Raw genomic sequence first — 72,089 nt, 5'->3', positions numbered from 1 at the left:
ATTTTTGACGACATTTTACTTCTTAGCAAATTTTGTGAAAATTTTATTTATTTAAATTTTGTCTAACTTTTATTTCTATTTAAATTTTTCGATAGAAATAAAATTTTGACAAAATTTCTATAGAAATAAAATTTTAGGAAAATTTTTTATTGAAATAAATTTTGACAAAATTTTCTATGAAAAGAAACAAATTTTTGGCAAACATCTCTATAGAAGCAAATTTTTGAAAAATTTTTCTATGGACATAAAATTTTGACAAAGTTTTATAAAGAAATAAAATTTTAACAAAATTTTCTACAGAAATAAAATTTTGACAAAATTTTCTATAGAAATGAAATTTTGGCAAAAAATTTTATAGAAATAAAATTTGGCAAAATTTTCTACAAAAAAAAAAAATATTGACAAAATTTTCTATACAAATAAAATTTTTGGCCAAATATTAAATATAAATAAAATGTTGAAAAAAATTTCTATAGAAATGAAATTTTATAAAAATACCTTTTTTTCTAAAATTTCCCCCAATTTTGGTAGATTAGTTTTGGCCAAAGACACCATGTATCTATCTAATTTTATTTCTATAGGAAATTTTGACAAAATTTTATTTCTATAAAAAATTTTGTCAAAATTTTATTTCTATAGAAAATTTTGTGAAAATTTGTCAATATTTTATTTCTAAAGAATATTTTGTCAAAAGTTTATTTCTCCTCTTTGCAAAATCTATCAAAAAATAAACAATTCTAACAATCTATTAAACAGTAAAAAATCTAAAATTTTTGGTAGAATTCTACCAACTGTGGCAACCGTGCCTCAATGTCGATCTAGCCATGTCAGTCTACCTGTGTACAATTTTTATACCCTTCACCACTACTGTGGTACAGGGTATAATAAGTTTGTGCATTTGTATGTAACGCCAAGAAATAGTGGTCGTAGACCCATCTTTTAGTATACCGATCGGCTTAGAATTAAATTCTGAGTCGATGTAGCGATGTCCGTCTGTCTGTCTGCCTATCCGTCCATCTGTCTGTATATGTAATTTTGTGCACAAAGTACAGCTCGCAATTTAAGTCCGATCGTCCTCAAATTTGGCATAGGGCCGTTTCTTCGGACTAACAATCTATTAAACAGTAAAAAATCTAAAATTTTTGGTAGAATTCTACCAACTGTGGCAACCGTGCCTCAATGTCGATCTAGCCATGCCAGTCTACCTGTGTACAATTTTTATACCCTTCACCACTACTGTGGTACAGGGTATAATAAGTTTGTGCATTTGTATGTAACGCCAAGAAATAGTGGTCGTAGACCCATCTTTTAGTATACCGATCGGCTTAGAATTAAATTCTGAGTCGATGTAGCGATGTCCGTCTGTCTGTCTGCCTGTCCGTCCATCTGTCTGTATATGTAATTTTGTGCACAAAGTACAGCTCGCAATTTAAGTCCGATCGTCCTCAAATTTGGCATAGGGCCGTTTCTTCGGACAGACACAATCGCTATTGGTTTTGGAAGAAATCGATTCAGATTTAAATATAGCTGCCATATATATTTATCCCCGATGTGGTCATAGTTAGCGTGTTTATCAACTGATCTTCTTGAAATACCGTACATCCAAATATTTTATGAATCTCTAAAATCTTGCAAAATATCAGCCAAATCGGTTCAGATTTAGATATAGCTCCCATATATATCTTTCGTCCGATTTAGACTCATATGACCACAGAGGCCAAAGTTTACTACCGATCTTCGTGAAATTTTGCACAGAGGGTAGTATTGACATTCTACCAATGCTTTGTAAATTTGATTGAAATCGGTTCAAATTTAGATATAGCTCCCATATATATCTTTCGTCCGATTTGAACTTATATGGCCACAAAAGCCAGAGTTTTGCAGTGATTTGATTCAAATTTTGCATAAGGGGTACGTTTAATAGCATCGTTAAATGTGTCAAATTTTGTTAAAATCGGTTCAGATTTAGATATAGCTCACATATATATCTTTCGCCCAATTTGGACTTATATGGTCTCAAAAGCCAGAGTTTTGCCCTGACTTACTTCAAATTTTGCACAAGCGGTACTTTTAACGACACTATTGCATGTGCCAAATATGGTCAAAATCGATTCAGATTTAGATATAGCTCCCATATATATCTTTCGTCCGAAAGATATATATTCAAAATCCAGGGTTTTTGCAAGGAGTACGTTTAGTAGTATCGGTAATTGTGCCAAATTTGGTTGAAATCGGTTTAGATTTAGATATGGCTCCCATATATATCTTCCGTCCGATTTGCACTCATATGACCAGGGGGGCCAAGGTTATACTCCTATTTGCGTGAAATTTCGCATAGATAGCAGAATTATTATTCTAACTATACATGTCAAATTTAGTCAAAATCGGTTCAGATTATATATAGCCCATATATACGTACACCAGAGTTGGGGAAATATGGTAGACTGTTACACATTTTAGACCCATTTTCAATGGAAGTTTTCTCCAATTAACTGGATAGCGTTAGCCGATTTAAATTTTAATTCTAGAGATTTTGTAGAAGTAAAAAAATTGTCTCCTTTATATAGCTTCCAGCAAATGTGAAGTAGTTGAGATGGTAACACAAATTTTGGCCTACATAGGGGTGAAGGGTATAATATAGTCGGCCCCTCCCGACTTTAGACTTTACTTACTTGTTTTTTAAATTCCTTTGTCTAAATAATCTCTCAGTTTTAAAAAATCAAAAAAGCCGAAGTAAGCGCCTGGGTTGGGCTAGTAGTCTCGGAATAACTGCATGTTTATTATGAATATAATTGTAATGAGAAAATTTTATTTTATTCTATGTCATTTCAAGGAAAGCAATTCATTTCAAAAGACTTATATCACATCTTCGTTGCCATACAATTCCATCTTCTCTCTTTCTCTCTCCATGCAATTTATCTTTGTAAAGAGAAAGGATTATTGCTAGGATGGCACATCACAAGATTGTTGTGCATGTGTTCCTTTGTACAATCATCCTTGTGTTGTCCAAGCATATGCAATGGATGCCGGTGACAGTTTATTAAATCGATTACTTTATCCTTCATATGATGCTTTTTTCGGATGTACCTTTACGATGAATGGGAGCAAGAGATATTTCTTATGCTTCAAGCCATTGAATGGAATTTTTGGACCATTTTTTTATATTTTTAATTTTGGACCGTAGCACAAAGCATTTTTCACAAGTCTCAAAAATACTAGATTACTATGATATAAATGGGTTAATGTGATGATGATACGAATGTCTGGCTGCTGGTTATGATGTAATAAAGAATCTTCGAAATTATCATTGAGTTGCACAGTGGTTTAATAGATATTTGTGAAACCCTTGGCAAACAAACAAAACAAAGATTAATATATTGAATAAATATTTTAATATAAATATTGCAGTGATTATCTAATTTATTCTTTTACACAAAACATTACTAGTGATCCAGGCCCTTCTGGTGCTAGATAGACATACATTCACGTTTACCACTCGGGTCAAAAATATTCTACCAAAATTTGGAGAAAATTTTACCAAAAAACTACCAAAGAAAAAATATTATTTTGCTAAATTTTATTTCTATAAAAAATTTTGTCAAAATTTTATTTCTATAAAAAGTTTTGTCAAAATTTCATTTCTATAGAAAATTTTGTCAACATTTTCTATAGAAATGTTCAAAGTTTTATTTTACAGAAAATTTCATCCAAATTTTATTTGTATAGAAAATACCTTACGTACCTTACATATCCCAGCCAAAAAAGAGCTTCCAAAAAAGTAGTTTGGATCCCCAATCTGTGATCCGGAAGTAGTGCAAACTTGGATCATCTCCAATGAATTTTACATGGGCTTGTCATAGGACGGAAGTACTCCCTTTCTGGATCCTTTGCATTGCTTTAGAAGTTGTGCCCTGGAAGTTAATTTGAATGAAGAAATTTAAAAACCGAAAAAAAAACAATTTTTTTCAACCAATTTCACTTTTTTTCATCCATATGTTTTATAACACAATTATTTTCCTATTGTCTAATTTTTACAATTTGAAAAACTTTTTCGCTCCGACCAGGGGTTGAACCTGGGTTTGCAGGCACCATAACAGAACGCCTTAGCACACTCAGCCACAAACGCCATTGAACATAAAGCGTCGAAAGGTCAATTCAAATTTTTGTGATATGATCGTAATACGACACCAATGAATAACATTCTAATTGCTTCTCAAATTGTTCTTTATTAGTATGAACGAAAAAATAAGAAACGCAGTTTCAAATCTCACCAGCGGCAATTTTTTTTATCAAATATTTTTCTAAAAAATTATTTTTTTATGTCATGCACCGTTTTTATTTTTTATTTTCGGCATATATTTTTGTATAAATATATTCTCTCCATTAAAAATAAAAATTCTCGCGATTTGCAAAACCTTCTCAAAATAACTTCCATGGAAGTGAAAAAATCAAACGGCACAAGTTCAAATCCCAGCGGGGATGAAATTTATTTTTTTTATTTATTACTGTTTTACTTTTTTTTATTAATTTCTATTTTTTTAGTTTTTTTATTAGTTTTTTTATTAGTTTTCTATTTTTTGTAAAATTTAATTGTACAAAATTTGCACTTAAAATAGCCTGATTGCGTTCTTTCTAATACTTAATACTTGTCCATAAGGACTGCATCGGAAGTAGAAAAAAATCAGTGGGGGATCCCAAGATGCGCTTTTGAAGAAATGTTTGTGCACTTGTCCAAAAGGACTGCATCGGAAGTGGAAAAAAATTATTGGGGGATCCCACGAATCGCTTTAGAAGAAATGTTTGTGGACTTGTCTGGGATGGGCTTTAAAAGAAATGTTTGTGGAACAACTTCCAATTTTTTTTGCTGGGTACGTCTTTCGGAGTTTGCTGTTAAAACATAATTTAAACGTTCTCTTTCCTAATCCGATACCGGATCTCCGTTCACAGCAGTTTGCGTACAACAGGTGCATTGTTAGCATACCCGCCTTGCATAACTAGGGTCGTTGGTTTAATACCAGTTTCGACAGAACACAAAAAGTTTTTCCCAGAAATTTTTTTTTTTTTTAAATTTTATCTACATTACAACTAAATCATACTCGTCTAGTAATTTTCCATTAGTAACTCATTATTGACGGGGCTAAATTTTATTTTTATAGAAAAAATTTCCAAACTTTTATTTCTAAAGAATATTTTGTCAAAATTTTATTTCTATACAAAATATTATCGACATTTATTTTATAGAAAATGTTGTCAAAATTTTATTTCTATAGAAAATTTTATCAAAATTTATTTCTATGGAAAAATTTCCCAAAATTCAATCGAAAATTTTGTCATACTTTTATTTCATAAGAGAATTTTGTCAAAGTTTTATTTCTGTAGAAACATTTATCTACAATTTCTTTCTATATGACATTTTGTTTAAATCTCTTTCTATAGAAAAATTTGACAAAATTTTATTTCTACAGAAAATTTAGTCAAAATATTGTTACTATTGACATTTTTGGCAAAATTTTGTTTATAAGAAAAATTTTGCAAAATTTTATTTCTATTGAAAATTTTGTCTCTATATTTTGTCTTCTATAGAAAATTCAATCAAAAGTTTATTTTTATATAAAATTTCGTCTAAATTGTATTTCTTTACAAAATTTTGTTTTATAGGAAATTTTTCCAACATTTTATTTCTAAAGAATATTTTGTAAAAATTATGTTTCTATAGAAAATTTTGTCAAAATTTTATTTCTATTGAAAATTTTATCAAAATTTATTTCTATGGAAAATTTTCCCAAAATTCAATCGAAAATTTTGTCATACTTTTATGTCATAAGAGAATTTTTTCAAAGTTTTATTTCTGTAGAAAAATTTATTTACAATTTCTTTCTATAGGAAACTTTGTCAAAATTTCTTTCTATAGAAAATTTTGCCAAAATTTTATTTCTACAGAATATTTTGTCAACATATTGTTACCATTAACATTTTTGACAAAATTTTGTTTATAAGAAATATTTTCCAAAATTTTATTTCTATTGAAAATTTTGTCTCTATAGAAAATTTTGTCAAAATTTTCCTTCTATAGCAAATTTTGTCAAAATTTTATTTCTATAGAAAATTCAGTCAACATTTTATTTTTATATAAAATATCGTCTAAATTTTATTTCTTTAAAAATTTTTGTTTTTATAGAAATTTTTTTCAACATTTTATTTCTAAAGAATATTTTGTCAAAATTTTATTACTATAGAAAATTTTATCAAAATTTATTTCTATGGAAAATTTTCCCAAAATTCAATAGAAAATTTTGTCAAAGTTTTATATCTGTAGAAAAATTTATCTACAATTTCTTTCTATAGAAAATTTTGACAAAATTCTATTTCTACAGAAAATTTTGTCAAAATATTGTTAATACGAGTATTGACATTTTTGGCAAAATTTTGTTTATAAGAAAAATTTTCCAAAATTTTATTTCTATTGAAAATTTTGTAAAAATTTTCCTTCTATAGCAAATTTTGTCAACATTTTATTTCTATAGAAAATTCAGTTAACATTTTATTTTTATATAAAATATCGTCTAAATTTTATTTCTTTAAAAAATTTTGTTTTTATAGAAATATTTTTCAACATTTTATTTCTAAAGAATATTTTGTCAAAATTTAATTTCTATAGAAAATTTTGTCAAAATTTTATTTCTATAGAAAATTTTATCAAAATTTATTTCTATGGAAAATTTTCCTAAAATTCAATAGAAAATTTTGTCATACTTTTAATTCATAAGAGAATTTTGTCAAAGTTTTATTTCAGTAGAAAAATTTATCTACCATTTCGTTCTATAGGAAATTTTGTTTAAATTGCTTTCTATAAAAAATTTTGACAAAATTTTATTTCTAGAGAAAATTTTGTCAAAATGTTGTTACAGTTGACATTTTTGGCAAAATTTTGTTTATAAGAAAAATTTTCCAAAATTTTATTTCTATTTAAAATTTAGTCAAAATTTTGTCTCTATAGAAAATTTTATCAAAATTTTCCTTCTATAGCAAATTTTGTCAAAATTTTATTTCTATAGAAAATGTTGTCAAAATCTTATTTTTAAATAAAATTTCGTCTAAATTTTATTTCTTTACAAAATTTTGTTTCTATAGAAAATTTTTTCAACATTTTATTTCTAAGAATATTTTGTCAAAATGTTATTTCTATAGAAAATTTTATCAACATTTATTTCTTTGGAAAATTTTGTCAAAATTCAATAGAAAATTTTGTCATACTTTTATTTCATAAGAGAATTTTGTCAACGTTTTATATCTTTAGAAAAATTTATCTACAATTTATTCCTATTGGAAATTTTGTCTAAATGTCTTTCTATAGAAAATTTTGAAATTATTTCTACAGAAAATTTTGTCAAAATATTGTTACTATTGACATTTTTGGCAAAATTTTGTTTATAAGAACAATTTTCCAAAATTTTATTTCTATTGAAAATTTTGTCTTTATAGAAAATTTTGTCAAAATTTTCCTTCTATAGCGAATTTTGTCATTATTTTATTTCTATAGAAAATGTTGTCAAAATTTTATTTTTATATAAAATTTCGTCTAAATTTTATTTCTTTACAAAATTTTGTTTTTATAGAAAATTTTTCAAAAATTTTATTTCTAAAGAATATTTTGTCAAAATTTTATTTCTTTAGAAAATTTTGTCAAGATTTTATTTCTATAGAATATTTTGTCAATATTTGGAAAATTTTCCCAAAATTCAATAGAAAATTTTGTCATACTTTTATTTCATAAAAGAATTTTGTCACAGTTTTATTTCTGTAGAAAAATTTATCTACATTTTCTTTCTATAGGAAATTTTGTTTTAATTTCTTTCTATAGAAAATTTTGACAAAATTTTATTTCTACAGAAAATTTTGTCAAAATATTGTTTCTATTGACATTTTTGGCAAAATTTTTTTTATAAGAAAAATTTTCCAAAATTGTATTTCTATTAAAAATTTTGTCAAAATTTTGTCTCTATAGAAAATTTTGTCAAAATTTTCCTTCTAGAGCAATTTTTGTCAACATTTTATTTCTATAGAAAGTGTTTTTATTTTTATATAAAATTTCGTCTAAATTTTATTTTTTTACAAAATTTTCTAAAGAATATTTTGTCAAAAATTTTATTTCTATAGAAAATTTTGTCAAAATTTTATTTCTATAGAAAATGTTGTCAAAATCTTATTTTTAAATAAAATTTCGTCTAAATTTTATTTCTTTACAAAATTTTGTTTTTATAGAACATTTTTTCAACATTTTATTTCTAAGAATATTTTGTCAAAATGTTATTTCTATAGAAAATTTTATCAACATTTATTTCTTTGGAAAATTTTGTCAAAATTCAATAGAAAATTTTGTCATACTTTTATTTCATAAGAGAATTTTGTCAACGTTTTATATCTGTAGAAAAATTTATCTACAATTTCTTCCTATTGGAAATTTTGTCTAAATGTCTTTCTATAGAAAATTTTGAAAAAAAATTATTTCTACAGAAAATTTTGTCAAAATATTGTTACTATTGACATTTTTGGCAAAATTTTGTTTATAAGAAAAAATTTCCAAAATTTTATTTCTATTGAAAATTTTGTCTTTATAGAAAATTTTGTCAAAATTTTCCTTCTATAGCGAATTTTGTCATTATTTTATTTCTATAGAAAATGTTGTCAAAATTTTATTTTTATATAAAATTTCGTCTAAATTTTATTTCTTTACAAAATTTTGTTTTTATAGAAAATTTTTCAAAAATTTTATTTCTAAAGAATATTTTGTCAAAATTTTATTTCTTTAGAAAATTTTGTCAAGATTTTATTTCTATAGAATATTTTGTCAATATTTGGAAAATTTTCCCAAAATTCAATAGAAAATTTTGTCATACTTTTATTTCATAAAAGAATTTTGTCACAGTTTTATTTCTGTAGAAAAATTTATCTACATTTTCTTTCTATAGGAAATTTTGTTTTAATTTCTTTCTATAGAAAATTTTGACAAAATTTTATTTCTACAGAAAATTTTGTCAAAATATTGTTTCTATTGACATTTTTGGCAAAATTTTGTTTATAAGAAAAATTTTCCAAAATTGTATTTCTATTAAAAATTTTGTCAAAATTTTGTCTCTATAGAAAATTTTGTCAAAATTTTCCTTCTAGAGCAATTTTTGTCAACATTTTATTTCTATAGAAAGTGTTTTTATTTTTATATAAAGTTTCGTCTAAATTTTATTTTTTTACAAAATTTTCTAAAGAATATTTTGTCAAATTTTATTTCTATAGAAAATTTTGTCAAAATTTTATTTCTATAGAAAATGTTGTCAAAATTTTATTTCTATAGCAAATTTTGTCAAAGTTTTATTTCTATAAAGGATTTTGTCAAAATTTTATTTTTATCGAAAATTTTATTTCTATAGAAATTTTTGTCAAAATTTTAGTATTATTAAACATTTGTTTCAAAATTTTATTTACAAGAAAAATTTTCCAAAAATTTTTTTTTTTATAAGAAAAATCTTCCAAAATTTTATTGTTATTTCTATACAAAATTGTGTCAATATTGTCTATAGAAAATATTTCCAAAATTGTCTATTGAAAATATTTTCAAACTTTTCTATAGAAAATATTTCCAAACTTTTCTATAAAAAATGTTTCCAAAATTTTATTTCTATAGAAAATTTTGTCGAAATATTATTTTATATTGCGTTGACTAAACTACTTAACCAACAGAGGAAAATAATGTTTGTCAAATTTGATTTGGGCAAAGCCCTATAGACTGCAAGATGGACGCACGTTTCGGAATTATCACAGTGCTCATCAGCATCCTCTACTTGCAGCAAAACTATCAACCAATTATCAGAATAAATGCGGGTAGTTCACTAAACCCAAAGTGAACCACACTTGAAGCTTCCGCAAAAAGGTTTATGATAGTCGGCTTTTGCCGAAATAAATTCATACAAACATATCTCTTTCCTTTGCCACTGTCAAATCATCGATTTGAGTGAAGTTGGCTGGGTTTATTTTGAGAGTGCTCATTCGTTTTGTTGTTTTATTGTTGGTTTATTCTTCAATCATTATTGTTGTTTTTGATTTCAGCTAGAGGATTCTGATGAGGAATGTGGTAATTCTGAAACGTGCGTCCATCCAACCATCTTGCAGTCTATAGAGCTTTGCCCTAATAAATTTGACTGAAATCAAACACAACAATAATCAACCAATGATAACAAATGGAAAAATTTATTTTTAGAAAATTTTGTCAAAATTGTATTTCTTTCCAAAATTTTATCAATATTTTGCTTCTTTAGAAAATTTTGCCAAAATTTTATTTCGTTAGAAAATCTTGACAAATTTTTTTTTCACAAATTTTATTTCCTTAGAAAATCTTGTCAAAATTTTATTTCTTTAAAAAATTTTGTCAAATTTCTATAGAAAAAAATTCCAAAATTTTATTTTCATAAAGAATTGTGGCAACATTTTATTTCTATAGAAAATTTTGCCAATTTTTTTGTTTTTGTTTTATAGAAAATTTTTCCAAAATTTTATTTCTAAAAAAAAAAATATTTAAAAAATTTTATTTCTAAAAAAAAAATATTTCCAAAATTTTATTTCTATAGAAAGTGTTTTCAAAATTGTATTTCTTAAGAAACGTATTCCAATTTTTTACATAGAGAATTGAAATATCTAGTAGTTGGAGATGAATATTTCGCAAAATCTTCGAGAATATCAAAAATTCTACAAGGGTTGGCCTGTCACAAACTATGACTTTTGCAACAGACATTTGCGACGGTATAATACGTATGTCGCAAAAGTCGTAAACCTACTGTAGAAAACCTAATTTTGAATAGAAGAAATCCTGAACATTTTTTAATTTAGTTTGACAACATTCGCTGTGAGTTTCTGCAAAAATTTGAGAAAGTTTTCCCACGATCAAGCCTATTTTCTTAGGTGGTATCGAAATTGCCATTGGTGAGTGTGCACAATACCTTGGGGTTATATTGGACAGGAGACTGAACTTAAGGACGAGAAAATCCACGGTACTCGTGCAAAATGCAATATGGAAAATGTGGGGACTAAAACGGAAAATTGTGAACATTCCTAAGAATTGAAACTTCTACGCACATACCATCGTCTTGGATATCATCGAATTCGCTGCCTAGCTGACGCGACTAAAGTATTTTGAGTTTGCGACTTTTGTTACTTTTTCTACATTTACGACGCGTATGTAACGTTTTCGACGTTTACAACTTTGCGACAGTCGCAAACCTAAAAAAGTTTGATACAGACCATTTCTGAATTCTACTAATAAACTAAAGAGTAAAAAGTTTACCATTTTTCGTAGAATTATGCCAACTGTGACAATCGTGGTTAACATCCAATGCTCCGTGATTTGTCCTGAAATACAGAGTACTGGGTATTTGTAGTGCCATGTCTTGTTTTATTTATGGATCTGGGTTTGAATTGACTTTAGGGTTAGCGCTACAAAAGAGGGGAAGACTTTTCACTTCAAGACCACAGACTTTTGTATTTTAGTAACAAATTTTATTTCATTTTTTAACTTCGCTCCCACTGTACTTTGATGTAGCTGCATTACCCCCCTCATGTGGTAATCCACATACCCAATATGATAGCTTATGATATTTGTTAAATATTTTTGGTACAATTACATTTTTCTGAGTAGTCCGTGTTCAGATTCAATTCATTCCATTCAATGCGGAGGACATTGGTGTACGAAAGAGTATGCAACTGCATTTTACTTGTCCTGTATTGAAGGATTTTTTCCCTTTTAAATCTCATCCAATCTTCAGTTTACATTTCTAGTGCTTACCCTTCGACAAGCACACCGATCCGATATCATTGGAATGGGAAAAATTAAATTTGAAAATTTATTCTACAGCATTGTCGTGAGTTATCAAAGATGGTCAAAAATGTACATGTACATATCCAAGTATTGTTATATCGATTTCAATAGAGGACCATCAGAGATGTTTGTAGGTTGCGTTGTTTTTTTTTTTTTATTTTTTGATTTTTCTACATCAACATTTTGGTCATGATATGAAAAGTTTTTTAGGTTGAGATGGTATACACAGAGAAAAATTATACGTGGTACGAGTAGAGTATGGGTAAACAAGAATAATAATAAACCAGTAAGGAAAGTCTAAAGTCGGGCGGGGCCGACTATATTATACCCTGCACCACTTTGTAGATCTAAATTTTCGATACCATATCACATCCGTCAAATGTGTTGGGGCTATATATAAAGGTTTGTCCCAAATACATACATTTAAATATCACTCGATCTGGACAGAATTTGATAGACTTCTACAAAATCTATAGACTCAAAATTTAAGTCGGCTAATGCACTAGGGTGGAACACAATGTTAGTAAAAAAATATGGGAAACATTTAAATCTGGAGCAATTTTAAGAAAACTTCGCAAAAGTTTATTTATGATTTATCGCTCGATATATATGCATTAGAAGTTAAGGAAAAATAGAGTCATTTTTACAACTTTTCGACTAAACAGTGGCGATTTTACATGGAAAATGTTAGTATTTTGACCATTTTTGCCGAAATCAGAAAAACATATATATGGGAGCTATATCTAAATCTGAACCGATTTCAACCAAATTTGGCACGCATAGCAACAATGCTAATTCAACCCCTTGTGCAAAATTTCAACTAAATCGGAGTTAAAAATTGGCCTCTATGGTCATATGAGTGTAAATCGGGCGAAAGCTATATATGGGAGCTATATCTAAATCTGAACCGATTTCAACCAAATTTGGCACGCATAGCTACAATGCTAATTCTACTCCCTGTGCAAAATTTCAACTAAATCGGAACAAAAAATTGGCCTCTGTGGTCATATAAGTGTAAATCGGGCGAAAGCTATATATGGGAGCTATATCTAAATCTGAACCGATTTCAACCAAATTTGGCACGCATAGCTACAATGCTAATTCTACTCCCTGTTCAAAATTTCAACTAAATCGGAGCAAAAAATTGGCCTCTGTGGTCATATGAGTGTAAATCGGGCGAAAGCTATATATGGGAGCTATATCTAAATCTAAACCGATTTCAACCAAATTTGACACGCATAGCTACAATGCTAATTCTACTCCCTGTGCAAAATTTCAACTAAATCGGAGCAAAAAATTGGCCTCTGTGGTCATATGAGTGTAAATCGGGCGAAAGCTATATATAGGAGATATATCTAAATCTGAACCGATTTCAACCAAATTTGGCACGCATAGCTACAATGCTAATTCTATTCCCTGTGCAAAATTTCAACCAAATCGGAGTTCAAAATTGGCCTCTGTGGTCATATGAGTGTAAATCGGGCGAAAGCTATATATGGGAGCTATATCTAAATCTGAACCGATTTCAACCAAATTTGGCACGCATAGCAACAATGCTAATTCAACCCCTTGTGCAAAATTTCAACTAAATCGGAGTTAAAAATTGGCCTCTATGGTCATATGAGTGTAAATCGGACGAAAGCTATATATGGGAGCTATATCTAAATCTGAACCGATTTCAACCAAATTTGGCACGCATAGCTACAATGCTAATTCTACTCCCTGTGCAAAATTTCAACTAAATCGGAACAAAAAATTGGCCTCTGTGGTCATATAAGTGTAAATCGGGCGAAAGCTATATATGGGAGCTATATCTAAATCTGAACCGATTTCAACCAAATTTGGCACGCATAGCTACAATGCTAATTCTACTCCCTGTGCAAAATTTCAACTAAATCGGAGCAAAAAATTGGCCTCTGTGGTCATATGAGTGTAAATCGGGCGAAAGCTATATATGGGAGCTATATCTAAATCTGAACCGATTTCAACCAAATTTGACACGCATAACTACAATGCTAATTCTACTCCCTGTGCAAAATTTCAACTAAATCGGAGCAAAAAATTGGCCTCTGTGGGCAAATGAGTGTAAATCGGGCGAAAGCTATATATGGGAGCTATATCTAAATCTGAACCGATTTGGCTGATATTTTGCAAGTTCTTCGAGACTCATAAAATATTCGGATGTACGGAATTTGAGGAAGATCGGTTGATATACACGCCAATTATGACCAGATCGGTGAAAAATATATATGGCAGCTATATCTAAATCTGAACCGATTTTTTCCAAAATCAATAGGGATCGTCTTTGAGCCGAAACAGGATCCTATACCAAATTTTAGGACAATCGGACTAAAACTGCGAGCTGTACTTTGCACACAAAAATACATCAACAGACAGACAGACAGACAGACGGACATCGCTAAATCGACTCAGAATTTAATTCTAAGACGATCGGTATACTAAACGATGGGTCTCAGACTTTTCCTTCTTGGCGTTACATACAAATGCACAAACTTATTATACCCTGTACCACAGTAGTGGTGAAGGGTATAAAAATACGTTATGTTCCTTCTTAAATGTCCAGCAAAAAAATGTGAATTGGAAGTTCTATACCAAAACATGAACCAATTCACATCGTATACGGCACAACTATTTGTGGACCTAATATACCTCTCGATTTTGAATTATGGGTGAATCGGATAAAATTTTCGATTTCTAGAATCCCAAGAAGCCAAAAAACATAGTTAGGACAGGTGAAGATGGCAGCCCGATTCATTTCAGGCTCACTTAGACTATTCAGTGTAGTGCGATACCACATTAACTCAATAACACCTAAAACATAAAGGCACTTCTAGTTTTTGTTGAACTCACCCGTCTACTTTTGGCTGTTGTTCTAACCTGATTATTTCAAAAATACTTGCCGACTGCTCAAGTCAACATTTTCCAGGTCCGCCAGCCCTTCACGGTTTTTTTTTCACAATGTATCACTAGCTGTCTCATATTTCCTTATATTACATTAAGATTTTGTGTTATCTTCGATAAATCCATAACTACATAATCTGCCAAAAAAAAGTAGAAATATTCTTCCTATTCCTTTTTTATATGGTATTACGATAAAAATGAAGATTTTTCAGAATATGTTCTCGTATTATGACAATATTCAAGTCAACTAAAGAATAACAACCTGGCTGTTTATGAAAGCCAATTTATTGAAAGTCAAAAAATCTTTTAACTACCGAACACGCTCCAACATAATCAGAATGATGTAATGATCGTTGGACCAATTTATATGGACAAAATGTGATGTCGTGTAGAAAATTGTGAATGTCAATTGAAGAGGTCTGGCATGGTAATGATGTTACATGAAACGATGGCCATTATTCCAACATAATTCTAAATGGAATATTTTAATATTTTAAATGGAAATGAGGACATTTTCTGATGGGATCATAGGCATCAGCGAGCAAAAATAATGCAACACAAAAACCCGAATCTCTTCGATGAGCCTTCTTTATTTTTTAAAACTTAAAGACTAATTGCTATAAAATATTGCTTTTACTTTGAATTTAGTTTCAAAATCACATAAACTGTATTGACTATCCAGTTGCATGGGATTGACGTATTATTTAGGGAATAAACATCAGGTACCCTGTACTAATTTCATAACCTCCCAAAGATTTACTGTAAATTTTACTTAAAATTTTAGATATTTTAAGGTTTGTTAAAATTTTGTCAAAAATTTATTTCTATAGAAAATTTTGTTAAAATTTTATTTCTATAGAAAATTTTGTCAAAATTTTATTTTTATAGAAAAATTTCGACCAAAATTTTATTTCAATAGACAAATTTGACCAAAATTTTATTTTTATAGAAAATTTAGTCAAAATTTTATTTCAATAGAAAATTTAGTCAAAATTTAATTTACATACAAAATATTTGTCAATATATTATTTATATAGAAAATTTTTATTTCTACGGAGAATTTTCTCAAAATTTTGTTTTTACGAAAAATTTTGTCAAAATTCTATTTCCTTGAAAATTTTGTCAAAATTTTATTTCTATAGAAAATTTTGTCAAAATTTTATTTCTATAGAATATTTTGTCAAAATTTTTATTTCTATAGAAAATTTTGTCAAAATTTTATATCTATAGAAAATTTAGTAAAACTACCTAAGAAATAGATAATTTATTTATTTCTATAGAAAAGTTTGTTAAAATTAAATTTATATTTTGTTAAAATTTAAGTTTATAAAATGTCAACATTTTATTTCTATAGAAAATTTTTCAACATTTGATTTTTATCGAAAATTCTGTCCAAATTTTATTTCTACAGAGAATTTTCTCAAAATGTTATTTCTACCAAAAATTTTGTAAAGCGTTATTTTTCTAGAACATTTGTTAAATTTTTTTTGTCTAGAAAATTTTGTAAAAATTAAACTTTTCCTAGAAAATTTTTCAACCATGTATTGCAATAGATAATTTTGTAAAAAAATTATTTTTATAGAAAATTTTGTAAAAAAAATATTTCCCAGATAATTTTGTCAAAATTTTATTTCTATAGAGAATTATATCAAAATTTCATTTCTATAGAAAACTTTGTACAAACTTCATTTTTTTAGAAATTTTTGTCAAAATTTTATTGCTCTAGAAAATTTTATCAAAGTTTTATTCCTATAGAAAATTTTATCAAAACTGTATTCCTGTAGTAAATTTTGTCAAAATTTTATTCCCTTAGAAAATCATTCCAAAATTTTACTCTTGTAGAAAATTTGGTCAAGATATTATTTACATAGAATATTTTGTGAAAATTTTGTTTCTGTAGAAAATTTTGTGAAATTTTTATTTCTATAGAAAATTTTGTCAAAATTTTATCTCTATAGAAAATTTTGTGGAAATTTTATGTCTATAGAAAATTTGCAAAAATTTTATTTCTAAAGAAAATTTTGTCCAAATTTTATTTCTATAGAAAATTTTATTTTTATAGAAAATTTTGTCGAAATTCTATCTCCATCGAAAATTTTGTCAAAAATTTATTTCTATAGAAAATTTTGTCCAAATTTTATTTCTATAGAAAATTTTCTCAAAATTTTATTTCTTTATTTCAGCTTAAAACCATACATTGACTAAACTACAAGAGTAGCTTAACCAACAGAGGAAAAGAATGTTTGTCAAATTTATTTGGGCAAAGCCCTATAGACTGCAAGATGGTTGGATGGACGCACGTTTCGGAATTACCACATTCCTCATCAGCATCCTCTACTTGCAGCAAAACTATCAACCAATTATCAGAATAAATTCAGGCAGTTTATTAAACCCAACAAAAACCACACTTGAACCCTCCGAAAAAAGGTTTTACATTGATAGCCGGCTTATGCCGAAATAAATTCGAAACAAACATATCTCTTTTCCTATGCCACTGTCAAATCATCGATTTGAATTCACATGGCTGGGTTTATTTTGAGCGTGCCTCCTCTTCTTTTTCCATTTGTTTTGTTTTGTTATTGTTGGTTTTGTTCTTTAAGCATTGTTGTCATTTTTTTATTTCAGCTTAAAACCATACATTGACTAAACTACAAGAGTAGCTTAACCAACAGAGGAAAAGAATGTTTGTCAAATTTATTTGGGCAAAGCCCTATAGACTGCAAGATGGTTGGATGGTCGCACGTTTCGGAATTACCACATTCCTCATCAGCATCCTCTACTTGCAGCAAAACTATCAACCAATTATCAGAATAAATTCAGGCAGTTTATTAAACCCAACAAAAACCACACTTGAACCCTCCGAAAAAAGGTTTTACATTGATAGCCGGCTTATGCCGAAATAAATTCGAAACAAACATATCTCTTTTCCTATGCCACTGTCAAATCATCGATTTGAATTCACATGGCTGGGTTTATTTTGAGCGTGCCTCCTCTTCTTTTTCCATTTGTTTTGTTTTGTTATTGTTGGTTTTGTTCTTTAAGCATTGTTGTCATTTTTTTATTTCAGCTTAAAACCATACATTGACTAAACTACAAGAGTAGCTTAACCAACAGAGGAAAAGAATGTTTGTCAAATTTATTTGGGCAAAGCCCTATAGACTGCAAGATGGTTGGATGGACGCACGTTTCGGAATTACCACATTCCTCATCAGCATCCTCTACTTGCAGCAAAACTATCAACCAATTATCAGAATAAATTCAGGCAGTTTATTAAACCCAACAAAAACCACACTTGAACCCTCCGAAAAAAGGTTTTACATTGATAGCCGGCTTATGCCGAAATAAATTCGAAACAAACATATCTCTTTTCCTATGCCACTGTCAAATCATCGATTTGAATTCACATGGCTGGGTTTATTTTGAGCGTGCCTCCTCTTCTTTTTCCATTTGTTTTGTTTTGTTATTGTTGGTTTTGTTCTTTAAGCATTGTTGTCATTTTTTTATTTCAGCTTAAAACCATACATTGACTAAACTACAAGAGTAGCTTAACCAACAGAGGAAAAGAATGTTTGTCAAATTTATTTGGGCAAAGCCCTATAGACTGCAAGATGGTTGGATGGACGCACGTTTCGGAATTACCACATTCCTCATCAGCATCCTCTACTTGCAGCAAAACTATCAACCAATTATCAGAATAAATTCAGACAGTTTATTAAACCCAACAAAAACCACACTTGAACCCTCCGAAAAAAGGTTTTACATTGATAGCCGGCTTATGCCGAAATAAATTCGAAACAAACATATCTCTTTTCCTATGCCACTGTCAAATCATCGATTTGAATTCACATGGCTGGGTTTATTTTGAGCGTGCCTCCTCTTCTTTTTCCATTTGTTTTGTTTTGTTATTGTTGGTTTTGTTCTTTAAGCATTGTTGTCATTTTTTTATTTCAGCTTAAAACCAATGGAAAAAGAAGAGGAGGCACGCTCAAAATAAACCCTGCCATGTGAATTCAAATCGATGATTTGACAGTGGCATAGGAAAAGAGATATGTTTGTTTCGAATTTATTTCGGCATAAGCCGGCTATCAATGTAAAACCTTTTTTCGGAGGGTTCAAGTGTGGTTTTTGTTGGGTTTAATAAACTGCCTGAATTTATTCTGATAATTGGTTGATAGTTTTGCTGCAAGTAGAGGATGCTGATGAGGAATGTGGTAATTCCGAAACGTGCGTCCATCCAACCATCTTGCAGTCTATAGGGCTTTGCCCAAATAAATTTGACAAACATTCTTTTCCTCTGTTGGTTAAGCTACTCTTGTAGTTTAGTCAATGTATGGTTTTAAGCTGAAATAAAAAAATGACAACAATGCTTAAAGAACAAAACCAACAATAACAAAACAAAACAAATGGAAAAAGAAGAGGAGGCACGCTCAAAATAAACCCAGCCATGTGAATTCAAATCGATGATTTGACAGTGGCATAGGAAAAGAGATATGTTTGTTTCGAATTTATTTCGGCATAAGCCGGCTATCAATGTAAAACCTTTTTTCGGAGGGTTCAAGTGTGGTTTTTGTTGGGTTTAATAAACTGCCTGAATTTATTCTGATAATTGGTTGATAGTTTTGCTGCAAGTAGAGGATGCTGATGAGGAATGTGGTAATTCCGAAACGTGCGTCCATCCAACCATCTTGCAGTCTATAGGGCTTTGCCCAAATAAATTTGACAAACATTCTTTTCCTCTGTTGGTTAAGCTACTCTTGTAGTTTAGTCAATGTATGGTTTTAAGCTGAAATAAAAAAATGACAACAATGCTTAAAGAACAAAACCAACAATAACAAAACAAAACAAATGGAAAAAGAAGAGGAGGCACGCTCAAAATAAACCCAGCCATGTGAATTCAAATCGATGATTTGACAGTGGCATAGGAAAAGAGATATGTTTGTTTCGAATTTATTTCGGCATAAGCCGGCTATCAATGTAAAACCTTTTTTCGGAGGGTTCAAGTGTGGTTTTTGTTGGGTTTAATAAACTGCCTGAATTTATTCTGATAATTGGTTGATAGTTTTGCTGCAAGTAGAGGATGCTGATGAGGAATGTGGTAATTCCGAAACGTGCGTCCATCCAACCATCTTGCAGTCTATAGGGCTTTGCCCAAATAAATTTGACAAACATTCTTTTCCTCTGTTGGTTAAGCTACTCTTGTAGTTTAGTCAATGTATGGTTTTAAGCTGAAATAAAAAAATGACAACAATGCTTAAAGAACAAAACCAACAATAACAAAACAAAACAAATGGAAAAAGAAGAGGAGGCACGCTCAAAATAAACCCAGCCATGTGAATTCAAATCGATGATTTGACAGTGGCATAGGAAAAGAGATATGTTTGTTTCGAATTTATTTCGGCATAAGCCGGCTATCAATGTAAAACCTTTTTTCGGAGGGTTCAAGTGTGGTTTTTGTTGGGTTTAATAAACTGCCTGAATTTATTCTGATAATTGGTTGATAGTTTTGCTGCAAGTAGAGGATGCTGATGAGGAATGTGGTAATTCCGAAACGTGCGTCCATCCAACCATCTTGCAGTCTATAGGGCTTTGCCCAAATAAATTTGACAAACATTCTTTTCCTCTGTTGGTTAAGCTACTCTTGTAGTTTAGTCAATGTATGGTTTTAAGCTGAAATAAAAAAATGACAACAATGCTTAAAGAACAAAACCAACAATAACAAAACAAAACAAATGGAAAAAGAAGAGGAGGCACGCTCAAAATAAACCCAGCCATGTGAATTCAAATCGATGATTTGACAGTGGCATAGGAAAAGAGATATGTTTGTTTCGAATTTATTTCGGCATAAGCCGGCTATCAATGTAAAACCTTTTTTCGGAGGGTTCAAGTGTGGTTTTTGTTGGGTTTAATAAACTGCCTGAATTTATTCTGATAATTGGTTGATAGTTTTGCTGCAAGTAGAGGATGCTGATGAGGAATGTGGTAATTCCGAAACGTGCGTCCATCCAACCATCTTGCAGTCTATAGGGCTTTGCCCAAATAAATTTGACAAACATTCTTTTCCTCTGTTGGTTAAGCTACTCTTGTAGTTTAGTCAATGTATGGTTTTAAGCTGAAATAAAAAAATGACAACAATGCTTAAAGAACAAAACCAACAATAACAAAACAAAACAAATGGAAAAAGAAGAGGAGGCACGCTCAAAATAAACCCAGCCATGTGAATTCAAATCGATGATTTGACAGTGGCATAGGAAAAGAGATATGTTTGTTTCGAATTTATTTCGGCATAAGCCGGCTATCAATGTAAAACCTTTTTTCGGAGGGTTCAAGTGTGGTTTTTGTTGGGTTTAATAAACTGCCTGAATTTATTCTGATAATTGGTTGATAGTTTTGCTGCAAGTAGAGGATGCTGATGAGGAATGTGGTAATTCCGAAACGTGCGTCCATCCAACCATCTTGCAGTCTATAGGGCTTTGCCCAAATAAATTTGACAAACATTCTTTTCCTCTGTTGGTTAAGCTACTCTTGTAGTTTAGTCAATGTATGGTTTTAAGCTGAAATAAAAAAATGACAACAATGCTTAAAGAACAAAACCAACAATAACAAAACAAAACAAATGGAAAAAGAAGAGGAGGCACGCTCAAAATAAACCCAGCCATGTGAATTCAAATCGATGATTTGACAGTGGCATAGGAAAAGAGATATGTTTGTTTCGAATTTATTTCGGCATAAGCCGGCTATCAATGTAAAACCTTTTTTCGGAGGGTTCAAGTGTGGTTTTTGTTGGGTTTAATAAACTGCCTGAATTTATTCTGATAATTGGTTGATAGTTTTGCTGCAAGTAGAGGATGCTGATGAGGAATGTGGTAATTCCGAAACGTGCGTCCATCCAACCATCTTGCAGTCTATAGGGCTTTGCCCAAATAAATTTGACAAACATTCTTTTCCTCTGTTGGTTAAGCTACTCTTGTAGTTTAGTCAATGTATGGTTTTAAGCTGAAATAAAAAAATGACAACAATGCTTAAAGAACAAAACCAACAATAACAAAACAAAACAAATGGAAAAAGAAGAGGAGGCACGCTCAAAATAAACCCAGCCATGTGAATTCAAATCGATGATTTGACAGTGGCATAGGAAAAGAGATATGTTTGTTTCGAATTTATTTCGGCATAAGCCGGCTATCAATGTAAAACCTTTTTTCGGAGGGTTCAAGTGTGGTTTTTGTTGGGTTTAATAAACTGCCTGAATTTATTCTGATAATTGGTTGATAGTTTTGCTGCAAGTAGAGGATGCTGATGAGGAATGTGGTAATTCCGAAACGTGCGTCCATCCAACCATCTTGCAGTCTATAGGGCTTTGCCCAAATAAATTTGACAAACATTCTTTTCCTCTGTTGGTTAAGCTACTCTTGTAGTTTAGTCAATGTATGGTTTTAAGCTGAAATAAAAAAATGACAACAATGCTTAAAGAACAAAACCAACAATAACAAAACAAAACAAATGGAAAAAGAAGAGGAGGCACGCTCAAAATAAACCCAGCCATGTGAATTCAAATCGATGATTTGACAGTGGCATAGGAAAAGAGATATGTTTGTTTCGAATTTATTTCGGCATAAGCCGGCTATCAATGTAAAACCTTTTTTCGGAGGGTTCAAGTGTGGTTTTTGTTGGGTTTAATAAACTGCCTGAATTTATTCTGATAATTGGTTGATAGTTTTGCTGCAAGTAGAGGATGCTGATGAGGAATGTGGTAATTCCGAAACGTGCGTCCATCCAACCATCTTGCAGTCTATAGGGCTTTGCCCAAATAAATTTGACAAACATTCTTTTCCTCTGTTGGTTAAGCTACTCTTGTAGTTTAGTCAATGTATGGTTTTAAGCTGAAATAAAAAAATGACAACAATGCTTAAAGAACAAAACCAACAATAACAAAACAAAACAAATGGAAAAAGAAGAGGAGGCACGCTCAAAATAAACCCAGCCATGTGAATTCAAATCGATGATTTGACAGTGGCATAGGAAAAGAGATATGTTTGTTTCGAATTTATTTCGGCATAAGCCGGCTATCAATGTAAAACCTTTTTTCGGAGGGTTCAAGTGTGGTTTTTGTTGGGTTTAATAAACTGTCTGAATTTATTCTGATAATTGGTTGATAGTTTTGCTGCAAGTAGAGGATGCTGATGAGGAATGTGGTAATTCCGAAACGTGCGTCCATCCAACCATCTTGCAGTCTATAGGGCTTTGCCCAAATAAATTTGACAAACATTCTTTTCCTCTGTTGGTTAAGCTACTCTTGTAGTTTAGTCAATGTATGGTTTTAAGCTGAAATAAAAAAATGACAACAATGCTTAAAGAACAAAACCAACAATAACAAAACAAAACAAATGGAAAAAGAAGAGGAGGCACGCTCAAAATAAACCCAGCCATGTGAATTCAAATCGATGATTTGACAGTGGCATAGGAAAAGAGATATGTTTGTTTCGAATTTATTTCGGCATAAGCCGGCTATCAATGTAAAACCTTTTTTCGGAGGGTTCAAGTGTGGTTTTTGTTGGGTTTAATAAACTGCCTGAATTTATTCTGATAATTGGTTGATAGTTTTGCTGCAAGTAGAGGATGCTGATGAGGAATGTGGTAATTCCGAAACGTGCGTCCATCCAACCATCTTGCAGTCTATAGGGCTTTGCCCAAATAAATTTGACAAACATTCTTTTCCTCTGTTGGTTAAGCTACTCTTGTAGTTTAGTCAATGTATGGTTTTAAGCTGAAATAAAAAAATGACAACAATGCTTAAAGAACAAAACCAACAATAACAAAACAAAACAAATGAAAATTTTATTTCTATAGAAAATGTTGTCAACATTTTTATTTCTATAGAAAATTTTGTCGAAATTCTATCTCTATAGAAAATGTTGTCAAAATTTTATTTCTATAGAAAATTTTGTCCAAATTTTACTTCTATCGAAAATTTTGTGGAAATTTTATGTCTATAGAAAATTTTGTCAAAATTGTATTTTTATAGAAAATTTTGTCGAAATTCTATCTCTATAGAAAATGTTGTCCAAAGTTTATTTCTATAGAAAATTTTGTCAATATTTTATTTTTATAGAAAATTTTGTCAAAATTCTATCTCCATAGAAAATTTTGTCAAAATTTTATTTCTATAGAAAATTTTGTAAAAATTTTCTTTTTGTAGAATATTTTGTTAAAACTTTATTTTTATAGAAAACTTTGTCAAAATTTTATTTCTATAGAATTTTTTGTCAAAATTTTATTTTTATAGACAATTTTTAAAAATGTTATTTCCACAGGAAATTTTGTCAAAATTTTGTTTCTATAGAATTTTTTTTTCTGTAGAAAATTTTATCAGAACTTTATTTGTATAGAAAATTTTTTCAAAATTTTATTTTTATAGAAAATTTTGTCAAAATTTTATTTTTATAGAAAATTTTGTAAAAATTCTATCTCCATAGAAAATTTTGTCAAAATTGTATTTCTATAGAAACCTTTGTACAAACTTTATTATACCCTTCACCACTACTGTGGTACAGGGTATAATAAGTTTGTGCATTTGTATGTAACGCCAAGAAGGAAAAGTCTGAGACCCATCGTTTAGTATACCGATCGTCTTAGAATTAAATTCTGAGTCGATTTAGCGATGTCCGTCTGTCTGTCTGTCTGTCTGTCTGTCTGTCTGTCTGTCTGTCTGTCTGTCTGTCTGTCTGTCTGTCTGTCTGTCTGTCTGTCTGTCCGTCTGTCTGTCTGTCTGTCTGTTGATGTATTTTTGTGTGCAAAGTACAGCTCGCACTTTTAGTCCGATTGTCCTAAAATTTTGTATAGGATCCTGTTTCGGCCCAAAGACGATCCCTATTGATTTTGGAAAAAATCGGTTCAGATTTAGATATAGCTGCCATATATATTTTTCATCGATCTGGTCATAATTGGCGTGTATATCAACCGATCTTCTTCAAATTCCGTACATCCGAATATTTTATGAGTCTCGAAAAACTTGCAAAATATCAGCCAAATCGGTTCAGATTTAGATATAGCTCCCATATATATCTTTCGCCCGATTTACACTCATTTGCCCATAGAGGCCAATTTTGTGCTCCGATTTAGTTGAAATTTTGCACAGGGAGTAGAATTAGCATTGTAGCTATGCGTGTCAAATTTGGTTGAAATCGGTTCAGATTTAGATATAGCTCCCATATATAGCTTTCGCCCGATTTACACTCAAATGACCACAGAGGCCAATTTTGTGCTCCGATTTAGTTGAAATTTTGCACAGGGAGTAGAATTAGCATTGTAGCTATGCGTGCCAAATTTGGTTGAAATCGGTTCAGATTTAGATATAGCTCCCATATATAGTTTTCGCCCGATTTACACTCATATGACCACAGAGGCCAATTTTTTGATCCGATTTAGTTGAAATTTTGCACAGGGAGTAGAATTAGCATTGTAGCTATGCGTGCCAAATTTGGTTGAAATCAGTTCAGATTTAGATATATCTCCCATATATAGCTTTCGCCCGATTTACACTCATATGACCGTAGAGGCCAATTTTTAACTCCGATTTAGTTGAAATTTTACACAGGGAGTAGAATTAGCATTGTAGCTATGCGTGCCAAATTTGGTTGAAATCGGTTCAGATTTAGATATAGCTCCCATATATATGTTTTTCTGATTTCGACAAAAATGGTCAAAATACCAACATTTTCCTTGTAAAATCGCCACTGCTTAGTCGAAAAGTTGTAAAAATGACTCTAATTTGCCTAAACTTCTAATGCATATATATCGAGCGGTAAATCATAAATAAAGTGTTGCGAAGTTTTCTTAAAATTGCTCAAGATTTAAATGTTTCCCATATTATTTTTTTACTAACATTGTGTTCCACCCTAGTGCATTAGTCGTCTTAAATTTTGAGTCTATAGATTTTGTAGAAGTCTATCAAATTCTGTCCAGATCGAGTGGTATTTAAATGTATGTATTTGGTACAAACCTTTATATATAGCCCCAACACATTTGACGGATGTGATATGGTATCGAAAATTTAGATCTACAAAGTGGTGCAGGGTATAATATAGTCGGCTCCGCCCGACTTTAGATTTTCCTTACTTGTTTTTCTAGTAAGTTTGGTCAAAGTGTTATTGTTCTAGCAAATTTTATCAAAGTTTTTTCCTATAGAAAATTTTGTCAAAATTTTATTCCCCTAGAAAATCTTTCCAAAATTTTACTTTTGTTGAAAATTTGGTCACGATTTTATTTCTATAGAATATTTTGTCAAAATTCTATTTCTATAGAAATTTTTCTCATCGTTTTATTTCTTTAGAAAATTTTTTCCAAAATTTTATATAGAACATTTTGTCAAAATTTTCTTTCTATAGAAAATGTTGTCAAAAATTTTATTTGAATAGAAAATTTTGTCGAAATTCTATCTCTATAGAAAATTTTATCAAAATTTTATTGCTATAGAAAATTTTGTCAAAATTTTATTTTTATAGAAAATTTTGTCAAAATTTTATTTTTATAGAAAATTTTGTCGAAATTTTATCTCCATAGAAAATTTTGTCAAAACTTTATTTCTATAGAAAATTTTGTCAAAATTTTCTTTCTCTAAAAAACGTTGTTAATACTTTATTTTCATAGAAAATTTTGTCGAAATTCTATCTCTATAGAAAATTTTATCAAAATTTTATTTCTATAGAAAATTTTGTCCAAATTTAATTTCTATAGAAAATTTTGTCAAAATTTTATTTTTATAGAAAATTTTGTCGAAATTCTATCTTCATAGAAAATTTTGTCAAAATTTTATTTCTATAGAAAATGTTGTCAAAATTTTATTTTTGGAGACAATTTTTCAAAATTTTATTTCCATAGAAAATTTTATCAAATTTTTGTTTCTATAGAATTTTTTTCTAGAATATGTTATCAGAACTTTATTTGTATAGAAAATTTTGTCAAAATATTATTCCTGTAGAAAATGTTGTCAAAATTTTTATTTCTATAGAAAATTTTATTTCTATAAAATATTTTGTCAAAATTTTATTTCTATAGAAAATTTTGTAAAAATTTTATTTTTATAGAAAATTTTGTCCAAATTTTATTTCGATAGAAAATCTTGTAAAATTTTATTTCTATAGAAAATTTTGTCAGAATTTTATTTTTATACTCAATTTTTCAAAATTTTATTTCCACAGAAAATTTTGTCAAAATTTTGTTTTTATATTTGTTTTTATATAGAAAATCTTTCCAAAATTTTACTCTTGTAGAAAATTTGGTCAATATTTTAGTTCTATAGAATATTTGGACAAAATCTTATTTCTATAGAAAATTTTGTCAAAGTTTTATTTCTTTAGAAATTTTTCCAAAATTTTATTTTTTTGGAAAATTTTGTAAAAATTTTATTTCTTTAGAAAATTTTGTGAAATTTGTATTGCTATAGAAAATTTGTCCAAATATTATTTCTATAGAAAATTTTGTCAAAATTTTATTTCTATAGAAAATTTTGTCGAAATTCTATCCCCATAGAAAATGTTGTCAAAATTTTATTTCTATAGAAAATTTTGTTTCTATAAAAATTTTCTCAATATTTTATTTCTATAATTTTTTTTTGTGTAGAAAATTTTGTCAGAACTTTATTTGTATAGAAAATTTTGTCAAAATGTTGTTTCTATAGAAAATTTTCGAAAAATTTTATTTATATAGAAAATTGCGTAATAATTTTATTTCTGTAGAAAATTTCGTCAAAAAAAAAACTTTTTTTTAAAAAATATACCCTTTTGGGTAGAGTTCTATCAACTGTGGCAACCGTGGTTAAGTCTCGTTCTCCCACGTTTAGTTCTTTTCACTATACTTAAAAATAATGTAAACATGATGTATCGGGATCTTTGTCTAGAGCACCGTCCCAACACGCAGAGAAGGAGTATGATCACCACAAGCATTTTTCAAGAGCAAAATATTATTTTTGGACGGTGAACATGGAACATTTTTGTCGCAAAAATGTTATTTTCTCGAAAAATATGTATCTGATTTCGGCAGACAAAGATCCCGATACATCATGTTTACATTTCCTTCTCTGGGTGAACATTCCCTGAAATTCTAAGTAATTTGAAAAACTCATGTCCAATTTTCAGACAATTTTGAAAGGCGAATTGGGGAGGTCATCGGCCAGATATCACTTTATTTGGCTATAGCTTCAACCGTCGAACTGAACGGACGTGTTTTCTAATAGCGGAGTATTTCATCGTAATAAGTACTTATTACGAATTGCACGTGTGGTGGAAATAATAAACCACCATGCAGCGAAATTCAAAGTCATCCACTGGGTTGCTAACTTCAGGGCCCAGTGGACGGGTAACGACTGAAGTTATAAATTTGGGCAGCGACCAAGAGTCAGGCCCAATTAGTCGACCTGCAGACGGGTCGACTGGCGGTGACACTTTGGCAAGTCGAACCTTTTCTAAGGTGACGACATCAAAAGGAGGCAATCCCTCTCGAAAGAGATTCAAGGAACGAAGAAATGCTTTGTTTATCCTAAAGAAATTAGGATCAGTCGACCCAAGCACGTTGTCGGCTAAGCAAAGCGATTCCTTAAAATGGGCTCAAGGAATTCTTGAAGCTGGAAAAAGGGAACGATCACCGGATGAGCTGCCATCCTCTAAACGGGATCAAAGATCGTTTGCCTCAGTTGCAAAAGACAGCCTTGTGATGGCTATTATTAATAAAGGAGCATTGGACGGTATGATTCCAAGGCAAAAATGGGGGGAAATTGAGAACGCGATGTCTGGTGTCTACTCAGAGGTGCGAAAAAAGTTTCCCGGACCAAGTCCTCGACGGCAAGATGCTGGATGGTATCAAGGACGATATAAGTTAATAGCTTTTGCAGACCAGAGGTCTATGGATTGCTTTAAAGCTGCATTGATGCTAATTGGTGAAGTTTGGGAAGGAGCCGCTTTGGAGTTAGTCGATAAAAAAGACATACCGGCTAAACCTAGAGCACATGCATGGATACCGGCAAACCCTCCTGATCCTGAGTCAATACTAGAGAGACTAAAAGAATGTAACCCAGATCTTCCAACCGCCGATTGGAAGGTTGGTCGTTTGGATGAGGTGGATGGACCAAGACGACATGCGGTGTTTATATTAAACATAGAGTCGCTGCCACATCTAGCCCAGAACCAAGGACGCGTAAGTTATGGCTTTCATGATATCCATATGAAGGTATACAAAAGCGATCAGCCAAAGGATACCGAAACGGACAAGCCTCCGGTAGAGTCAGCAGTGAAAAAATCTCCTAGCGAAGCCGAAGGAGACATAAAACCTACAGACTATGGCGAAAATCATATGCGGGAAGTTTCTACAGGCTCAAGCCTCACCAAAGCTGAACCGCGGATTGTTGCGAGAGTCACCGAGATCTGTGAAGAGGAAGCCCTTGATGACTCAATTGAAGCGGTTGATGTGACGGTGGTTGAAAATTTGGATGGTTCTACGGTTCCTCCAGATAAATCTTCACCATTGTAAGGCCGCTTGTGCTGCCTTAAAAGTTCTCCTGATGAAAGGAGACATAGATATAGTTCTTATTCAAGAACCATACATATATAAGAACAAGATCTGTGAATTAAGCACTCCGGGTTTCAAACTTTTGCATAATACCGGTAACGATATAAATCGAGCATGTATAATTGCTAAAAACGAACTAAACTTGTTTCTGCTTCCTTCATTGAGCAATGCAGACACTGTCGTAGCCAGTCTAGAGATATCCACATGCAAATATTGGGTATCTTCGGTCTACATGGAACATGATAGGGATATGCCACCCTGTGCCGTTAAGACCTTAGTTGAGGAGTCACTAAAAACAAAGACAAAACTCATTATGGGATGTGATGCAAATGCACATCATAGTATTTGGGGAAGTAGTGATACTAATGCAAGGGGAGAGTCGCTAATAGAGTTTATTTTGCGTACTAACCTGGTAGTTTGCACTAAGGGAGATGCACCAACCTTCGTCACCAGGAACAGACAAGAGGTTTTGGACGTAACGTTGACCTCTCCGGAACTGAATGATAAGATATCTGAGTGGCAAGTTTTGAGGGAACATAGCTTCTCAGATCATCGCTACATCAGTTTCAGATTGGCTGTTCGTACTTCAAAGACCATATTTCCGCCAAATGTTAGGAAAGCTGATTGGAATAGGTATAGGGAATCGTTCAATTTGATAATACCGGAAGTGCCGGAGACAAATATGAGCACTGTGCAAGATATCGAACACGCAGTGGAGCGGATTACTAAGGCCTTCAACATTTCACTGAAAGCTGCATGCCCTAGAGGAAAGCCAAGGGGAAAAAATCGGCCGCCATGGTGGACTACGGAGTTAAGTAATATGAGGAAATCCTGCAGGAAGCTCTTTAACAAAGCAAAGTCCACAAGAGCTCCGGAGGATTGGGACACTTACAAGATGAATCTGAGAGAATATAAACGAGAACTGAGAAGGTCTCAACAAAACTCTTGGGATGATTACTGTAGCAGTATTGAGAATACGTCAGAGGCTTCCAGACTACGGAAGGTACTAGCATCCACTAACACCGCTCCAGGTTTCATTAAAACATCGGAGGGAAATTGGACAACGTCCAGTGAGGAGACGTTGGAGGTACTTTTGGACACACACTTCCCTGGAAATCATACGGTTGAACCATGTTCCGGCGGTGTAACAGAGGCTCAGCGATCATTTCCTATCGAGGAAATTGTGTCGGAATCTAGAATAAAATGGGCTTTAAATAGCTTTGGACCATTCAAATCCCCCGGACCTGATGGAATTACTCCGGCGGAGTTACAGGCAGTGGCTGAAAGAATTATCCCCTGGTTGACGGTGATATATAACCAATGTGTAAACTTAGCATATATTCCAGAAAAGTGGAGGGAAACAAAAGTCGTCTTCATACCTAAAGCAGGAAAAGCCTCTCACTCGAGTGCGAAGGATTTCCGACCAATCAGCTTATCCTCATTCCTACTTAAGACCCTGGAGAGGATGATAGACATGTATCTTAGAACTAGCGTGGATTCAGGTTTGCTCTCGAAACGACAGCATGCATACTCGAAGGGCAGGTCTACTGAGACCGCATTGCATGAACTAGTCAGCTTTATTGAAAGCTCACTATCTGTCAAAGAATACACAATCGTGGCGTTTCTAGACATCGAAGGGGCGTTCAATAATGTCCATCCGAGCTCGATATTAAATGGACTGACAACTCTGAATGTTTATCCAGGTATACTTAGCTGTTAGACGAACTTCTAATGAAGAGACGTATTTCAGCCACACTAGGGCAAGCAAACATACAAAGGTATGTGAACAGAGGCACTCCCCAAGGAGGAGTTCTATCACCTCTTCTTTGGAATGTTGCTATAAACAACCTTCTGGTTTCTCTAGAAAAAGAAAGGATAAAAGTGGTGGCATACGCAGATGATGTGGCGCTAGCAGTCAGGGGAAAATTCCCATCCATAATCAGAGATATTATACAGAGAGCTCTCCGGATGACTGAGAAATGGGCGAAAGATAATGGTCTTGGTGTAAATCCAGCAAAAACAGAAATAGTCATGTACTGCAAAGATCGCAGAACTCCCACGGTTAGGCCCATTTCCTTAGGGGGTACTGAAATTACCTTTGGTGAGTGTGCAAAATACCTTGGCGTTATTTTGGACAGGAAGCTGAATTTTAGGCTTAATATTGAAGAGAGGGCGAGAAAAGCCACGCTAGCTTTGTACTCGTGCAAAAAGGCAATAGGGAAAAAGTGGGGACTAAGACCAAAAATTGTGCATTGGCTATACACGGCAGTGGTTAGACCTATAATGCTATATGGTGTTGTAGTCTGGTGGCCGGCACTTCAGAAACCGACTTGTTTAGATAAAGTTCAGCGTATGGCGAGCTTATGTATCTCAGGCGCATTTAGTAAGACAGGAACAGACTCCTTTAATGTCATGCTACATCTATTGCCTTTAGACATTTTGGCCAAACAGTCAGCTGCAACAACGGCTGTGCGGTTGCGCGAGCTATCGCTGTGGTCGGAAAAAATGTACGGTCATAGTTCGGTCCTCAAAGTAATGCCAGATGTGCCTAACGTAGTGGATTACACCCTGGCAAAACCACTTTTCGACAAAAAGTTTGAAACTCTAATTCCCAACAGTGAGGCGTGGTGTACACAGACCCCGGGGAATAAAAGATATATAGATTTCTATACTGATGGCTCCAAATTGAATGGACAAGTGGGGTTCGGAGTATATTCGAAAGATCTGGAAATTCGAATAGCGAAAAGATTACCTAATCACTGTAGTGTTTTTCAGGCTGAAATATTGGCAATAAGAGAGGTGGTAAATTGGCTGAGAAGTAATGTTCCAACAAATATTGGCATTAATATATACTCAGACAGTCAACCTGCAATAAAATCCTTGGACTCTGTGTTCCTTAACTCAAAAACGGCCATAGACTGCCGCAAATCTCTCAACGAGATGGCTGAGCAGTACACTATTCACCTAATATGGGTGCCTGGTCATAGGAACATACCGGGGAACTGTGAAGCAGATGTGTTAGCAAGGCTAGGAACTACCTTACATATTCCAGGGGAACTAGAATCTGTTGGTATGCCTCTGGCCACCTGCAAGCTCTTACTGCGTGAGAAGGCTGTTATGATGGCCAATATTCGATGGGAAAATTGCAAGGGTTGTAACGACACCAAGCAAATATGGCCCCATTTAAACTTAAACTGCACACTAGATATGCTAGTGTTCTCAAGGCGTCAGATAGCACTCCTAATATCTGCTATAACGGGTCGCTGCCTGATAGGCGAATTTGCAAAAACTATAGGTGCGAAGTATAATGACTATTGTATAAGCTGTCATGACGTGGAGGAAAAGGAATCAATTAAACACCTCTTGTGTGAGTGTCCTGCTTTTTGTGTAAGGCGTAAGCGAATTTTAGGAGCATATAGCTTTAGATTGCTGGCTGACCTGGATAACGTTAACTTAAGCAGTCTGTTAATGTTTTTGGAGCAATCTGGTTGGTTCCACAAAAGTAAATAATAGAGAAGGTTCAGTGGTTAAGACTAGAAGTGCCCATATGTAATAGGTACTTTTAGTTAAATGTGGTATCACAATGGACTGAATAGTCTAAGTGAGCCTGAAATTTAATCGGGCTGCCACTTTAACCTAACCTAACCTAACCTACTTTATTTTGGTACCTGATATTATGGCTCTCGTATGGAAAAAAAACTAAATAAATATCTCTAAATCCGGTCTCTATATCGAAATTAAAATACTGACTATCACATTTGTCATATTTTGGAACTGCTTTCGAATCGTAATAAATCTTCTTTAGCATTTGCCTATAGCTTCGGACTATCAATATTTCATAACGAACTGTCACATTCAGCACCTAAGAAGGCACATGATGACGAGGTCTAAATGGAGAGATGGAGAGTAAAGAAAGAAAACCAGCTTTAAAATGCCTCATTTATTATACACCATGATGTCCAAAGGAAACCAATTTAAAACTATCCCTTGATTTATGGGGTCAAAAGTGTCGTTGCACATTGATGACGACAAACCATGGAAAGATATCAGGATGGCCATCACTGCAACTGCATCATTTTCCTTACATCCCTAGGCCATTATTGGCAGTTGATGCTACTATGGAAGTACTGATGATGATACTTCTGCATTGCAATGCATCCTGACAATCGAGAAATGAGATGAACATTTTTCCAATATTTTACGACACATTCAATGTGAGTGTAAATTATGACAATAATGAACGACAATCAAATGCATAAAGTGGAAAAATGTAAAGTGAATGGCCAGAGTCCAGTATTGGCCGATTGTTGAATGGTGGTGCCCCTAGATGACAATTGCGCTTGCATTTGCTGCATTATTGAGAGAAAAAATAAAAGGATAATAAAGTTTGTAAGGAGTTTAGTTGGGCAGGCCTTCCAGTGCAAGGCATTTACTATTTATTTTATAGAAAATTTTCTGAAAATTTTTGATAAAAACTTTCTATAGAAATAAAATTTCAACAAAATCTTCTCAAGAAATAAAACTTTGATAAATTTTGATATAGCAATAAATTTTTGTCAAAATTTTCTATAGAAATAAAATTTTGAAAAAAATTTACTATAGAAATGAAATTTTGACAACATTTTATATGTGTATAAAATTTCTACAAAAAACTCGATAAACAAAACATTTTGACAAAATTAATAAAATCTTGGCAAACTTTTTTATAGAAATAATATTTTGACAAAATTTTCTACAGAAATAAATTCTTAGCCAAATTTTCTATATAAATTAAATTTTGACTAAATTTTCAACAGAAACAGAATTTTCAGAAAATGTTCTACAGCAATAAAATTTTGACAAAATTTTCTTTAGAAATAACATTTTCTTTAGGAATAAAATTTTGACAAAATATTTTTTGAAATAAAATTTTGATAAAATTTTCTAAAGAAATAAAATTTTGACAACATTTCCTATACGAGAAATAAAATTTTGACAAAATTTTCGATAAAAACAAATTTTGACAAAATTAATAAAATCTTGGCAAACTGTTTTATAGAAATAAAATTTTGACAACATTTTCTACAGAAATAAATTCTTAGCAAAATTTTGTATAGAAATAAAATTTTGACAAAATATTCTTTAGAAATAAAATTTTGATAAAATTTTCTATAGAAATAAAATTTTGACAAAATTTTCTAACGAAATAAAATTTTGACAACATTTCCTATACGAGAAATAAAATTTTGACAAAATTTTCGATAAAAACAAATTTTTACAAAATTAATAAAATCTTGGCAAACTTTTCTATAGAAATAAAATTTTGACAAAATTTTCTACAGAAATAAATTCTTAGCAAAATTTTCTATAGAAATAAAATTTTGAAAAAACTTTCAACAGAAATAATATTTTGACAAAATTTTCAACAGAAATAGAATTTTCAGAAAATGTTCTACAGAAATAAAATGTTGTCAAATTTTCTTTAGAAATAAAATGTTGACAAAATATTCTTTAGAAATAAAATTTTGACAAAATTTTCTATAGAAATAAAATTTTGACAAAATTTTCGATAAAAAAATTATGGAAAAATTAATAAAATCTTGGCAAACTCTTATAGAAATAAAATTCTGACAACATTTTTTACAGAAATAAATTCTTAGCAAAATTTTGTATAGAAATAAAATTTTGACAAAATTTTCTATGAAATAAAATTTCGACAAAATTTTCAACAGAAATAAAATTTTCAGAAAATGTTCTACAGAAATAAAATTTTGGCAAAATTTTCTTTAGAAATAAAATTTTGACAAAATTTTCTATAGAAATAAAATTTTGACACAATTTTCTATAGAAATAAAATTTTGATAACATTTTCTATTGAAATACAATTTTGAAATAATTTTTTATAGAAGTAAAATTTTGATAAAATTTTCAATAGAAATAAAATTTTGACAAAATTTCTAAAGACAAAAAATTTTTACAAAATTTTCTACAGAACTTAAATTTTGACAAAATTTCCCATAGAAATAAAATTTTGACAAAATTTTCTATAGAAATAATATTTTGATAAAATTTTATAAAGAATAAAAAATGTTGACAACATATTCTATAGAAATTAAATTTTGACAAAATTTTTTATAGAAATAAAATTTGACACAATTTTCTATAGAAATAAAATTTGACACAATTTTTTATCGAAATAAAATTTTGACAAAATTTTCACAAAATTTTATATAGAAATAAATTTTTGACAAAATTTTCTAGAGAAATAAAATTTTGAAAAAATTTTCTATAGAAATAAAATTTTGACAAAATTTTCTACAGAAATAAATTCTTAGCAAAATGTTGTATAGAAATGAAATTTTGACAAAATTTGCGATGAAATAAAACTTTGACAAAATTTTCCACGGAAATAACATTTTCAGAATATGTTCTACAGAAATAAAATTTTGACAAAATTTTCTATAGAAATAAGATTTTGATAAAATTTTCTAAAGAAATAAAATTTTGACAACATTTTCTATAGAAATAAAAGTTTTTTAACATTTTCTATAGAAATAAAATTTTGACAAAATGTTCTATAGAAATAAAATTTGGACAAAATTTTCTATAGAAATAAAATTTGGACAAAATTTTCAATAGAAATAAAATTTTGACAAAATTTCTATAGAAAACAAATTTTGACAAAATTTTCTATGGAAGTAAAATATTGACAAAATTTCCCATAGAAATAAAATTTTGACAAAATATTCTATAAAAATATTTTTTACTTGTTTTTGATTTCAGCTTAAAACCATGCATTGGCTAAGTGACTAAGCTACAAGTGTAGTTTAACCAACAGATGAAAAAAATGTTTGACAAATTTATTTGGTTTGTCAAATTTATTTGGTTGGATGGACGTACGTTTCGGAATTACCACATTCGTCATCAGCATCCTCTACTTGCAGCAAAACTATCAACCAATTATCAGAATAAATTCAAGCAGTTCACTAAACCCAAAGTGAACCACACTTGAGCCTTCCGAAAAAAGGTTTATTATAGCCGGCCTTTGCCGAAATAAATTTGTACAAACATATCTCTTTTCCTTTTTTCATAAAGTTTTCTATAAAAATAAAATTTTGAGATGATTTTTTATAGAAATTAAATTTTGATAAAATTGTTTGTAGAAATGAATTTTGACAAAATTTTCTTTAGAAATAAAATGTTGACAATATTTTATGAATTTATGAAATTTGTTTATAGAATTTATGAATTTTATCATTGGAACATTTTTGTGACCATTATTTATAATTTTTTGTTTTTTTCATAAGCTTTCTCTCCTAGTTGTTTTTCAAAAGGCCTCGTGACCCCCAAGATTTTCTTTACTTCATGTCTTATGAACCACCAGTAATCCAGTCCAAATCAATGAAAATAGGTATAAGGGCAATGGACTCTCACACACTGGTGGAGAGTGGGTGGTGCATCAGCCAATCACAGTGGTTAGGGCAAATGCATCAAAATGCATTTATGACATAAATTTCGATGACTCCTTCCCGTTGTCCTTGTTGCCATTTCATCCCCAAAAGATATCATACTAGGCCACATTTGCCATGGTGATAATGTTGACGCTGATGGTGGGTGTATAGTGGTCATCGTCATCATTGTTCTCATCATCCTCCTGGTCCTCGTCACCCAAATGGTTTGCAATTGGCATTCTGTGGAAAAATGACGAAAAAACCAAATCATGAGCATTTGGAATTTTTTCGAATGAAATTGCGAATCGAAAATGAGACAACCATTTACTATGGCTTTATTTCATTATCGAAATTTTGCACAATTTGGAATATTCCAAAATGTATGATGCATTTTTCTGCGTTTCTCCCTTAGCTCTTCCCAAATGCCTTGAATTGGTCGGGGTTTAGGGGGGGAGGTGGCCACTATAAATAACGATGCATCTCTATTGAGTTTTGGGGAGGAGTTTTTCGATTCGTTTGCCATATCCTGTTTATTTGCATGCCCGACTGACGGCGACGACGACGATTCGTTTGTCTGCCAAAATACAAACCCATTTGTCGTTATGTGAGCCATTTTTATCCAGTCGTGACCAGAGATTCATTCCAACATTGATGATGCACTTCAATTTTACGCACAATTTTAATAGTGGCACTGGCAGTAGTAGTCCATGTGAAATAAGAGGGACATTGAAGAGTATTAACAGTCATTATTCAATGATATCGCATTATAACAGCAACAGAAGCGACAGCTGATGGCATCATAGTGGGCATATGTAATAGTACACTGAAAGAAAAAAATTCCACAATTGAAAGGAATGAGTTTACAGTGATGGATTGAGAAATTTAGTGCTGCCCGATTCTAGGTTAAGCTTACTGACAAAGGGCGCGTCCCTTTGGTTACCGAGCCCGAAAGCCATTTAACATTACGGCGACACCACTTGGAAAAACTTTGATAACCTCAAAAATATCAACTGAGGGTAGGAGTGTGTTCTTCCAAAAAACATTACATGATTTTTTTCGAAAGTGTAGCCGTAAACATGGAATTGCTGTAACGTGAGCTTCATAGATGGAACATCATCATTATTTGTAAATAAAATTCATTGTCATCCCTATGGACTTTATGCAGATGTCATGCAATCAGATGGAAATGGAGTAAAACTGAATTCATGTTCATCGCAAACAGACAGGGGTAGCATAATTTTTTTTTTTCTCATTCTAATAGAGGTTTGTTACACGCAAATATATGTTGTATTATGATTCCGAAAAATTTAAACAAAGTTTGAAAATATGTTATCACATTGATAAAAATATTGTCGTGAGGCCAATGATTTCATGTCCTTAAAATACGAATGCGAATTTTACTTAGCATAGAAGACGCATTTCTCGAATATAAAGATTTTTTCCTTGTCCAAAAGTCGACTTAAAAATGGGTATCATAACATGAAAGCAATTTTTTTGGTCTAACATAAGGTCAACCTCACTCGCGTCGAGTCAGAATTTGAAAATTAAAGTCATCTTTAACACGTTTTTAAAGGACTTTGATAGCACGTGAAGAAAATTTGCTGAAAAAACGAACAATTAAAATTTACTAGAATCAACTGTGGACTGAATAGTCTAAGTGAGCCTGATACATTGGGGCCTAACCTAACCTACTAGAATCAAGTACACAAATTCCGAATTTAAAAGAGATTTTTTGCTTACAAGTACCCTTACTTGAATTCTCCGCTTCTGTGGTTCGGAATCAATACCAACAAGTATATACGACCATATGTTAAGTTCGGCCGGGTCGAATCTTAAATACCCACCACCATGAATCAAATATTATAGTTTCCTTTCCAAATTTCAGGGGGGGGGGGGGTTTGATGACAGATATTCCGCCAAGCCAGTACGCTTCCCGAAGATAAATTTAAAGATTTTACCTATAAACACTATATCAGATTCTGGATTTGATAAGAACCATGTATGTTTGAGTTTTAAAGGAATCATAAACATCAATTGTAAGTGTGCATGAAAAATGATGAAATAACGCTTAGTTTTGAAATCTAAAATCTGAAGATTTTTACCCTCATTATTTAACTGATGACGAGAATTAAAATCTGGAAATTTCACCTTTTATACCCTCGAAAAGTAAAATCGGTCTATATGTAGACCTTACCAAAAACTTTAGAGTAGTTGTTATCTTGCCAACTTGCCTCAAAAATGTCTTAAAGGCGCAGAGGTTATAAAATTATGTATGTTATGTTTTTAATTGAAAATTTAAATAAAAAACACGTAAGGAAAGTTTAAAGCCGTGCGGGGCCGACTATATTATACCCTGCACCACTTTGTAGATCCACATTTTCGATACAATATCAAATCCGTCAAATGTGTTGGGTGCTATATATAAACGTTTTTGTTCTCCTATACATACATTTAACTCTGACTCGATCTGTAGAGTTAAAAATTCGGCTAATCCTCTTGGGTGGAATACAATGTTAGTAAAAAGGAAAAATAAGGAAAGTCTAAAGTCGGGCCGGGCCGACTATATTATACCCTGCACCACTTTGTAGATCTAAATTTTCGATACCATATCACATCCGTCAAATGTGCTGGGGGCTACATATAAAGGTTTGTCCCAAATACATACATTTAAATATCACTCGATCTGGACAGAATTTGATAGACTTCTATAGACTCAAAATCTATAGACTCAAAATTTGAGTCGGCTAATGCACTAGGGATGAACACAATGTTAGTAAAAAATATGGGAAACATTTAAATCTGAAGCAATTTAAAGGAAACTTCGCAAAAGTTTATTTATGATTTATCGCTCGATATATATGTATTAGAAGTTTAGGAAAATTAGAGTCATTTTTACAACTTTTCGACTAAAAAGTGGTGATTTTACAAGGAAAATGTTGGTATTTTCACCATTATTGTCGAAATCAGAAAAACATATATATGAGAGCTATATCTAAATCTGAACCGATTTCAACCAGATTTGGCACGCATAGCTACAATGCTAATTCTACTCCCTGTGAAAATTGTAAACTAAATTGGAGCACAAAATTGGCCTCTGTGGTCATATGAGTGTAAATCGGGCTAAAGCTATATATGGGAGCTATATCTAAATCTGAACCGATTTCAATAAAATTTGGCACACTTGACTATAGTACTAATTATTCTTCTTGTGCAAAATCTTAAGCAAATTTGGATAAAACTCTTGCTTCTGCGGCCATATAAGTCCATATCGGGCGAAAGATATATATGGCAGCTCTATCAAAATCTGAACCGATTTCTTCCAAAATCAATAGGGTTCTGAGCCAAAACACATACTTGTGCCAAATTTGAAGTCGATTGGACTAAAACTGCGACCTAGACTTTGGTGTAGGTCGCAGACAGACGGACATGGCTATATCGACTCAAGGGTAGAGGTGTGCACGTGACACGAAATTGTCTGACTCACGAAAATTTTCGTGATTCACACGTGAGTCGTGAGTCACGCTGACGGCAACGACGTAAATGTGCGTGAGCGTGATTAACCAACCAAATGTCGTGCGTGATCGTGAGTCACGAAAAGAATATCTTCGTGAGTGTGCGTGAGTAACGAATTTCGAAAACACACGCTCACGAAAATAATCCCGCTTACGAACATAAAATGCTTACGAGTTGAATTCTTTTATTATTTTAGTGACATCCTAGGTGGTAAAAGTTTTATAACGCACTCGATTTTAACCATACTCATATTTTGAATCAGGTTCTGTAGGTAAGTCACTCATAAAATTATTCGTGAGTCACAAGGTTTTTCGGGAGTCACGACATTTTTCGTGAGTCACGATATTTTTCGTGAGTCACGACATTTAAAAGATTTTCGTGCGTGAGTATACATTTTCTTTTCGTGAGCGTGCCTGAGCGTGAGTCCTATCAAAATATATAGTGCGTGAGTGTGCGTGCATAAGATTTCTCCATCGTGAGTGTGCGTGAGCGTGAGCAAAATATTACTCACGTGCACACCTCTAATCAGGAGCCCACCCTGCGCATTTTTGTCAAAGACACCATGTATCTATTTCGTCTCCTTCTGGGTGTTGCAAACATATGCAGGGTATAAAAAAATCCGATAATCGTTTTTGTGGGTCTAGGTTAGGTTAGGTTAGGTTAGGTGGCAGCCCGATGTATCAGGCTCACTTAGACTATTCAGTCCATTGTGATACCACATTGGTGAACTTCTCTCTTATCACTGAGTGCTGCCCGATTCCATGTTAAGCTCAATGACAAGGGACCTCCTTTTTATAGCCGAGTCCGAACGGCGTTCCACATTGCAGTGAAACCACTTAGAGAAGCTTTGAAACCCTCAGAAATGTCACCAGCATTACTGAGGTGGGATAATCCACCGCTGAAAAACTTTTTGGTGTTCGGTCGAAGCAGGAATCGAACCCACGACCTTGTGTATGCAAGGCGGGCATGCTAACCATTGCACCACGGTGGCTCCCTTTTGTGGGTCTAAAATACAAGTATATTTAAAATTTCAGTCAAATCTGATAAAAATTACGATTAGTAGAAACTCTAGGAGTTAAATCGGTATATCGGTCTTATGGCGGCTATGCCAAAAACATAGTGGGATACACACAATATTCAGCACATCTAATTGTAGTTCTAAAATCTAGACCTCAAATCGGAGGGCCGGTGTATAAAGGGGCTATACCAAAACATGGACCAATACACAATATATTCGTCACACCTATTTATGGTTCTAAAAACCTCTCAGAATGTCAGGCAAATTGGATAAAAACTACGGTTTCTAAAATCCCAAAAGTAAAATCGGGAGATCGGTCTATACGGTACCTATACCAAAACATGGACGGATACACCCCATTTTCGATACATCTATTTACAGTCCTAAATACCTCTCAGATTTCCAATTTTAGGCAAATTGGACAAAATCTACGGTTTCTAAAATCCCAAAAAGTAAAATCGGGAGATCGGTCTATACGGGCCCTATACGAAAACATGAACCGATACACACCATTTTCTGAAAACTTCTAGATTTCAAATTTCAGACAATTTGGAAAAAAAACTACGGTTTCTAGAAGCCCAAGAATTAAAATAGGGAAATCGGTCTATATGGGGGTTATACCAAAACATGGACGTTTACACCCCATTTTCGACACACCTATTTTTGGTCCTAAAATACCTTTAGATTTAAAATTTCCGACAAATCGGATAGAAACTACGATTTCTAGAAGTTCAAGACTCCGAATTAGGGGATCGGTTTATATGGGAGCTATATCAAAACCAGGACCGATATAGCCCATCTTCGAACTTGGCCTGCGTGCAGACAAAAGACGAATATGTGCCAAATTTCAGGACGATAGCGCCATTATTGAAGACTGTAGCGTGATTACAATAGACAGACAGACAGACGGCCAGACGGACATCGTCTTACAACTTCTCCCCGATCAAGAATATATATACTTTATATAGTCAGATATCGATATTTCGATGGGTTACAAATGGACATTACATTCTATGGTGGTGGGTATAAAAAAGTATATATAGGGAAATCTACAAAAAATTAAAATAAGAGAGTCAGAATTGAAAAATTTGGGTCGCCTTATATAAGGGCTATATACAATTATGAACCAATATGGACCAATTTTTTTGTGATTGGGAACATGTTTAACTAAGGGATATATATAACTACCAAATTTCAACTGAATCGGATGAAATTTGCTCTCCAAGAGGCTCCAAAACCAAATATGGGGATCGGTTTATATGGGGGCTATATATGGTTATGGACCAATTTTGGCATGGTTGTTAAAGACCCTATACCAAGGCCACGTACCAAATTTCAACCGGAACTGACGAATTTTGCTTCTCCCAAAGGCACCGGAGTTCAAATCTGGGGACCGGTTTATATGGTAGCTATATATAATTATGGACCGATACGGACCAATTCTTGCATGGTTGTTAGTGTCCATATACTTACACAAAATACAAAATTTCAACTGAATCGTATGAAATTTGCTCCTCCAGGAGCCTCCGGAGTTCAAATTTGGGCATCGGTTTATAAGGGGGCTATATATAATTATGAACCGATATGGACCAATTTTGGAATGGTTATTAGAGATCGTATACTTACACATCGTACCAAACTAAAACCGGATCGGACGAATTTTGCTCCTCCAAGAGGTTCCGGAGGTCTAATCTGGGCATCGGTTTATATGGGGGCTATATATAATTATGAACCGATGTGGAGCAATTTTTGCATGGCTGTTAGAGACCATATACTAACACCACGTATCAAATTTCAACCGGATCTGACGAATTTTGCTTCTCCCAAAGGCACCGGAGTTTAAATCTGGGGACCGGAATTTTGCTTCTTCCAAAGGCACCGGAATTCAAATCTGGGGACCGGTTTATATGGTAGCTATATATAATTATGGACCGATACGGACAAATTCTTGCATGGTTGTTAGTGTCCATATACTTACACAAAATACAAAATTTCAACTGAATCGTAAGAAATTTGCTCCTCCAGGAGCCTCCGGAGTTCAAATCTGGGCATCGGTTTATAAGGGGGCTATATATAATTATGAACCGATATGGACCAATTTTTGCATGGTTATTAGAGATCATATACTTACACATCGTACCAAACTAAAACCGGATCGGACGAATTTTGCTCCTCCAAGAGGTTCCGGAGGTCTACTCTGGGCATCGGCTTATATAGGGGCTATATATAATTATGGACTGATATGGACCAATTTTTGAATGGTTCTTAGAGATCATACACTAACACCACGTACCAAATTTCAAACGGATCGGATAAATTTTGCTCCTCCGAGAGGTTCCGGAGGCCAAATCTTGGCATCGGTTTATATGGAGGCTATATATAATTATGAACCGATATGGAGCAATTTTTGCATGGCTGTTAGAGACCATATACTAACACCACGTATCAAATTTCAAACGGATCGGATAAATTCTGCTCCTCCAAGAGGTTCCGGAGGTCAAATCTTGGCATCGGTTTATATAGGGGCTATATATAATTATGGACTGATATGGACCAATTTTTGAATGGTTCTTAGAGATCATATACTAACACCACGTACCAAATTTCAAACGGATCGGATAAATTTTGCTCCTCCGAGAGGTTCCGGAGGTCAAATTTTGGCATCGGTTTATATGGAGGCTATATATAATTATGAACCGATATGGACCAATTTTTTCATGATTGTTAGTGTCCATATAGGTTAGGTTAGGTGGCAGCCCGATGTATCAGGCTCACTTAGACTATTCAGTCCATTGTGATACCACATTGGTGAACTTCTCTCTTATCACTGAGTGCTGCCCGATTCCATGTTAAGCTCAATGACAAGGGACCTCCTTTTTATAGCCGAGTCCGAACGGCATTCCACCTTGCAGTGAAACCACTTAGAGAAGCTTTGAAACCCTCAGAAATGTCACCAGCATTACTGAGGTGGGATAATCCACCGCTGGAAAACTTTTTTGGTGTTCGGTCGAAGCAGGAATCGAACCCACGACCTTGTGTATGCAAGGAGGGCATGCTAACCATTGCACCACGGTGGCTGCCGTGTCCATATGCTTACACCTCGTACCAAACTTAAACCGGATCGGAAGAATTTTGCTCCTACAAGAGGCTCCGAAGGTCAAATTTGTGGATCGGTTTGTACGGGGGCTATATATAATTATGGACCGATATGGACCAATTTTTGCATGGTTCTTAGAGACCGTAGACTAACACCCCGTACCAAATTTCAACCAGATCGGATGACAGTTGCTTCTCTAAGAGGCTCCGCAAGCCAAATCTTGAGATCGAATTATATGGGGGCTATACGTAAAAGTGGTCCACTATGGCCAAATACTATCCGACATACATCAATAGCAACTACTTATGCCAAGTTTCAAGTCGATGGTTTGTTTCGTTCGGAAGTTTGCGTGACGGATGGAATTTCACCTCGACCAAAAATTTATATACTTTATGGGGTCTTAGAACAATATTTCGATGTGTTACAAACGGAATGACAAAGTTAATATACCCCCTTCCTAGGGAGCCACCGTGGTGCAATGGTTAGCATGCCCGCCTTGCATACACAAGGTCGTGGGTTCGATTCCTGCTACGACCGAACACCAAAAAGTTTTTCAGCGGTGGATTATCCCACCTCAGTAATGCTGGTGACATTTCTGAGGGTTACAAAGCTTCTCTAAGTGGTTTCACTGCAATGTGTAACGCCGTTCGGACTCGGCTATAAAAAGGAGGTCCCTTGTCATTGAGCTTAACATGGAATCGGGCAGCACTCAGTGATAAGAGAGAAGTTCACCACTGTGGTATCACAATGGACTGAATAGTCTAAGTGAGCCTGATACATCGGGCTGCCACATAACCTAACCTAACCTAACCTACCCCCTTCCTATGGTGGAGGGTATAAAAAGAAAAGAAAAGATTATAAGCAAATGAAGTACACAATTTTACTAAATTCAAAATAATCCATAATTTACTGTACTGAGTAAATTTTACCAGAATTTTTAACTGGAAATGGATTTCTTCGAAATATGAAATTTTCGTAAATAATACAAAAATATTCATGTTTGATAATTTTTCTTAAACTTGGCTAATGTTGTTAAGTCATTTTTAGCAAGTAGTCACTGATAGTATAAGGTAATTAAAATTTTCTAAAATAATTCTGCATTTTCCTTGAGGGATAGTTCACTTTTTGGTGCAAAAGACGTACTTCTGATTGCAAACTGATTGATCTCCTAGATGAGGGTTTTTGAGTTGACCTTACAGCGTTTATTGAAACGATGCTTCCATGAGATATTCGGACTGATACAAGATATCCGGACCGCGGAAATGCATATTTTACAGGGCACCCCCAAGACTTCTCTACATCCCGAACTGACGTTGGTCAGCCGTTTTGAGCTTCGAGTCAGGAAGACCGAAAATTTCAATAAGGTCTTTAGAAAAATTTCCACCAATAATCGCTCACACATTCATAGTCCTCAATCACCGGTTAAATCCTTGTATTATTTGGCATTGGGTAAAGCGCATGAAACAAGTCCTCCAACAAAAAAAAAAACGAGAAAAATCCTACCCTCATATTCTGCTCATCGCAAATTATATTGACTGCAGCTCGTTATGTTGCCATAAATTTTCCAATTTGACGTCGCATTAAAATGTTGTTGCATCTGTCGCTAGTGTTGCTGGTTTGGTTGGTGCCCGTGTTGCTGCTACTGCTGCCGCCGTTGATGATGATGTTGTTGCTCTTCGTCTCATTGCTGCTGGGATATGGTGGTTGATGTTGCTGCTGTTAACATCCAGGATACTCACACATATTCTGTCCCACCAAATGTCACTCGAATGATGTCGAAACTGTGGAAAATATTACCCCATGAGCCAGGCATGGCCATCGATGTTGTCTGTCGTCATCGCCAATGCTGCCATTGTTATGTGCCTTATTATTATTTTTGCCACTGATTTTTCTGCTGTTTTTTGCTCACTCCCGCGCCCTGGTTTTCCATGTGAGAATATGCAGTCAACAATGAGCCTCCTGTTATGACACTTAAATGTCGCACTATCGTTGATGTCCACCATTTCACACAACAAGAGTTTGGATTGTTTTTTGGGTTGGTGTTTCCATCGCATCGCCTCTACCTCTGGATGGTTTTGTGGTCCAACGTCATTGACATAGTCATCGCCCTGAATATGGACATCCTGCTGAATGTTCGAGAGTTGTGTGAGTGAATATTATTTGGAACCATGAGCAATGGCGTGGAATACCAAGGTAGAAAAAGAAGGCCCTATTGAGGAGAGGATGTGGATTTGATTCACTTTCACGAACGGATCGTTTTGAAATGTCCACGATAAACGTCCTAAAGTACTTCAGCATCTTCGTAATAAGACCATCGGGACCAGTAGCTGCAGATCTCTTGGAGGCCTTTTTATAGTCTAGGAAACGTTCTCCTGACTGATTACCACACGACCCAAGAAAAATCTTAAATTAGTGCATAAGTTTGGAACACGCGTAGGTGACGAGAAAGCCACATGGAGCGTTGGTAGATTTTGCACAAATAAAATTTTCAATAGAAATAAAATTTTGCCAAAATTTCCTACAGAAATAAAATTTTGACATAATTTTTTATGGAAATAAAATTTTTAAAACGTTTCTATAGAAACAAAATTTTGACAAAATTTTCTATAGAAATAAAATTTTGACAAAATTTCCTATAGAAATAAAATTTTGACAAAATTTCCTATAGAAACAAAATTTTGACAAAATCTTCTACAGAAATAGAATTTTGACAAAATTTCTTATACAAAATTTCTAGAGAAATTAAAATTTTGACAAAACTTTCTATTGAAATAAAATTTTGACAAAATTGTCTATAAAATTTAAATTTTCTTTAAAAAATAAACTTTTGACAAAATTTTCTATAGAAATAAAATTTTGACAAAATTTTCTATAGAAATAATATTTTGACTAAATTTTCTATAGAAATAAAATTTTGACAAAATTTTCTATAGAATTAAAATTTTGACAAACTTTTCTATAGAAATAAAATTTTGACAGAATTTTCTATAAAAAAAAGTTTTGACAAATTTTTCTATTGAAATAAAATTTTGTCAGAATTTTTGAAAAAAAAATTCTATAGAAATAAAATGTTGACAACATTTTCTGTAGAAATACAATTTTGACAAAATTTTCTATAGAAATATAATTTAAGAAAATTTTCTGTAGAAATAAAATTATGACAAAATTTTCTAAAGATATTTATTTTAAAGAATTTATATGGAAATAAAATTTTGATAAAGCTTTCTATAAAAATAAAATTTTGACAAACTTTTCTATAGAAATAAAATTTTGACAAAATTTTCTATAGAAATAGAATGTTGACAAAATTTCCTATAGAAATAAAATTTGCAAAATCTTCTATAAATAAAATTTCCTATAGAAATAAAATTTTGACAAAATTTTCTATAGAAATTAAAATTTTGACACAATTTTCTATAGAAATAAAATGTTGAAAAAATTTTGTATAGAAATAAAATTTTGACAAAATTTTCTATTGAAATAAAATTTTGACACAATTTTTTATAGAAATAAAATGTTGACAAAACTTTCTATAGAAATAAAATTTTGACAGAATTTTCTATAAAAAAGAAAATTTTGACAAAATTTTCTGTAGATACCCTACGGGAAATGGATCAACCACAGGACCGGTACAGCACTAGTCCCTGGTGTGCGTAGAACAAACTTTTCTATAGAAATAAAATTTTGACAAAATTTTCTATAGAAATAAAATGTTGAAAAAATTTCCATAAATAAAATTTCCTATAGAAATGAAATTTTGACAAAATTTTCTATAGAAATTAAAATTTTGACACAATTTTCTATAGAAATAAACTGTTGACAAAATTTTGTACAGAAATAAATTTTTGACAAAATTTTCTATAGAAATAAAATTTTGACAAAATTTTCTATAGAAAAAAAATTTGACAAAATTTTCTATAAAAATAAAATTCTGACAGAATTTTCTATAAAAAAGAAAATTTTGACAAAATATTCTGCAGATACCCTACGGGAAATGGATCAACCACAGGTCCGGTACAGGACTAGTCCCTGGTGTGCGTGGACCAGACCTAGTTCTGGTCAAGATGAATGGAAGGACCGGTCACTTTAACATGGGTTTGTCATTGACGGGGTAAATTTACACTTTAGGACACGTTTTGGACTCGTTCCTTAGGACACGTCCTGGGACATTTTAGTAGTAGCACTACATAGACTGGTCCTCATGAACCAGTCTCTGACAAACTCTTAGGAATCTTTTTCAGTTTGGTTATCCGAATAGCACCAGAAATGAAAAATTTTTAAATATATCGAACAATAGGTTATTCTGGTAATTCTACTTCACTAAATGTCCAATTAGATTTTTATATCGAGTGAAATCACTAAATTATGACTATTTAAAAACTGCGACAAACTGGATCACCGGAACCAGTCCTGTGATAGGTCCGTCAGTGGCAATTTGCACCAATTTCCCGTAGGGTATAAAATTTTGAAAAAATTTATATGGAAATAAAATTTTGACAAAATTTTCTATAGAAATAAAACTTTTACAAAATTTTCTATAAAAATACAATTTTGACACAATTTTCTATAGAAATAAATTTAGACAAAATTTTCTATAGAAATAAAATTTTGACAACATTTTCTGAATAAATAAAATTTTGAGAAAATTTTCTATTGCAATAAAATTTTGACAAAATTTTCTATAGAAATAAAATTTGAACAAAATTTTAATTTCTATAGAAATAAAATTTTAACAAAATTTTAATTTCTATAGACATACAATTTTGACAAAATTTTAATTCCTAAGAAATAAAATTTTGACAAAATTTTAATTTTTATAGAAATAAAATTTTGACAAAATTTTAATTTTTATAGAAATAAAATTTTTACAATAGTTTCTGAATACATACAATTTTGCGAAAATTTTCTATTGAAATAAAATGTTGACAAAATTTTCTATAAAAATAAAATTTTGACAAAATTTTCTATAGAAATAAAATTTGGAAAAAAATATATAGAAACAAAACTAGAAACAAACAAAAATAAAATTTTGACAACAGTTTCTGAATAAATAAAATTTTGGGGAAGTTTTCTATTGAAATAAAATTTTGACAAAATTTTCTATAGAAATAAAATTTTGACAAAATTTTCGATATAAATAAAATTTTGACAAAATTTCCTATAGAAATAAAATTTGGCAAAATCTTCTATGGAAATAGAATTTTGATACAATTTCTGATAGAAAAAATGTTGACAAAATTGTCTATAGAAATTAAAATATTGACAAAATTTTCTACAGAAATAAAATTTTGACAAAATTTTTTATAGAAATAAAATGTTGACCATATTTTCTATAAAAAAAATTTTTCCAACATAATTTTCTATACAAAATAAAATTTTGTATAAAAATCAAATTTTAACAAAAAGTATAGAAAAGACATTTGGACAAAATTTTCTATAGAAATAACATTTTGAGAAACTTTTCTATAGAATTAAAATTTTGACAAAATCTTCTATACAAATAGAATTTTGATAAAATTTTTGATAGAAAAAAAATTTTTGACAAAATTGTCTATAGAAATTAATATGTTGACAAAATTTTCTATAAAAATAAAATTTGGACAAAATTTTTTATAGAAATAAAATTTTGACCAAATTTTCTATAAAAAAGTAAACTTTTGACCACATTTTCTAAAGAAATAAAATTTTGACAAACTTTTCTATAGAAACAAAATTTTGACAAAATTTTCTATAGAAATAAAATTTTGACAAAATTTCCTATAGAAATAAAATTTTGACAAAATCTTCTATACAAATAGAATTTTGATAAAATTTTTGATAGAAAAAAAAATTTTTGACAAAATTGTCTATAGAAATTAATATGTTGACAAAATTTTCTATAAAAATAAAATTTGGACAAAATTTTTTATAGAAATAAAATTTTGACCAAATTTTCTATAAAAAAAGTATTTGACAAAATTTTCTATAGAAAAAAAAATATTGACAGAATTTTCTATACAAAATAAAATTTTGCATAGAAATCAAATTTTAACATAATGTTCTATAGAAAAGAAATTTGGACAAAATTTTCTATAGAAATAAAATTTTGAAAAACTTTCCTATAAAGTTAAAATTTTGACAAAATTTTCTATAGAAATAAAATTTAAGAAAATTTTCTATGGAAATATAATTTTGACAAATTTTTCTATAGAAATAAAATTTAAGAAAATTTTCTATAGAAATAAAATTTTGACAAAATTTTCTATTGAAATAAAAAAGATTTATGAACTTCGTTATTGGTTTTAGTTGTTGTTTAGGCCCTTAAAATGCATGTCCTTTCCCGCTAAGTCCATCTTTGATTTAAAATGCATACGTGTACATATCTACGTAATTGGGTACGTCATTTTATATTCGCTTCAATTTGTGTTGTTGCTATTGTTATTGCCGTTTTTGCTATTGCAGTTTTTGCTGTTGAGCTCGATATTTACAACTCACTTCACACTCGGTGCGTTGCTCAATTATCTGCAGCTCCATAAATCGTTTTGAAATCCATTCACATTTAATTTTGCTGCTTCTGTTGGTGTTGTTGTTGCTGTAATTGTTACGTTTGCCACCAACGATACTATATGCTGGCATGTAAACGTGGCCTTTTTTGGCCAATATAATGATGAAATGTTTTTTGGGTGTTTTTTGTTTTCTTCCAGTTTGGTTGACTGGCCGACTGGATAGCCAAATGAAAATGAAATAATACTTTAAAGTGATTAAGAGTATTATGGCAGGTTGAAAGTTTTTTCTTAATTTTGGTTCCATGGTAATGGAATTATATCATGAAGTGAAAAAAAATGTGTTGTAAACTATGGTGAGTGATAAAGGTAGTCGGGTTCAGAGCCTACTACTAAGTTTGGTTTTATTGCACTGACTTTACTATTTAAGGGTGATGGGTTAAATACCAGACTCTGCCACATTAGCAAAACAGAACAAGAAATGTATCCACGAAAAAAAAAATTGTTCTTCCGTGCTAAACGAAAATTTTAGACAAACGAAACGAAACATTTTCAATTTTCTGTTCGCCATCAAAACAGTTTTGGAAGAAAAGTTAAGAAGTTTTGTGATAAATATTGACGACTTTTACATGATGTGAATACTTTGACGACAAAAGTCGGGCTGATTGTTTTCGGCCCCACAACTGAAATGAGTTATGTTGTGTAATGTTTGGTGGAGGAAAGCCGTCTCTATAGTCGTAAGTCTCCTTTTTCCATTACACAATTCCGCCTCTTATGCTGGAGGAGAGCCATCTCTCTAATCGTAAATCTCCTTTTCCAATCACACAATCCCACCTCTTACACAGAAAAGGAACCGTCTCTCTAGTAGAAAGTCTCTTCTTCCCATCACACAACTCCTCCTCTTATTGCGGGGGAGAACAGCCTCCCTAGTAGTAAGTCTAATTTTCCCATCTCATCTCTTACACTGGAGGAAACCCATCTCTAGTCATAAGTCTCCTTTTCCCATCACACATTGCCCCTCTTATAATGGAGATGAGCAGTCTCTCTAGTCGTAAGTATCCTTTTCTCATCACACAATTCCGCCTCTTATGCTGCAGAAGAGCCGTCTCTCTAATCATAAGTCTCCATTCCCCATCGCACAATTCCTCCTCTTACACAGAAGAAGAACCGTCTCTTTAGTCGAATGTCTCCTATTCCCATCACACATTCCCCCTCTTATAATGGAGACGAGCAGTCTCTCTAGTCGTAAGTCTCCCTTTCCCAACACACAATTCCGCCTCTTATGCTGGAGGAGAGCCGTCTCTCTAATCGTAAGTCTCTTTTTCCCATCGTACAATTCCGCCTCTTATGGTGGAGGAGAGCAGTCTCTCTAGTCGTAGGTCTCCTTTTCTCATCACTCAATTCCGACTCTTATGCTGGAGGAGAGCCGTCTCTCTAATCGTAAATCTCCTTTTCCAATCACACAATTCCACCTCTTACACAGAAGAAGAACCGTCTCTCTAGTCGAAAGTCTCCTCTTCCCATCACACAACTCCGCCTCTTATGGTGGAGGACAGCAGTCTCTCTAGTCGTACGTATTCTTTTTCTGATCACACAATTCCGCCTCTTATGCTGGAGGAGAGCCGTCTCTCTAATCGTAAGTCTCCATTTCCAATCACACAATTCCGCCTGTTACACAGAAGGAGAAACGTCTCTCTAGTAGTAAGTCTTCTGTTCCCATCACACATTCCCCCTCTTATAATGGAGATGAGCAGTCTCTCTAGTCGTGAGTCTCCTTTTCTCATCACACAATTCCGACTCTTATGCTGGAGGAGGACCGTCTCTCTAATCGTAAGTCTCCTTTTCTCATCTCACAACTCCGCCTCTTATAGAGAAGGAGAACCATCTCTCTAGTCGTAAGTCTCCTTTTCCCATCACACAATTCCGCTTCTTATGGTGGAGGAGAACAGCCTCTCTAGTAGAAAGTCTACTTTTCCCATCACACAATTCCGCCTCTTATAGGGGAGAAGAGCAGTCTCTCTAGTCGTAAGTCTCCGTTTCTCATCACACAATTCCGCCTCTTATGCTGGAGGAGAGCCGTCTCTCTAATCGTAAGTCTCCATTTCCAATCACACAATTCCGCCTGTTACACAGAAGGAGAAACGTCTCTCTAGTAGTAAGTCTACTTTTCCCATCACACAATTCCGCCTCTTATAGTGGAGGAGAGCAGTCTCTCTAGTCGTAAGTCTCCTTTTCTCATTACACAATTCCGACTCTTATGCTGGAGGAAGACCGTCTCTCTAATCGTAAGTCTCCATTTCCAATCACACAATTCCGCCTCTTACAGAGAAGGAGAACCGTCTCTCTAGTCGTAAGTCTCCTTTTCCAATCACACAATTCCAACTCTTATGAGAGAGGAGAACAGCCTCTCTAGTAGTAAGTCTTCTTTTCCCATCTCACATTCCTCCCTCTTACACTGGAGGAGACCCGTCTCTAATCATAAGTCTCGTTTTCCCATCACACATTCCCCCTTGTTACACTGAAGGAGAACCGTCTCTCTAGTAGTAAGTCTACCTTTCCCATCACACAATTCCGCCTCTTATAGTGGAGGAGAGCAGTCTCTCTAGTAGTAAGACCCTTTTTCCCATCTAATATTCCCCCCTCTTACATCGAAGCAGAGTAAGTCTCCCTTTCCCGTCACACAATTACCCTTCTTATACTGGAGTAGAGCCGTCTCTCTAGTCGTAACTCTCCTTTTCCCATAACGCAATTCCCCTTCATATACTGGAGGAGAGCCGTATCTCTAGTCATAAGTCTCATTTTCCCTTCACTCAATTCCCCCTCTTACATTGGAGGAGAGCCGTCTCTCTAGTCCTAAGTTTCCTTTTCCCCTTACTCATTCCCCACTCTTACACTGGAGGAGAGTTGTTTTTCATGTTATAAGACTCCTTTTCCCCTTACACATTCCCGCCTTACACTGGAGAAGAGCCGTCTCTCTAGTCATCCTTTTCCGATTACACCTTTCCCCCCTCTTACACTATATGATAGCTGTCTCTCTAGTCGTAAGTTGTCTAAATCCATTTCACCTTGCGAGTTTCCAAGATCTCGAGCAAAACATCGTCCTTGCCTTGGAGGAGAGTAGTCTCTCTGGACAGCCGAGTGGAGAAGGCACCGTCAAACCTCATCCAGACACACCGTTCGATCGCTATGGAAGCCGCCACACTTGCAAGCATGAACGCAAAAGTCCCTACACCACAAATACTCCGCCGAGAATCAAAAACGTTTTCTGTCCACCAAGCCCGAGGACCACTGGGTCTTGGTAAATATCTGGCCCGTATCGATCAGCCCAACTCCCAAGATTAGCTTGCTTCAAGATAATTCTTTGCACTGAACCATCTTTGATGCATTCCATTCTCCCAGGGTCATCTTACTGGCGTCAGAATGTCACACTCAGTACCTATGATCATCTGTGTCATGTTTCGTTTTTTCTTCCATTCTCCCAAAATATTCAATCTCATCGCAATATTGGCGGCTTCGCTTTGATCTGAACTTCTATTAGCCTCACGTCCAGTATCGTCTCCAAGGTGTTAATGTGGTCCCCCAGTTGCCCCAGTTATGAGAAGACAAAATGTCGGTTGGACCCTTTGTAAAATTTTTATGTTGCACTTCCTCTCTATCGATGTCCAACCGACTATCTATTGGTATTTGAGACGTGCTTTAATTACGCTCTCATAGATCCAGTGCATCACCTTTGGATGCAGGCCTCATACAGAGTCCATCACTCTTCTGTACACTGTCCAACATCTGTAGGTTTTCTCAATCCTCCCTCTCTTTGATGTGGGTCTTCCAATTCAGAGCCTTGTTTAAGATTACACCTAAGAACTTTATTTTAGCAGACATTGGTATCATCTTGCCACAAAAAAACTCTGTTCGATATATTGGATAATTTTAGTCCAGGGAAAGAAAAGTTATTTTTTGCGTGTATTTGTGTAAAGGACATCTAACATTGTTGATGTCCCTGTACACACTTTGAATTCACAAAAAATATTGTCTAATTTCATAGAAATTGCAGTGCGCCAAATATAAATTAAACCTAACATTGAAGTAGTTCCAAACCCTAGCAAACAAAAGAATGAAAATTGTTTTGTATGTAATGCAACATTACTACTCCTTGCAACAGCACCGAATGTCTTCATAATTTCTGTGAAAGACAACATCAGCTACAACAAATTAAAACTTAACTAAAATATGGCATCACATGACCCAGAAGTAGAGGACAAAGTAACTGAAATGTAATTGCAAGAAGCTAAAATTGAAAAAAAAAAAAAACAAGAACAGACAAGTACTCTCGCATCCCTAAAATGTCTTGGCAGGGTCAACGAGGTATGGGTACTGGAAATTGTTTCAAAAAATAATTTACAAAAAATTAGCACCGTCAGTCCATAGAGGCATGGGTACTGGAAATTCCTATAAAAAAAAAATACTTCACAAAAAATTAACACAGCAAGCTCATCGAGGAGTCCTATAAATATTAGTTTTAACCTCGAAATTCGATCGTAACCAACATCTACGAAGTTTACATCAAACCCCATGAGAATCCAGACGTCTATAAAATAGGTAAGACATTCCTAATAGATAAATCCGGAAACACAGGAATCTTAGGTGTACTCTATATGGCTGTGGTCATTAAACATGAGAATGGTATCACATCACATTGGAAGAATTGGCGCCCGATGCATAGTCCACATCTACAAAATTTTTCTTCAAAACCTATGAAATTGTAGATATCTTTAAAATGGGGAAGGTATTGCGAATAAGGAGTCTTGGAAAACCAAGACTCTTGAGGCTACTCCAATTTCCTGTGGTTATTAAACCATCAGAATGCTAAAGCACATTGAAGAAATTGGCACCCGATTCATAAACGATTACTACAGTATTAACTTTAAAACACCTTTAAATGTCTCAAGGTCGCCAATTCCCATGCTGTGGCATTTGGACATGAAATTCGCATACTGACGGTAATTCGGATACTGAAGGTACATTGGAGGATTTGGCGACCGGAAAAACAGGAATCTTGGATGTACTCCGCCTGTATTCATTAACCATGATAACTCTAAAGCACAAGGGGGGAAATTGGCGCCCGATTCATAAACTACATCTACATTATTAACGTTAAAACACCTTTCGATGACTGAGAGTTGCGAAATCCCATGCTGTGGCATTTTGGCCTGAAATTCGCATACTGAGACGCCATATGCTCTGAAGTCCCATGCTGCGATCTTCGGGTCTTTAGTTACCATATTAAAAGCTTCGGGTGAACGGTTCCATACTATGACCTTTGGGAGTAATGAAAGATCTCTCTGGCCTTCAGTTACTATTCTGAGATCTTCGGGCCCAATGTTTCCAAGCCAGGACCTTCATGCTTAATGTTTGTACCGAGGCTTTGGGGCCTCAGCTTCCATAGTGATACCTCAAGGTCTATGGTTCCCACTTCAAAACCTTCCCTCACACAGTTTCCCCACTGAGATCAACAAGTATATGGTTCCCACATTGATAGATGACTCAGAGTTTCAGGCATTTGGGCCTGAAATTCGCATACTGAGACGCCGCATGCTCTGAAGTCCCATGCTGCGATCTTCGGGTCTATAGTTCCCATATTAAAAGCTTCGGGTCAACAGTTCCATACTATGACCTTTGGGAGTGCTGAAAGATCTATCAGGCCTACAGTTACCATTCTGAGATCTTCGGGCCCAAATTCTCCAAGCCAGGATCTTCGTGATTTATTTTTGTACTGAGGGTTTTGGGCCTCAGCTTCCATAGTGATACCTCAAGGTCTATGGTTCCCACTTCAAGACCTTCCCTCACACAGTTTCCCCACTGAGATCAACAAGTATATGGTTCCCACATTGATAGATGACTCAGAGTTTCAGGCATTTGGGCCTGAAATTCGCATACTGAGACGCCGCATGCTCTGAAGTCCCATGCTGCGATCTTCGGGTCTATAGTTCCCATATTAAAAGCTTCGGGTCAACAGTTCCATACTATGACCTTTGGGAGTGCTGAAAGATCTATCAGGCCTACAGTTACCATTCTGAGATCTTCGGGCCCAAATTCTCCAAGCCAGGTTCTTCGTGATTTATTTTTGTACTGAGGGTTTTGGGCCATAGCTTCATAGTCATACCTCAAGGTCTATGGTTTCCACTTCAAGACCTTCCCTCACACAGTTTACCCACTAAGATCAACAAGTATATGGTTCCCACATTGATAGATGCCATCAGGTCTACAGTTCCCATACTGCGACTTAACTTCGATCTTCGTTCCTACAGTTCCCATATTGAGACTTCCTAGTCAATATTTCCTATAATATGAACTTCAGGCGTTCTGTTCCAATATTTAGATCTGTGGACCAACTGTTTCCAATCTGAGGATTTCGGGCCTAATGTTTCAAAATCGTGACCTTCAGACTAACTGTTTCCGTACTGAGGACTTTGGGCCTATAGCTCCCATAGTGAGACCTTCAGGTTTTCCACAGGTCATATATTGAGACCATCAGATCTACGATTCCCATACTCAGACCTTTGCTCCTAAAGTTTCCATACTGAGACCTTGAGGTCAAAGGTTCCCATACGGGGTTTTCGGCTGTATGGTTCGCCTATTGAGATCTTTGAACTCACAATTGCCATACTGAGACCATCGAACCTACAATTCCATTGCTATGAACTTCTGGCCTAAAATTTCCATACTGAGACCTTGGGACCTTTGGACCTACTGTTCCCATTGCAAACCATTCCGGCCTAATGTTTCCATTCTGGGACTTTCAAGTTTACATTTTCCGTACTGAGACCTTTGGACCTACAGCTCTCATAGTGAGACCCACAGGTCCTCGGTTTCCATACCAAAAGCTTCGCTTCTACAGTTCGAATACTGAGACCGTGAGGTCTACGGTTCCTATACTTAGCTCCTACAGTTCTTATACTGAGACCTCGGTTCAACATTTCCCATACTGAGGCCTTCGGGTATATCATTTCCTAACATTTTAGAACCTACTGTTCCTTTCCCAGTACAACCTTCTGCCCTAAAAATGCCATACTAAAATCTTCGGGCAAAAAGTGCTCACACTGCCACCTATGGACCTACATTTCCCATGGAAAGGCCTTCGGACTTACCGTTCCCATACTAGGTTCATCGGCCTACAGTTTCCATACTGATATCTTCGAACCTAATCTTCCCTTGCTCCGAATTTCATGTCTAATATTTGGGTTTATCGTTTCCATACTGAGATCTTCAGACCAAAAGTTCCCTTCTCAGTACTATCTTCCAGCCTAAAGCTCCTATACTGCACCCCTCGGGCTACAACTTCTCACACTACAACCAATGTTTCCCATTCTAAGGCACTCGGGCGTGCGGTTCCGGCCTACAGATTCCATACTGAGATTTTCGAATCTACTCTTCCCTTGCTATAAACTTTCGGCCTCCAACGTACATACTCCCATACTAGATTTTTTCCAGTCTTCAGTTTCCATACTGAGATCGTCGAACCTACTCTTCCTTTGCTAAGAACTTCTAGCCAACAATTCCCATATTGAGATATTCGGACCTATTATATCCATTGCAAGACATTCCGGCCTAATAATTCTATACACGTTAGCACGTTCCGTACTGAGGCCTTTTGGACTACAACTCTCATAGTGAGACCTTCACCGGTTTCCATTTCAAGACCTTTGCTTCTACAGTTCGTAGACTGGGACTTTGACGTCTACTTAGATCCAACAGTTGTTATACTGAGACCTTCGGTTCAACAGTTCCCATACTGAGACCTTCGGTTCACCAGTTCCCATACTGAGACCTTCAGGTTTATCATTTGCATAATGACATATTTGAGACTATTTTTTCCATAATGAGATCTTCGAACCTACAGTTCCCTGTCCAATACGACCTTCAGGCCTACAACTCCCAAAATAAGACCTTCGTTCCAAAGGTACTCACACTGTGAACTATAGGCATACATTTCCCATTCTAAGACCTTCGGACGTACGGCTTCTATACTAGGGTTTTCTGACCTACAGTTTCCATACTAAGATCTTCAAATTTACAGTTCCCTTTCCAGTACAACCTTTCGGCCTACAATTCCCATACTGAGATAGTCCTATTGTTCCCATTGCAAGACATTCCGGCCTAATGTTTTCATACCGCGACTTTCACTTTTGAGGGTGATGCGGTCAAAATTTGGTCAATATAAACTTGACGTATTTCTTTCAATTTTGCATTTAAAAAACCTGAACACCCCTCATTTTGAAGGTGTGTGTGTGTGTGTAGAATGTTGCTCCTATTTTGATTTTGGAATTCACTCTTCAGTTGTCAAAATGCCGTCCAAGCTAGAAGAGCAGCGTATCAAAATTTTGCTCGCGCATCGCAAATATCCGAGCTACTCGCACGCAAAGCTGTCGCTAAAAGTTGCCAAATCAACCGTTACAAATGTAATTAAAGTGTTTGGGGAACGTTTGTCGACAGCCCGGAAGTCTGGATCGGGGGGAAATCGAAAACCGGAAGCCGCTGAGACGACAAAGAGAGTTGCCGGTAGTTTCAAGCGAAACCCTAACCTCTCTCTCCGAGATGCCGCAAATAAGCTGGGTGTATCGTCTACAACCGTGCATCGAGCCAAAAAACGAGCCGGACTATCGACTTGCAAGAAGGTAGTAACTCCAAATCGCGATGATAAACAAAATACGACGGCCAAAGCGCGATCCCGGAGGCTGTACACGACGATGCTGACGAAGTTTGACTGCGTGGTAATGGACGACGAAACCTACGTCAAAGCCGACTACAAGCAGCTTCCGGGACAGGACTTTTATACGGCAAAAGGAAGGGGAAAGGTAGCAGATATTTTCAAACACATAAAACTGTCAAAGTTCGCAAAGAAATATCTGGTTTGGCAAACCATCTGTACCTGTGGCTTGAAAAGCAGCATTTTCATAGCTTCCGGGACTGTCAACCAAGAAATTTACGTGAAAGAGTGTTTGAATAAACGTTTGCTGTCTTTCCTGAAGAAACACGGTTGCCGTACTGTTTTGGCCGGATTTGGCATCTTGCCATTACGGAAAAAAGGCCATGGAGTGGTACGCCGCCAACAACGTGCAGGTGGTTCCCAAGGACAAGAACCCTCCCAACACGCCAGAGCTCCGCCCAATTGAGAAATACTGGGCTATTGTCAAGCGGAACCTAAAGAAGACCAAAAAACTGCTAAGGACGAGCAGCAGTTCAAGGCAAACTGGCTTTCTGCGGCGAAGAAGGTGGACAAGGTGGCTGTACAAAATCTGATGGCAGGTGTCAAGCGTGAGACACGGCAATTCGGATTTGGAAAAGCGAAAGCCTAACTGAATATTTGTCCTGAATTTTATACTAATTGAACTTGAAAAAGAAATTTAATTTGATTTTTTAAATAAACGATTTCACCGATTTACACGCGTTTTCCCTTGACCAAATTTTGACCGTATCACCCTTTACATATTCGGTACTGAGGCTTTTGAGCCTACAACTCTCATAGTGAGAGCTTCAAGTCTTCAGTTTCCATTCCAAGACCTTCGCTTCTACAGTTCGTAGACTGGGACCATGACGTCTACTTAGCTCTTATACCAGGACCTTCAGTTCAACTGTTCCCATACTGAGACCTTCGGGTTTATCATTTCCATGCTGAGATATTTGAGCCTACAGTTTCTATACTGAGATATTCGAACCTACAATTCCCTTCACAGTAGGGAATTGTAGAATCGACCTACAACTACAAATACCAAGACCTTCGGACCAAAAGCTCCCACACTGCGACATTTGGGCCCACATTTCTTATTCTAAGGCCTTCGGGCGTACGGTTCCCATACTGAGACCATCGCTCATGTATGAGTCGATCATCTAAAGCCAACCAATAGTCAATCAACTGCAAACCAGAGATCTCACGAATCCAGTCGCACCATCTTGGATCATTACAGGCTTCCCAAATATGGACTCTAGGGAAGGTGGTGTCGATCGATTACTCTCTTCTCTCTTGCTACATAGATCCAGATACAGATATGGATCTCATAACTTATGAAGACGATCTTTCAATAGCAACATCAAAACGCTAAGTCAAGTAGTTTGACGGGGAATTCAGCGGTAAGCTTCTTTCACTTTAAAACTACTTTCTCTTTACAAATCCATCACGATAGACCAAATTTAAGACTGTTTATTCTCGATTTCCTTGGTGAATGCTTCAAATTCTCAACATTTTCACCCACACCTCGTGATGCAGCTGCTTCCTTTTCAAACACGACCTGTCGGAAATAAATCATCGCGACAAAACTGAAATGCTTTTTCCAAAAGACGTGAAGAAATGATGCCGCCAGTGTTTGCTAGCAGACAATAGTGCCCAAGTCCAGAAACTAAATTCAAACTTTATGACAGAATTGTTTGTTGTAGAAAGCCCAAGTCGTTCTATTGTTTCGATTTTATTTTCTTTGCGACAGCAAAAACTTTCATTTTGTGAAATTCTTTTTGAGTTTTAGTGGAATTTTAACTGTTGGTTGCATGTTAAATGCATGTACATTTCAATGCAATAGAAATCTTGGGAGAGACTGAAATTGAAACCTTAAACCAATAGTGTTTGTTAGAGATAACAGGAAGACCAATTTTTTAATAATATTCTAAAAATAGACAATATTTTTTTTTTTAATTGGGAAGAGGGAGATTTTCAGCGATACATTTTCAAAACTTGGACAAAATACGAATCTTCATCAAATCTGATCCTAATGAAATTTGGTATGTGATGTTAGAATCATTCAAAAATGGATCCACTTCGCTTCATAATTATATATTGCCACCATATTTCTGTCCATAGTAACTGGAATGAGGATGTTAAGTTCCTTCCTCTCCTATGATATATGATCAACTAAACGAAATGGCAACCAACCTGGTGCATCATGTCATGTCTCTGCAAAAGAAAAGGAGGGCATTTGTTAACAATAGAATTCCTTCCATAAATATTACAATGATATGTGGTGACTGGTGGCATTTTCCTGTCACCTCTAACTACATACCGAGTCACAGCCCCAACCATGGTTTGGGCCCCCACCATCTGGTTCTAATGAATTTATATTTCCTTTTGTATTTTTGCCAAATCAATTACAAGCATTACACGCTTGATGTTGATGGCTGTGGTGCAAATGGTGCTGACGATGCGATGCGGATGCAATGGCTCGGTGTGATGGGTAATGTTGGTGATGAAGCTGCTGCTATGGTTGGTATTGTTACAGCTACTACTCCTCCTGTGATGTGACTGTCCACGATATGTCCGCAAGGCTAACCAAACATTTGTCATCCGGTTGACCACGGTTACTTAACGAGTACTCTATGGAAAGAAAAAAAAAAAAAAAGAAATGGGAAAGACGGATGATTGGTACAATCCCAGCTATCGTCAGCAATGGCAAAAGCTTTGACTGTGTTAAAGGCCTAGAGTTGGAGAAGGTAACACGCAAAAGGCCTTTTAATAAATGGGGGAACTTTTGTTATAACCTACGGATTCTAATGGACATCATCAAGATCTTGAGACTTGGACTTCTCTAAATTTGGGACAGTGGACTTTCAAATTTTGTCAACATTTTATTTCTATAGGAAATTTTGTCAAAATTTTATTTCTTTAGAAAATTTTGTAAAAATTTTATTTCTTTAGAAAATTTTGTCCAAATTATATTTCTATAGAAAATTTTGTAAAAATTTTATTTCTAAAGAAAAGTCTGACAAAATGTTATTTCTATAGAAAATTTTATTTCTATAGAAAATTTTGTCAAAATTTTGCATTCTATAGAAAATCTTATTAGAATTTTATTTCTACAGCAAATAATGTCAAATAGAAAATAAATAGAAAATGTTATCAAAATTTTATTTCTATAGAAAATTTTGCCAAAATTTTATTTCTATAGAAAATTTTTTCAAAATTTTGTGTCTATAGAATTTTTTTCAAAATTTTGTGTCTATAGAAATGTTGTCAAAATTTTATAACTACAGAAAATTTTGACAAAATTTTATTTCTTTAGAAAATTTTGTGCAAATTATATTTCTATAGAAAATTTTGTAAAAATTTTATTTCTATAGAAAATTCTGTCAAAATGTTATTTCTATAGAAAATTTTTTAAAAATTTTATTTCTATCGAAAATTTTTTCAAAATTTTATGTCTATAGAAATTTTTTCAAAATTTTGTGTCTATAGAAAATGTTGTCAAAATTTTATAACTAGAGAAAATTTTGACAAAATTTTATTTCGTTAGAAAATTTTGTGCAAATTATATTTCTATAGAAAATTTTGTAAAAATTTTATTTCTATAGAAAATTCTGTCAAAATATTAGTTCTATAGAAAATTTTTTAAAAATTTTATTTCTACAGAAAATTATGTCAAAATTTTATTTAAATAGAAAATGTTATCAAAATTTTATTTCTATAGAAAATTTTGCCAAAATTTTATTTCTATAGAAAATTTTTTCAAAATTTTATGTCTATAGAAAATGTTGTCAAAATTTTATAATTACAGAAAATTTTGACAAAATTTTATTTCTATAGAAAATTTTGTCCAAATTTTGCATTCTATAGAAAATCTTATAATAATTTAATTTCTACAGAAAATTATGTCAAAATGTTATTTAAATAGAAACGTTTATCAAAATTTAATTCCATAGAAAATTTTGTCAACATTTTATTTCTATAGAAAATGATGTCAAAATTTTATATCTACGTAAAAAAATAGAAAATTTTATCAAAGTTTTGTTTCTATAGAAAATTTTATCAAAGTTTTGTTTCTACAGAAAATTTTGTCAAAATTTCATTTCTATAGAAAATTTTGTCATATTTTATTTCCATAAAAAATGTTGTCAAAATTTGTAGAAAATTTTGTCAAAATTCTATTTCTATAGGAAATTTTGTCAAAATTTTATTTCTATAAAAAATGTTGTCAAAATTTTATTTCAATACAAAATTTTGTCAAAATTTTATTTCCTTAGAAAAATTTGTCAAAACTAGGTAATTTTGTCAAATTTGCATTTCTATAGGAAATGTTGCCAAAATTTCATTCCCATAGAAAATTTTGTCAAAATTTAATAGGAATTTTTGTCATTTCTATAGGTAATTTTGTAAAAATTTTATTTTAATAGGAAATTTTGTCAAAATTTCATTTCTAGAGGAAATTTTGTAATAATTTCATTTCTATAGGAAATTTTGTCTAAATTTTATTTTTGTAGAAAATTGGGTCAAAATTTTATTTCTGTAGAAAATTTGATCAAATTTTTATTTCTATAGAAAATGTTATCAAAATTTTATTTCTATAGAAAATTTTGTCAAAATTTTATGTCTATAGAATTTTTTTCAAAATTTTATGTCTATAGAAAATGTTGTTAAAATTTTATAACTACAGAAAATTTTGACAAAGTTTTATTTCTATAGAAAATTTTGTCCAAATTTTGCATTCTATAGAAAATCTTATTATAATTTCATTTCTACAGAAAATTATGTCAAAATGTTATTTAAATAGAAACGTTTATCAAAATTTAATTCTATAGAAAATTTTGTCAACATTTTATATCTATAGAAAATTTTGTCAAAATTATATTTCAATTGACTTTTTTTTTTATTTCTATAGGAAATTTTTTCAAAATTTAATTCTATAGAATTTTTTTTTAATTGTATGTCTATAGAAATTTTATATCTACGTAAAAAATAGAAAATTTTATCAAAGTTTTGTTTCTATAGAAAATTTTGTCAATATTTTACATCTATAGAAAATTTTGTCAAAATTTCATTTCTATAGAAAATTTTGTCATATTTTATTTGCATAAAAAATTTTGTCAAAATTTTATCAAAATTCTATTTCTATAGGAAATTTTGTCAAAATTTTATTTCTATAGAAAATGGTGTTAACATTTTATTTCAATACAAAATTTTGTCAAAATTTTATTTCCTTAGAAAAATTTGTCAAAACTAGGAAATCTTGTCAAAATTGCATTTCTATCGGAAATGTTGCCAAAATTTCATTCCCATAGACAATTTTGTCAAAATTTCATTTTAATAGGAATTTTTGTCATTTCTATAGGTAATTTTGTAAAAAGTTTATTTTAATAGGAAATTTTGTCAAAATTTCATTTCTAGAGGAAATTTTGTAATAATTTCATTTCTATAGGAAATTTTGTCTAAATTTTATTTTTGTAGAAAATTTGGTCAAAATTTTATTTCTGTAGAAAATTTGGTCAAAATTTTATTTCTGTAGAAAAATTTGTCAAAATTTGATTTCTATAGAAAATTTTGTCAACATTTTATTTTTGTAGAATATGTGGTCAAAATTTTATTTTTGTAGAAATTTGGTAGAAAATTAGGTTAAAATTATTATTTCTGTACAAAATTTTGTCAAATTTTTATTTCTGTAGAAAATATTTCTTATAATTCACATCTGGCGGTATAAATTGCTGTGTCCAAATAAATTTGCAAAATTTTATTTCTATAGAAAATGTTGTCAAAAATTCTACTCCTATAGAAAATGTTGTCAAAAATTTTAATTCTATAGAAAATTTTGTCAAAACTTTATTTCCATAAAAAAATTTGTGAAAATTTTATTTCTATAGAAAATTTAGTCAAAACTTTATTTCAGTAGATTTTTTTTTTTCAAAATTTATTTCAGTAGTAAATTTTATCATAGGTTAGGTGGCAGCCCGATGTATCAGGCTCACGTAGACTATTCAGTCCATTGTGATACCACATTGGTGAACTTCGCTCTTATCACTGAGTGCTGCCCGATTCCATGTTAAGCTCAATGACAAGGGACCTCCTTTTTATAGCCGAGTCCGAACGGCGTTCCACATTGCAGTGAAACCACTTAGAGAAGCTTTGAAACCCTCACAAATGTCACCAGCATTACTGATGTGGGATAATCCACCGCTGAAAAAATTTTGGTGTTCGGTCGAAGCAGGAATCGAACCCACGTCCTTGTTTATTCTAGGCGGGCATGCTAACCATTGCGCCACGGTGGCTCCCAAAATTTTATTATAAATTTAATTTAATAAACACTTTTGTCAAAATTTTATTTCTATAGAAAATTTTGTCAAAATTTTATTTCTATAAAAAATTTTGTCAAAATTTTATTTCTATAGAAAATTTTGACAAAATTTTATTTCTATAGAAAATTTTGTCAAAATTTTATTTCTATAGAAAATTTTGTCAAAATTTTATTTCAATAGAAAATTTTGTCAAAAATTTTATTTCTATAGAAAATTTTGTCAAAATTTTATTTCTATAGAAAATTTTGTCAAAATTTTATTTCTATAGAAAATTTTGTCAAAATTTTATTTCTATGGAAAATTTTGTAAAAGTTTTATTTCTATGGAAAATTTTGCAACAGTTTTATTTCTGTAGAAAATTTTGTCATCATTTTATGTCTATGGAAAATTTTGTCCTAATTTTATTTTTCTGTTATTGTTTTAGTCAGAATGTCGATTTTTTGACAGTTAATACGTAGTTAAAACGTGGAAAATCTCGACGTAATTTAAATGTCGTGTTCCGACTCTTTTTAAAAGTGCAATTATTCCACTTTGTCAAAATGATCAACGAAATATTATCTATGAGGGCCCTCCCTTCTTTATGATAGCCACCCAGATATGCCCTACCAAAAGTTCTAGCATTCCAAGAAATAAAAAAAACATGTATAAATATATTCATCACTTACACTCTGGATAATGGATTTTGTTCTTCATTGAATTGAGTGCAACGAACAATCATTCCTTCACGCCCGGAAAGGCATTTGCAGAGAAAATGAGAAACACAAAAAAAAAACTGAAAAAGAAAAAGTAAGACAAAGAAACAGAGTGACTGCCATTTAAAATTTTCAATCAAATTGGTGAAGTGAATGCAAACAGCCATCAGAGACACACTGGCTGGTTATGCAGATAGATGAAAGGATGAATGGATGGATGGGCAAAAGGATGTACGGTATTGTATTCATGAACTAAAGGACTTTAACTCCATACACTATGCGTCAGTTGTCCCGAAGCATACACATAGAAATATTGAGGAAAATATAAAAAATAAAAATTAAAAAAAATTTTTTTTTGATATCTAAGATATCTGAATAAATTTTCGTTCTGATCTATACCACAAGATCAAATTCTATAAAAAAAATGTTCCGAAATATTTGAAGCATATAGATGCCAATTTGTCTGAAGTAAGAAAATTTAAGTTAATTAAATATTTGAATTAATTAGCGTCGTCGTGCTGACCCTTCTGATCCTACAATCAGGGAACTGAATCTAGAAACCATTTACCTCAACCGGACAACTAATTCACTAGGCCGAAGGAATTTTTATGATATTAAAACCAATGTCACTCATTACACCCGATGTATGGAATATGAATATGCCAGAATCGAGCCAGGGGGTAACCGTACAGACCGATCTTCCTTCTTTCGCCAGTAGCCAAGATACCTCCGCAGCCTTGTGGTGAATTATCCAACTGCCAACTATCAACATGGATTCCGCAAAGTGCAAAGGGTAACAACAGCTTTACATGACTTACGGCATACTTAAATAGAGGATTCAACCAGCGCAAGCCATGCCGCAGGACTGTCCCCGTGACGCTTGATCTATCGAAGACATTCCTCAGTCAAGGCAGACTGTTCGAGAACTTCGGAAACTCGTCCAGAATTATCTGTGCGGCCACCATTCGTACGAACCAAAAGTAAACTAGCAAAGTTTCGAGAAAATTTTACAACAAAAAAAAAAACAAATAAGGAAAGTCTAAAGTCGGGCGGGGCCGACTATATTATACGCTGCACCACTTTGTAGATCTAAATTTTCGATACCATATCACATCCGTAAATCGGGCGAAAGCTATATATGGGAGATATATCTAAATCTGAACCTATTTCAACCAAATTTGGCACGCATAGCTACAATCCTAATTCTACTCCCTGTGCAAAATTTCAACTAAATCGGATCAAAAACTTGGCCTCTGTGGTCATATGAGTGTAAATCGGGCGAAAGCTATATATGGGAGCTATATCTAAATCTGAACCGATTTCAACCAAATTGGGGTAAAACTCTGGCTTCTGGGACCGTATTGGTCCATATCGGGCGAAAGATATGTATGGGAGCTATATCTAAATCTGAACCGATTTCGTCCAAAATCAATAGGGGTCTATTCTGAGCCAAAACACATACACACAAAAAAAATTTCACGAAAATTTTTCCAATTAAAATTTTAATTGAGTTTTAAAAAATATTCAATTAAAAATTTAATTGATTCAACAAATTTTTTAATTGAAACAAAAATCAATCACAAAAATAATAGTATCAATTAATTTTTTAATTGGATCAATTAACTTTTTAATTGACTTTAAATTAATTTTTTAATTGATACTATCATTTCTGTGATTGAAGACATTTCAATTAAAAATTAATTGGATCAATTAATTTCGTGATTGAATCAGAAAAAAATTTTTTTGTGTGTACTTGTGCCAAATTTGAAGTCGATTGGACTAAAACTGCGACCTAGACTTTGATTACAAAAATGTGTTCACTGACAGACGGACAAGTCTATATCAGGAGCCCACCATGAGCATTTTTGCCAAAGACACCATGTGTCTATCTCGTCTCCTTCTGGGAGTTGCAAACATATGCACTAACTTATAATACCCAGTTCCACAGTGTGGCGCAGGGTATAAAAAACCAAAACTTTTTTGCAAAATTTTATTTCTGTGGAAAATTTTGTCAACATTTTACTTTTCTAGAAAATGTTGCCAAATTTTATTTCTATAGAAAATTTTGTCACAATTTTATTTCAATAGAAACTTTTGCCAAAATTTTATTTCTGTAGAAAATTTTGTCACAATTTTATTTCTATAGAAAATTTAGACAAAATTTTATTTTTGCAGAAAAATGTTGACAAAATTTTATTGCTGCAGAAAATTGTGTCACAATTTTATTTCTAAGGAAAATTTTGTCAAAATTTTATTTTTTAGAAAAATTTTGCCAAAATTTTATTTCTACAGAAAATTTTGTCAAAATTGTATATCTAAAGAAACTTTTGTCAAAATTTTATATTTGTAAAAAAATTTTGTCACAATTTTATTTCTATAGAAATTTAGTCAAAAAATTTTTTTTTTGTGGAAAAATGTTGACAAAATTTTATTTCTGTAGAAAATTTAGTCATAATTGTATTTCTGTAAAATTTTTTTTCACAAATTTCTAAAATTTCATACACACAAAAAATTTGTCAAAATTTCATTTCTATAGGAAATTTTGTCAAAATTTTATTTTAATAGGAAATTTTGTCAAAATTGCATTTCTATAGGAAAGTTTGTCAAAATTTCGTTTTAATAGGAAATTTTGTCAAAATTGTATTTCTATAGGAAATGTTGCCAAAATTTCATTCCCATAGAAAATTTTGTCAAAATTTCATTTTAATAGGAATTTTTGTCATTTCTATAGGTAATTTTGTAAAAATTTCATTTTAATAGGACATTTTGTCAAAATTTCATTTCTAGAGGAAATTTTGTAATAATTTCATTTCTTTAGGAAATTTTGTCCCAATTTTTTTTTGTAAAAAATTTGGTCAAAATTTTATTTCTGTAGAAAATTTGTTCAAAATTTTATTTCTGTAGAAAAATTTGTCAAAATTTTATTTCTATAGAAAATTGTGTCATTATTTTATTTTTGTAGAAAATAGGGTCAAAATTTTATTTCTGTAGAAAATATTTCTTATAATTCACATTTGGCGGTATAAATTGCTGTGCCCAAATAAATTTGCAAACATAAATTGCAAAATTTTATTTCTATAGAAAATGTTGTCAAAATTCTACTACTATAAAAAATGTTGTCAACAATTTTAATTCTGTAGAAAATTTTGTCAAAATTTTATTTCTAAAGAAATTTGGACAAAATTTTATTTCTATAGAAAATTTTGTCAAAATTTCATTTCTATAGAAAATTTTGTCAAAATTTTATTTCTAAAGGAATTTTGACAAAATTTTATTTCTGTAGAAAATTTTGTCAAAATTTCATTTCTGTAGAAAATTTTGACAAAATCTCATTTCTATAGAAAATTTTGTCAAAATTTCATTTCTATAGAAAATGTTGTCAAAATTTTATTTCTAAAGGAATTTTGACAAAATTTTAGTTTTAATAGGAAATTTTGTAATAATTTCATTTCTAGGGAAAATTTTGTCTAAATTTTATTTTTGTAAAAAATTTGATCAAAATTTTATTTCTGTAGAAAATTGGTCAAAATTGTATGTCTGTAGAAAAATTTGTCAAAATTTTAATTCTATAGAAAATGTTTTCAAAATTCTACTTATATAGAAAATGTTGTCAAAAATTTTAATTCTATCGAAAATTTTGTCAAAATTTCATTTCTAGAGGAAATTTTGTCAAAATTTTATTTCTAAAGGAATTTAGACAAAATTTTATTTCTATAGAAACTTTTGTCAAAATTTCATTTCTATTGAAAATTTTGTCAAAATTTCACTTCTATTGACGGTAACAAATCTACAATATTTGGTGGCAACCGTGGTAATATCTCCAGCATTGTCCAACCTCTAATTTCTTTTATACACCCCCTTCTCACGGGATTGAAAGGGATTGAAAGAAATTTTTCTGTAGTAGGTAAACCGGCATCTCCCAGATTGATTCTCGATGTAAAGGAAATAATATTACATTATTATTGGGTTTATCTATATATAATCTAAGAAAACGGAACTTCATTACTTTGGTACAAAAGCATATACAATTAAATTAATTCGTATTTTTTTTATAAAAAAAGTGAGCCACTTTTTGTTCCACTTTCTTCTCAAATTATTATGTTTATTATTTTGTGGGCCACCTTTTATTGCCACTGACACCGTATGTAACACTTTTAAGAAATTCTCAAAATTAACGCTGATACCAATTAATCTTCATTAGTTTTTTAGAAAAAGCATTTATATTTATTTTAATTCTTTTTAAAAATAGTGTGCCATCTTTTATTTTTTATTATTTGATTCCTAGTTTTTACGAAACTTGAGCCACTTTTTTGCCACCGGTTTTTCTGTTTTTTTTTTTTTTTTTTTTGTATATAGATTAAAAAAAGTTAAATCGGCCTAAAATTTTATTTCTGTAGAAAATTTTGTCAAAATTTTATTTTTCTAGAAATGTTAAATCGGCCTATACTTTTACTACTACTATAACGACTTTGTTTTCTCAGTGTATTTAGAATTGAATCGTTTTATATGCAACTCAAACAAAGGAAACAAACTTAAAATCCTTTTTTTGAAAGTCTCAAAAAAAAAACTGAGAAATAGGAAGAAAAAAGTCCTTATGCTAAAATACTCTTCCTGAGTAAAACTCCAACTCAATTCATTTTAATTAAAACCAATTTTCCACTTTTGGACATACTCGGCACGACGCACTGATTTTCCACCCTTAACAATGGCCAATATGCAACAGCTTCGGTTGCTCCTCCGCCTTCGTCGCCAACAAACGTTTATGGAGTAATGCAATAGCAGGACCAAACGAATGATCCAGACAATCAGCCATCATTGTCAGAAGCAATAGGAGTTAAAATGAGCAAAGCAAAGGAGGAGAAAAAAAACAAACAAATGCATCAGGCAATATCAAGTAAATCTATTTATTCAGGATGGTACACGTACAGGTGTGGGGTGCTAGAGGGTCCTAGAATGATGCAACATTCGATTATCCTGCTTGTTTTTGTTGTGCGAATGAAAAAGGCTTCACTTAGCCCTAGAATGCCATATGGTTAACTAAGGATTTGAAGAGCTATGCGAGTGTTTCTGAAGTTTATAAAAACTCAAAATTCCATTGATGTTGATTGTGATTTTCTTCCATGTCCAACTCCTTCTCTAATCGATGAAGCTTTGATGGGTGTAGGGCAGGTAACTGTTGCAAAGTTTTATTTTTTTCAGTAATGCTTTGATGTTGATTTTCAACGTTCTTTTATATTATTTGGTAATCGGTTGTTTTTGGAAATTCTTTTTCATGATAAGTTTTTTCCTAAATTGATTCTTTTCAATGTCAATTTAAGGAGTTTATTAAAAACTTGAAACGTGCTTATGCAAATAGGAATTACAAAGAGCTAATTAACTGAAAAACTCATTGGAATTTTTACAAACCATTGAGAGTAACTGTTAGAGAAAGGTTTCTATATCTGCATTGCTAGCAGATGATCAGGGGTTCCATT

The sequence above is a fragment of the Haematobia irritans genome, chromosome 2 (assembly GCF_050003625.1).
Source record: "Haematobia irritans isolate KBUSLIRL chromosome 2, ASM5000362v1, whole genome shotgun sequence".
NCBI classification, from domain to species: Eukaryota; Metazoa; Arthropoda; class Insecta; order Diptera; family Muscidae; genus Haematobia; species Haematobia irritans.
Note: the sequence above shows the minus strand (reverse complement) of the source record.